Source organism: Paramisgurnus dabryanus, chromosome 4 (genome assembly GCF_030506205.2).
Source record: "Paramisgurnus dabryanus chromosome 4, PD_genome_1.1, whole genome shotgun sequence".
Classification (NCBI taxonomy): Eukaryota; Metazoa; Chordata; class Actinopteri; order Cypriniformes; family Cobitidae; genus Paramisgurnus; species Paramisgurnus dabryanus.
In genome coordinates this window covers 21,240,157-21,312,245 of record NC_133340.1, presented here as the reverse complement: position 1 = coordinate 21,312,245, position 72,089 = coordinate 21,240,157, and the positions used below count along the sequence as shown (strand labels likewise).

The window sequence follows — 72,089 nt, the reverse complement described above, 5'->3', positions numbered from 1 at the left end:
ATAAAGCAACATACATGGGTGAAAATTTACAATGAAATAATTTCTGCTGCATGTTTAGACCGTTTGTATATATCTAACAACCTAAGAAATAGGGTTGTTAATACAAGTATTATTCATACTTCTTTTTCTGATCATAAGTTTGTTGTGTTTGGTATTACTTTGGCTAAAAGTACATATAAGAGTTGATATTGGCATTTTAATACTAAACTTTTAGGAGATAAACATTTTTGTGATGCTTTTAAATTGTTCTGGGAGACTTGGAAAAAAGAAAAAAGTTTTTTTGAAAACATTATACAGTGGTGGGAAGTTGGGAAAGTTCATATAAGAGGTTTTTGTCAAAAATATACGTCCCATTCTTCTTTATGTTTAAAAAAGACTGTGGAATGGCTAGAAAAAGAGATTGTTGATATTGAGAAGAATATGATATCCAGTGATGATGCCAATTTAAAGGAACTGTGGACTGAGAAAAAAAAATTAAGCTCAATTTTAAATGAAAGAGTTAAAGGGGCACTTATAAGAAGTCGTTTTTTAACTGTTCAAGACATGGATGCTCCAACTACTTATTTGTTTTACTTGGAGTGTAAAGCGGGTCAACAGAAACAGATGCATTCTCTGAAGGACATTAATGGACAAACTACTTCAGATCCAACAGAGATGCGCAGACTTGCTGTAGATTTTTATACTGCTTTGTATGCCTCTGAGAACTCAGATGAAAATTGTAGAGACTTGCTGTTAAAGGATCTCCCTGTTTTACCTGAAGAACATAAACAATTTTTAGAGTCTGAGATTACTTTTGCGGAAGTTACTTCAGCAGTAATGAGTCTCTCTGTAGGTCGTGCTCCAGGATTGGATGGACTACCCACTGAATTTTATAAGAGTTTTTGGTCTGTTAGAGGAGATGATTATTTTAAAGTACTTAAAGAATGTTTTAGTGAAGGAACTCTCTCTACAAGTTGTCAGCGTGCAGTTTTATCTTTGCTCCCTAAGAAGGGTGATTTAACTTTATTAAAAAATTGGAGACCGGTTGCGGTTTTATGTACGGAATATAAAATCTTTTCGAAGTGTCTGGCCAATAGATTAAATAATGTACTAAAAGAAATTATACACGATGACCTGTCATACTGTATAAAAAATCGCTTAATTACAGATAATCTTCATTTAATGCGGGATGTTTTTGATTTTGCCTATTGTAATAATGTTAATATGGGTTTGTTATCTTTAGACCAGGAAAAGGCTTTTGATAGGGTTGATCATGTTTTTCTTTTTAACACGTTGAAAGCTTTTGGTTTTGGGGATACTTTTATTTCCAAGGTTAAACTTCTGTATACTGAGGCAACTCTCATGATAAAAATGGCTGGTGGGTTAAGTTTACCCATAAAAATTAAAAGAGGCATTAGACAGGGTTGTCCATTGTCAGGTCAACTATACAGTATAGTGATAGAGCCTTTGCTGTGTAGTTTAAGGAAGAAGCTAATGGGTCTACAGATTAGCAATATAGATTCTCATATTAAACTTTCTGCCTATGCTGATGACATTACAGTAATAATAAGAGACCAAAATGATATTAAATCACTAAAGGAGGCTTTAGAATGTTACGGGAAAGCCTCCTCAGCTATTGTAAATTGGAGTAAAAGTGATGCACTGTGGTGTGGTAGAGTTTTTACAGATCTGACACTCCCAGGTGGCTTACAGTGGGGTAGAAGTGGTTTTAAATATTTAGGGGTGCATGTAGGTACAGAAGAGTACAGAAAGAAAAACTGGGAGGGCCTTGTGGAAAAGGTGTGTGCTCGGTTGTCTTGCTTGCGTTGGTTGCTACCCCAACTATCCTACAGGGGGAGAGTTCTGATTTGTAATAATTTGATTGCATCTTCTTTGTGGCATAAGATGACCATACTTGAGCCTCCTGAAGATCTGGTTAAAGCAATCCAACAATGACTAGTGGAGTTCTTTTGGTCAGGACAACACTGGTTGAAGGCGGTGGTACTGCATCTCCCTGTGCAGGAAGGAGGCCAGGGGCTGATTGATGTTAAATCAAGAATAAAAGCCTTTAGACTTCAGACTGTACAGAGACTGCTGTATGGAGAAGATGTGAGCTGGGCTGGAGTAGCCTGTGCTCTCCTGAGAAAAGCAGGAAATATGGAATTAGATCGTCACCTGTTCCTGATGGATATTAATAAACTGAACTTGTCTGGACTGAGCTCTTTTTACAGATCCATTTTCAGTTCATGGGAATCTTTTAAGTTTTCAAGGAGCATAGACTGTTTACAGAGGTTATGGTTAAAAGAAGAACCTCTTTATTTTAATTCTGCACTGGACTTGGACCTTTTAAAATCAGATGCTATCAGAAAGTCCATGTGGGCAGCAAAAATAACAAAAATTGGACATTTAATAGAAAATAGAAAATGGATTACTGCTGAGAATCTGGCTATGAAACTGGGTATGAAATCGGTCAGAGTGGCACAAAATTTGTTAAATCGAATGGTGGAACTTCTACCTCATGATCACGGAATGGTGCTGGAAACATCTGATGAAGAAAACTGTGTTTTCCCAGAGCTGATTTTTTCAGCAGAGACTGTAACATGGCAAGAAAAAGAAGGTAGCCTTCTATCTTTTAAGACACCCCAGCTAGAAGTTTTAAGTGATGCTGGAAAGAAAAATATCTATGCACTGTGTGTTAAAGTGGGGCACCTTAATGCATTGGAGACTGTTAAAGAGTGCAAATGGCAGGAGATGTTTGGGCCAGGTGCTTCCCCTAAAGGGAGTTGGAGGTCCCTGTACAAACCACCCATTGAAAAAAGGTCTGGAGACCTTCAGTGGAGAATTGTACATGGGATTATAGCTACAAACAGATACAGAGCACACATTGACCCACAGGTAGGGGTGGGTTGTCCTTTCTGTGGTGAAGATGAAACAGTTTTGCATCTGTTTTTAAAGTGTGCAAGGCTTCAACCAATGTTTGATGTTTAAGAAGAGTGGTGTCAGTCTCTTGGGGAAGTTTTTACTCCTGTGTTTTACATATATGGTCCGAAATACAGTAGAAGTAGGAGGGAAGCACATGTTTTGATAAATTTTATTCTTGGGCAAGCAAAAATGGCTGTATGGCTCTCACGGAAAAAACAAATGAATGGTCTTTGGTCAACTGATGTTTTGTCAATTTTAAAGGGATTATTAAAATCTCGTATTAAAATTGAGTTTGTATATTACAAATTGGTCAATGATATTGAAATGTTTAAATGTAAATGGGGAGTAAATCAATGTATTTGTGAAGTGAATTTTGAAGGCTCTTTGCAAGTATATGTGTAGCTGACTGTATGTTTTTTGGAAAATGTTGATTTTGTAACTTTTTTTCTCCTCCTAATGTTTTTTAATCATTTGTAAATAAATAGACCTTTAAAGTCAAAGTCTCTCTCTCTCTCTCTCTCTCTCTCTCTCTCTCTCTCTCTCTCTCTCTCTCTCTCTCTCTCTCCAGGATTACGGTTTTTAAAACTCTAGCTCAGTTTGTGATTTTTGGTTGTCCCTGGTTTCTGGGGTTCTTCATTACTAACAGTAAGATGATCGAGATTCTCTTCCTGATCCTGAACTCACAGCAAGGAACCTTCATCTTCCTGGTCTACTGTGTCCTCAATAATGAGGTAAATTTTCCCATACTCATTGTGTACAGCATCCATAAAAACATAATGTTATTTGTCTATCTTGTATGACTGTGAACAATTAAATCTTTTGTCAAGGTTTCCCTGTAATGGCTTCTCTCATCTCATCTCTTGTTTAGGTCAGACAGCAGTATGTGAAGTGGATGAGAGCTGTCTTTCCCGGACATCGAACCAAATACCCTATAAGTTCTCCCCACCCAAAAAACTGAGGCCCAGATAATTCATGTTTAGTAAATTGTAATGTGTGTGTTTTATTTTAAGAGGGCAAATATACAGTGCATATAATCGAGTTAATTTGTGTTGTTTTTCATATTTTATTTACACATTTATCATTTTTATATCTCTTATGAACTCTTATTATGTGTCAAACTATATTATATAGCATGGTACCATAATGTCATTAATTGTCTATTAACTATGGATTGTATAGGAACACTGAGAAAGGAACTGTTCAGATTATTTAGTAAATGCTTTGTTCATTTTACAATGATTATGTCTCTTATATGCCTGCTATAGGCCTATTCTCTGGGCTGGTAAATGAGATTTAGCAAAATTATTCTTTTTTTGTCAGTTTTTTAATTCTTCTAGGAAAGCTAAATGACCTGTTATTGCATTGAGAGCATCTTGACCAGATGCACAGTGTGAAATGATAGCACCATAGAAACAAACTTCAAGAGCCTGTGGGATAAAAACTGCAGAGAGGAAGGCTGAATCCGAAACCGAATACTGCCATACTATATAGGAGGCAAAAATCACTAGGCGAAGGAATAGTATGCCCGAAAACTCAGTATACGTAGAATGGTAGACGAGAATTACCATGATTTTGGACTATTTCTCGCGAGATTCAGAGGCACGTGTACTTAAGTAGGGTCCGAAACCGCCTACTTACCTACTATATAGTAGGAGAAACAGTACGTGAACAAAGTAGTACACAGTAAAATCCCTGGTGTTAAATAAACACTGCTTGGTGTATATATAATCCACACAGATGGGTGTTTAAAAAAGACTGGTGTTAAAAATTTTACACTGAATCAGTGTTAAAGTTAATGAGATAATGAAGTGACGATTCAGAAATTAATGGTGAACACCTGCTGGATCATTCTGTGTCAAATCAACTACATTTTGGAAATTTTTCTGGAAATTTTTTCTGGAGAAAGTAATACTAAAATGATGAAGAAAGACAAAATGCAATAGATGAATACAGCAAAATCCCCAGTATTAAATGAACATCATTGGGTGTATGACTCCAAAAGCTGCAATCTTTCACATTTGCCTCTCTTTCATCATCTTTGTTTAAAAAACTAAAATTATAACTTGCAGCTTTATTTTCTAAACCAGGATGATAAGTTTAACTTCTTAACTGCTGTCAGAACAAAATACAAGTGCTCAACTATTCCAGCATCCACACACATGATTTAGTAGACAAATCTTCTTTCTGACGTGATGTAATCAGAGAATGTATCACATTATGGGCCCTATCTTGCACCCAGCGCAATTGACTTTGTCAGTGACGCATGTATCATTCGTATTTTGCTCCGGCGCACAGCGGGGTTTTTCCCTCCACAGATGCACGTCAGCAAACTAGGGAATGAACTTGCGCTCCCTGGGCGGTTCAGCGCAAAAAGGAGGCGTGTTGTGGCGCAAACCATCTCTTATGCTATTTTGCAGTTTCAAAAAACAATTGCGCTACTAACCAAAAAAAAACTAGTCTAAAGTCAGTGGCGCGTTGCGCGTGGTTCATTATGCTATTTTAAGGGCGCATGCTTGACCATAATGTATAGCGTGCACAACGCGCATACACTTTGCTTATCTAATCTACACAGATGCAACAGTTATTTTTGCAAATCATAAATTGTTACACTTAAAAATATTAATACACGAGATAAGGGGAATCATAGTGGTGAGCATTGTGGTGATAGTTTTTATTTATTCTCATGCAAAAAACGATTAAAATATTTTCATAACTTTGTTGTGTGGCTGTATTACGTTTATTTTATGTAAATAATAGTTAAAATGTTTTCATAAGAAACCTTAATGTATATGAACTTGATTTGTAAGAGTACTTTGGGGTTGGACCTTGCTTGCGTTTCTTGGGTCCGATTTCAAAGCCCCCAAACCCTTTCAGCGGTGAGGGTGGACGCAGCGATGTCCTCTGCTGGCGTCAAGTCCTGAGGCAGATCCCCGTCCCGTTACACGGCGTGCCCGATTTATGCTGGCAAGCGTGGGATTCCCCCGTACAAGGACGTCGGTCTCCTCGGCTGTGAACCGCTCCTGGCGTGCGCCTGGTAAATCCGTCATAATAATAGCAACCCGCCATGGAACTTGCGCCCTTGCGTTTAAAGGGAATGTTGGCTAGCGTTCTGATTGGTTTATTTGATGTTACGCCCAAACCACACCTATGAATAATGAACCTACTTCAGACCAACCCCTTATTGATTTGCGCCCGGCGCAAGAGTTATTTCTCACGCCGGGAAAATAGCAACAGCGCCCAAGATCCGCCCACAAACTCACTTGCGCATTGCGCTTCGCACTTGCGTTTCAGATCGTTAAAATAGAGCCCTAAATCTTAAGTTTGTGTTTGTTATGGGTTCATTTGAAGTCACCATTACTGTGATTAACATTTCCTTTAGTTAGGCATTCGTCCCTTGACCTAACCAAAGCTAATTTTCCTCTTTTAGCAATCGCAATTTTGTTGTATTAAGACTGCATGTTTATTGCTTGATGTAGAGGGAAAACCTTCCATAGCATCTGATGTTGTCTTTTTATATTATACTCTACCAATCATTTAAACATTTGATAATAAATTAATGATAAAGACAATAATGCAAATACAAAGCTACTCTATGAATATGACACTGTTCTGAATACGTTTTTATTTTGTTTTATTGCTTTATAAGAGAGACATCATGACTTCTGATACAAATCTCAACAAGGGTGACAGTAAATTGTAAGAAATTTGCACAATTTTGGCATGTCACAATGCATGATGAGAGTTATAAATTAGTTTTCTACAATCCTGGTACCCGGCATGCATTGCGGCATGAAGCTTTGTTGTTGATTGTCACCATGGTTGTGTTTTATAGGCTGATTGTTGATGTCTCAGTGTGTCTGACTGACACCACAGATTAGATTTCAGTGAAAAATATAAATTTATATACATATATTCAGTGAGTATTATTTTAAGAGGTCATCGAATCATAACACTTATGTTTTCATAATAATTAGCAAGTAACAGTTTAACGCTTCCTTTCTCTCATCTTCCTCTGTCCTGACAGATGTCACAAAAAGCAGAAGAGAACTAACACTGAACTTTAAGACCCAAGTACCCAACTAAAAGAAACACTAATCGGCACAATGGTAACTTTATTAACCAGATTTACAGCAGTTGTATTGAAGTTAAACTTATCCATGTAAATCTGCAAGCAATCTGTGTGTGTTCATTTAACTCTGGGGATTTCATCTATTACATTTAAATATTTTGTCATTCTTCATTATTTTAGTATTACTTTATCCAGAAAATGAGTCAACAAAATAAAAAATTAAGACAGGGAAAAAAATTAAGTTGATTTGACACAGAATGACCAGCAGGTGTTCACCATTAATGTCTTAATTGTTAAGTAGATAAATCGTTTATTTAACACCAGGGATTTTACTGTGTATGTCCGAATCCTCAGTATTCATTAAATCAGTAGGCGAGAAATCCCCGGTTACTTTACTGAGTCCGCCCAGATTCTGAAGCAAGCATCGATGGACACCATCTATCCCAGCTTTCCCATGATGCCACAGGAAAGAAAAGCAATCATCATTTTGACCGGACACCAGTCAATTGGGTGATTCCGATGTACAGTGCTGGTCCTCAGCACCCTGACTTCATGCACAGACCCAGGATATCCCACAAAGTGCTCAGCTGATTCATGAAAGTAAAGCTGCAGAAATAAAGCTGCAAAAAGTGTTGAGATAGCAGTAAATATGTGATAGTTTGTTAGAAAAATACATATGAATAAAGTTTTTTTTCATAAGGTATTCACTTCTATATGTTTTTTATGTATTGTGATGGTTTAATTAATTCTTTTTTTTATTCATGTTTCTTGTTGTTTTAAGTAAATAAAAGAGCATCATTGCTTTAACTAAAATGTATATATTCACATGGCCTGCATTTGTCTAGTTTGTTTTCAAGCATAGCTGTCATCTGACAAAGTCTGCTTGTTGTTTTACTCATTTTTGTCCACTAAAAGATAATGTGTAATATAATATTGTGCATAACTTTTTGAGTGGGCTAGCAATCTAATTCTGGAGTATGATTTCTTAGAGAAATCATAATTATTAATAATTTTTCCAAGTATAAAACTTCTCCAAAGGCAAGGGCCCGGTTGCATAAAGCACCTTAAGTGTAATTTTCCCTTAAGTTCACCCTTATGTTTCCCTTAAAATTTAGGGTGTTGCAGAAAAACACTTAAGTTTTTTTCTGTTGCATCTCCATGGCAACAATAGTATTTTATAACAACAAACCGGGGTAGCTGCCATAACACTTTACGATTACCTTTACCTAAGAGAACCATTTAAGGGATTATATGCAAAACACCTTGATTATTCTCTTACTGTAGTTAAGGGGAAATTACCCCTTAAGTGTCATACTTAAGGGAAAAACTTAAGGTGCTTTATACTGTACAACCGGGCCGAGATCTTTAAGCAGCTGCCCTACTTCTCCTTTGTCCAGACATTTTAACCATTGCAAACACTGACAGAGAGCATAGAAAGTAGAGTTGTCAAGTTATTGATGCATTCAGGTGTTAGTGCACCTGTCCCTTATACAAACGCATACGTTTTCATGCCTGTTATTAGGTTTGTGACAAGCAGATGACATTAAAGTACAGCAAGAGCGATTTCAGAAATCATACGTAGAAGTCTGATTTCAAGTCGCTCTTGCGATATTGTGATGTCATCCTCCTGTCGGTTCTTGTGGTTCCGCATGAACTCGAACAAGTCTACTACGTAATTGGGTACATGATAACATCAACATGGTGAATGTTGTCCATACTAACGTGAAAATATGTACTGTCTTAGTGCGTGTTAAGTAGGTCCTCAGTAAGTATGTGATTTCGGACGCAGCCGAACACTATTTCCTAGAGGGACCATGTGTTACCCGCCGATGAAGACGGTTGCTGTGTTATGTAGGCCTATAATGTAAGTAAGTCAGAGTAGTATTGCATGCTATTATTATATTTTTATTCTGACTTTTATATTGATCGTGGTGTTTCGCTTGATCGGTTCTTGTCTGCAATTTGACACAATGTATCTGCTGAGTCATCATATCATGCTTTGTACATGTTAACGGTCACAAACATGTTTAGTATGTAATTATTAATATAAGCGCCTTTTACTCGCCCCATTATTGTATTATTGTTGACCATATTGTCACTTTAAATACAAACATTTCTGTTAAATATATTTAACAGTTTTATATGTATATTTACTGATTATAATATTATTGGTGGTATTATATTCTATCACATAATCCCTGCTGAAAAAAACTGCATAGACCAGCATAATTCCCATGCTGGTCAGGAACTGGTTTAGCTGGTGGTCACCACCAAAACACAACATATGCTGGTCTTGCTGGTATGCTGTTTTTCAGCAGGGATGTTAATGTAAATATGAGAATGCTGATTGCTTTTGTTGCATGTTTGTTAAAACTAGTTATGTTTCCTAATTAAACTAAAGCCTAGTCCTGGCTTAAGCTAATCTCTGTCCAGGAAACCACCCCTAAATGTAGTAAGGTTTCCTACAACTAGAACATCAACCTGATCGCTTTGACATGTACTGTATGACTTTTATTTGAATTAATTAAACAGTTAATATAACATCTTACAATGTTGATACGTCTTTTTAGCTTCTTCTTTTTAGTTCCTGCTTAGATGGGTGGCACCTTACAGAACTTCTCGTAAGAGGCAATTCTGTATCACTCCACGTAATCAAAGTGCCTTCTGCGTGACAGTCTGCATTGACGATGTTTAATTCGGCTGATTTTTTTAGGTTGTGAGAATTGCGGAGGTGGGGTAGCCTACAAATTAAACCAATTGTCAAGTTTACTTACTCTTCCTTGCAAAAATAAACATGCAGTAAAGCCGATTGATTGCCTTTTTGTTTACTACAAACACCATGGCTATATACAAATACAGTAGCAAAACTGTTTATTTTCTATCATCCTTGATAGGTTGTTATTTTCTATTTTATCATATTACTTACGTAATAAGATAATAAGTTTTGCAGGGCTACACAGTGGCTCAGCAGGTAGCACTGTTGCCTCACAGCAAGAAGGTCCCTGGTTTGAGCCCAGGCTAGGTGGTCAGGTGGTCGTTCTGTGTGGAGTTTGCATGTTCTCCCTGTGTCAGCAATAAGTTTACTCTTGGTACTCTGCTTTCCTCCCACAGGCCAAAAGATGCAAATTGGATATGCCAAATTGTCCCTTCCCCAACCGGTGTATGGATTAACTTGTCTGAATAAACCTTGTGTTTGGATTAACTGGTTCTTGCCATGAATATAGCTGTAGATGCTAGAATGGCATAAAGAAAGAAGAAGATAAATGTTGTTTCCTGTTGTTTCCAGCAATGTTTACCCACCTCTGGATACTGGTTTAGCTGGTGGTCACCACCAAAACACAACACATGCTGATCTTGCTGTTATGCTGTTTTTTTTTGAGCAGGGATGTTAATGTAAATATGAGAATGCTGATTACTTTTGTTGCATGTTTGATAAATGCTGTTTCCTTTTGAAGAATTGGATTCCTGAGATCTGCCTCCTCTTCATCATATCCTCATAAATGATTTTTGAATACTTATTAATCAGACACTTATCAATATTTATCATCCTGGAAATTAAAGTAATTTAAATAAATTCTTCATGAAAGGACCCAGGATTCTTCATTCTTCATCACAACTGAGTTTCAGTTATATCAAACCACCATCATTGGGATCAGTGTTTGCATTTCATCCACTCATTTGCATTTTAAACTATACACCCCATTTTTGCTCAGGCCTGTAAGTTATTTTGAGGTAAAGCTTCATGCACTCTGGGAACACAAAATACTTATTTTACATCTTAAAGGGGACATATTATGGGGATTTTTAAAGGGGTCATATGATGAAAATGTTAGCATTGCCACTTTGTAGGTGTGAGCAAAAATAGGTCATTGAAATTTGGCTTTCATTATGATGTCATAAGGATATCTTATTAGAATAATACCACCCCCTTAATCTGAACTCTCCAACCACTGCACTGCCATTTAGTGCAGAGAGAAAGAAAGAGAAAAGAAGGACTTGACAGCACAATTGAGTTTGAATTACAACAAACCACCATCATTGTGATCAGTGTTTGCACTTTATCCGCTCATTTGCATTTTAAAAAACACACCCAAAACGACACATTTTTGCTCAAACCTACAAAGTGGCAATGCTAACACTTTCATCATATGACCCCTTTAAAGATGTAAACTAAGTCTTAATCTAGGTCTGAGCAACAGTGTGCCGTTTTGGGTGTGTCATTTAAAATGCAAATGAGCGGATGAAGTGCAAACACTGATCACAATGATGGTGGTTTGTTGTAATTGAAACTCAATTGTGCTGTCAAGTCCTTCTTTTCTCTCTCTTTCTCTTTGAACTAAATGGCAGTGCTGTGGTTGGATAGTGCAGATAAAGGGGGCGGTATTACCTTATTCTGACATAACAATAGGAGCCAAATTACAATGACCTATTTTTTCACATGCTTGCAGAAAATGGTTTACCAAAACTAAGTTACTGGGTTGATCTTTTTCACATTTTCTAGGTTGATAGAATCACTGGGGACACTATTAAAGCACTTAAACATGGAAAAAGTCAGATTTTCATAATATGTCCCCTTTAAGTCATGAAATAACCCCTTTAACATTTATTTACATATATTTGAGAATTGGAATATTGAATATTTTGTGTTTTTTATGCAGCAATCACATTACCGTCAGTGTCACATCACTTGATATGTCATCATGGACATAGGAATAAAAATCATTTAAAAATGACAGCAATGGTAAACTTATTCTACCTGCCTTCCTGATATAAATTAATATACATTTGATATGATTATTAATACTGATACACTCATTTGGGCAAAGAGCAGTAATGATCTGTTTAAATGGGTCATATAATTAATTATTTTCAAGATGTAAAATAAATATTTTGTGTAGCCAGATTGCGTATGTGAAGTTTTAGCTCAAAATACTCCACAGATAATTAATTACAGCATGTTAAAATTGACACTTTATTGGTGTGTGCAAAAATGTGCCGTTGTGGGTGTGCCCATTAAAATGCAAATAAACAGATGAAGTGCAAACACTGATCACAACGATGGTGATTTGTTGCAATTGAAACTCAATTGTACTGTGAATTATTTTCTCTCTCTTTCTCTCTCCACTAAATTGTTGTAGCATGGTTAGATGTAGTGCAGATTAAGGGGCGGTATTATTATAATAAGATCTCTATGACATCATAAGGAGAGCCAAATTTCAATTAACTAATTTTTCACATGCTTCCAGAGAATAATTTACCGAAACTAAGTTACTGGGTTGATCTTTTTCACGTTTTCTAGGTAGAAGCACTGGGGACCCAATTATAGCACTTAAACATGGAAAAAGTCAGATTTTCACACTATGACCCCCTTAAGACTTGAAACTTAAAGTTGATGTCTTGCAACCAGAGGTTTTCATGATCAGTATTTGAATGTAGCCTACATGAATTTATTAATAAAATAATACTGATCCCAATTTGCAAAAAGGCATCACAATGCTCTTTTCACATCATCATTGAGGGCTAAGCCCCCCTAAGAATTAAATCCTAGAACTGCCCCTGCTTGCAACTCGACTTGGCCTTTCTTGACTCAAGAACTTGACTTGGGACTTCTCTGTTTTGACTCAGGACTTTACTTGAGACTTAAATGCAAAGACTCAAAACTTACCTGTGACTTGCAAAACAATGACTTTGTCCCACCTCTGCACCTCATTCATGCTTTTGTAATGTTATAGATGAATGAACAGTTGAATATTTATGCTGAAAACTGATATTTTCCAAACTAAAATGATGTCGCTTTTATTGATTATCAATTTTAATCAAACATATTATTTAAATAAATATATAAGGTAAATAACAATTAAGAATTAAAAGTATAATTATAACATAATGAGGGACCAGTCCAGTACACATTAAAAACCCATACTGGACCTTGGTATATTATGTGGGCTTCATTAAGTGGGGACAATATGGGTCCTATGTATATTGCCCAGCTGGGCCCCACATAAGACCCACTCAGATTCTATATCAAATTCATGTGGGCAAATTAAGGTGGTGCTATAGTGCATTGGTTCCCAAATCCAGTCCTCGGGACCCCTCTCCCAGCATGTTTTAGATGTCTCCTTATATGAAACACCTGATTCCACTCATCAGGCTAGGCTGGAAGGCGTGATTTTTTCCCCCAAACCAGTTCAGATAGGAGTTTTACTTAAACATGAGCTCAGGGGCAGAAAGAAATTTGATTGGTTCACAAAAATGACCAATGAAAGTCCTCAACCGGAGCCTTCAAGGCAGCTTCTGCAGTGAAGCAGTTCGAGCTCACCGTTGGTCAGGTGAGTAGCGCAGATGGTTAGATAGGAATGTGACTGGTTTTGAATTCAGCTCGAAATGTTTCGAGCGTCTAAGTTACGTGTGTCCACGTTTTCACGTGTCCGTGGCACGACTTTCATTTTCGTGCCAGTTTCACCTGTTGGTTACTCAATTGTTTTCCTATTTTCTTACCATTGTTGCTTGGGATTGAGGTAAGAACAACTTTCTGTTACATAAAATGACATCCTAATCCAAACCCAAAATCAAGTGAAAACAGTTTAAATTGCTGAAAAATAAACGTTTAAACCACTGCCATTCTAACCCAGACCCAACTTCATCCTTACGCGAAAACAGTTTAAAAATAAAAAAACCACAAATCCAACCCCAATCCACAATGGTTTGAAAAAAGGAAAACAATTGAGGAACCAACACGTGAATCTGGCACGAAACTGAAAGTCATGCCACGGAAACGTGAAAACGTGGAAACACGCAACTTAAATGCTCAAAACATTTCAAGCTGAATTCAAAACCAGTCACATTCCTATCTAACCATCTGCGCTACTCACCTGACCAACGGTGAGCTCGAACTGCTTCACTGCAGAAGCTGCCTTGAAAGCTCCGGTTGAGGACTTTCATTGGTCATTTTTGTGAACCAATCAAATTTCTTTCTGCCCCTGAGCTCATGTTTAAGTAAAACTCCTATCTGAACTGGTTTGGGAAAAAAAAAATAACGCCTTCCAGCCTAGCCTGATGAGTGGAATCAGGTGTTTCATATAAGGAGACATCTAAAACATGCTGGGAGAGGGGTCCCGAGGAATGGATTTGGGAACCAATGCTATAGTGGACAAACCCATATTGGGCCCACATGGGCGCCACCTTGCAGTGTTGGCTGAGCAATACCACAGTCATTTACTCGAACAACTTGATGGAAACGCACCTAATTCACATTTGTTTGTTTTTCTTTTTTGCTAATAAAAAAATATGCTTCACATTTGATGGAAACCCAGCTGTGTTAGAAAAACAAGTCAATTTATTCATTATAGCATGATACATTGTACAACTGTCTGCTGTCATCTTTGCCATTTTATCTTTGTGCTCATCTGTGTTTATTGCTGACATACTGATGAGCGTTTAAATCACACTGATCTCAGATCAGACTGCTCATTTTAGATCTATTTCCTAACCATTTCAACAGAAAGCATGAACACTGACCTCAAATATCTGTAAAAAAAAAAGTGAGAGGAAGAGGAAGTTTTGCAAGTACTTTTATGCAGTTTCTGTGACTAAAAAGACACAGTTCAATCTAACATGAATAACTGATATGAACTGGTCTTGCTGGAAGATTTATGCATCAAAAATGAAGTTCGTCTATGCTGTGTGCATCTGGATTTGTCTGTCAGGTCAGTTTTGTGTGTATTTATGTCTCAGTAGTGTGATGGTACACTGCAGAAATTGGAAAGTTAAAATTTCAGCGTTAAACATTTTTGAGTTGAAATCAAAACCTAAAGAGTAAATGAAACATATTTAGAGTAAATTGATGTTCAGAGTTGAAATTAATTGATCGAGTTATGCCAGTTTTAACCCAACTCAGAGATGTAACTGCACTTTGCACACACATTTCACTCTTCCGTAATATCGTTAAAAAATGTTAATGCTCCTGTAATGCAATATGTAACTTTATCCTCTCTATCATAATGTCTATTTGAAACACCTTACTTGTATGGGCGGTTTCCTCAGACAGGGATTAGACTAGTCCAAGACTAAAATAAATGTAAGAGCTGTCCAAACTGCAAAAAACTTGCACTGACATATCTTAAAATCCATCAGTGCCCTTTGTTTTGCCTCAAAATGCACATAATTAATGTTTTTAGTAAGGCATGTTTGTTAAAACTATATTTCCTAATTAAACTCAGACCTAGTCCTGGGGCCTCATTTATAAAATGCTGCGTAAAAACCATCCTACATTTGATCTTACGATCATTTAACAAAAATGCGTACGTGTGATTCATAAACCGAACGTACGCCCAAAAAACACGCGTACCTCTTTCAAATCCATAAATCGCAAATGAACTTGAACTTGTGCGCGCAGCCGAGCAGTTTCAGATCTCCGCCTTTAAACGATGCGTAATTAATGTCAGACATATAAAAGAGCGCTTGTCAATGTTTAAACCCAATTTCAAACAAGAAGAATGGCTTATATTTCCTAAAACCTGCAGCAATCAGACAAGCAAAAGAGCGTACGTCTGCTCAGACCCTGACGTGGCGCTAAGCACTTTTCCACGTCAAAGACAGTTTTTAATAAATATGGACTTTGCCGTGGATTTTTGCCTACGCACACTTTACGATCAAATTTGTGCGTACGCACGCTTTATAAATGAGGCCCCTGGTTTAAAGGGGACATATTATGAAAATCTGACTTTTTCCATGTTTAAGTGCTATAATTGTGTCCCCAGTGCTTCTATCAACCTAGAAAATATTAAAAAGATCAACCCAATAACTTAGTTTTGGTAAACCATTTTCTGCAAGCATGTGAAAAATAGGTCATTGTAATTTGGCCCTTATTGTGATGTCAGAATAAGGTAATACCGCCCCCTTTATCTGCACTATCCAACCACAGCACAACCATTTAGTATGGAGAGAAAGAGAGAGATAAAATATTTCACAGCACAATTGAGTTTCAATTGCAACAAACCACCATCATTGTGATCAGTGGTTGCACTTCATCCGCTCATTTGCATTTTAAATGACACACCCAAAACGGCACACTTTTGCTCAGACCTATTTTAGACTTAGTTTTCATCTTTAAAAAAATCTCATAATATGTCCCCTTTAAGATAATCCCTTTCCGGGAAACCACCCCGTACAGTTTGATGGCTGTTTCATCTAAAGTCGCCATCGTTGTGAACAGTGTTTGCATTTCATTAGCTCATTTGCATTATAAATGACATTCTTAAAAATGACACATTTTTATATGCATATACACAGCAAAATCACCAGTGTTAAATGTGCACTGTATGGGTATAACTGGGTATGATGGTACTTGAGTAAAGATCAGCAGTGTACATTTAACTTTGGTGTGTGTGAAGTGGTAATTTTAACGTGCTTTTATAAATTAGCTGTGTGTTTTGAGCTAAAACTTTATATATGCATTCTGGGTAAACCAAAGACTTATTTTACAACTTAAAGGGGTGGTTTCCCAGACAGGGGTTAGCTTAAGCCAGGACTAGACCTTAGGCCTTACTAAAACATTACTTGTGTGCATTTTGAGGCAAAATAAAGGGCACTGATGTATTTTAACATGTGTCAGTGCAATTGTTTTTTAGTTTGAACAGCTTTTAAATTTATTTTAGTCTAGGACTAGTTTAATCCCTGTCCGGGAAACCGCCCCAAAGGGTACATGTCACAAGATTTTAAGATGTAAATTAAATCTTTGGTGTCTCCAGAGTACACATGTGAATTTTTAGCTCAAAATACCAGATAATTTATTATAGCATGTTAAAATTGACACTTTGTAGGTGCGAACAAAAATGTGTCGTTCTGGGTGTGTCCTTTAAAATGCAAATGAGCAGATGAAATTCAAACACTGATCACAATGATGGTGGTTTGTTGTAATTCAAACTCAATTGTGCTGTGAATTATGTTCTCGCACTCTCTTTCTCTCTGCACTAAATGACAGTGGTATGGTTGGATAGTGCAGATAAAAGGGTGGTATTGTTATAATAAGATCTCCTTATGACATCATAAGGAGAGCCAAATGTCAATGACCTATTTTTCACATGCTTGCGGAGATACTAAAAGTAAGTTATAGTAATTATAGCACTTCCACATGGAAAATGTCACATTTTCATGCCATGGCCACTTTAAAAATCTCATAATGTGACCAATTAACTCTTTTGTAAGACAAAGGCTCTGGCCTAGTGTTAAAAATGTAACTTTCTTGAAATTGTTCATTTAACTCTGATGATTGTTCAGTAGCGGTGTGCAGTGGTGTCAGTATTTGTATCTGTATTTGTAACAATCTCAAAATTATTTGTATCTTTATTTGTATTTGGATGGAACCGGAAGTGGTGAGTCTTAAGACGGAGTTTGTCAAATTACATGAAAATGGCATTTTAAATGCATTCTTGCTTTTTATTATAATTATCACTTAAATACCTAAATATCTATTAAAAACAATAATACAAAATGTTAATCGAAAAGACAAATAACTTGATTCTCTTTACTAATAGCCCATGCATGGAAAACAAACTTCTCATTTTCAAAGCCCCATACAGCTTGCACCTATGTGCTATGCATCACTGTATTGTAGTATTAAAATAACAAACTTGAGAGCGTTGACAATACTTTATATGCCTATATCACATTTAAGCGTTTATTGTGTCTGTCAGCACAGTTCCATATGTGACCCATGCTGTCTAAATGAACGGGAGGTTTTCATAAAAAATAAGTAGCCTACATTAATCCCTCGTCTATGGATCCCAATACTCTAGTACAGTGGTGTAGTTTAGATTTTTCTAGTGAGTATACTGTGATCATTCCCTTTAACCCTCACCCTTATGCTCACACGTCCCAGCGTGACACCCCGTATGCACCACCACACTCACAGATGCATACAGAATGGATCTTCATGTAATTAAGAGCATTCTGAAAGTTTTATCATCATGTCAGTTTATTATAAGAAAAACAAGACTTTAACAGCCAATGGCATTTACAGCTGGGGAAACTGGACTGATTTTTATCTAACTCATGGCTAAAAGTTACTCAACCGTTAATAAAAATAAAAATTTAATAAACTGTTTACAATCTTCAGTCCGTGGCAAACACATCCATTAAAGGAGAAAAAATATCCTCTCTTTAAATAGCTATTATCTGACAACTATTGATAACATTAGCATGTGCATTTTAAGGGTGTAAATGTTTTTAATTAATTTCATTTTTAGACACTTGTATTATATGCAAAAAAAAGAAGCTTTTTATATCAACTATGCAAATGAGATTTAATTCATGGTAATCTTATGAAAATTATCATGTAGCCTAATATTAGACACCCAAACCAAAGTGAAGAAAATGATCTTTAATTTGCGGATCTGAACTGAACATCTTTGCAGACATGAATTTCCCATGGAATTTCCTCACAGAAGTTTAAGATTCTATAGAAGTGAAGTTTAACACTGTGAAGCACAAGCAGACATGCTGAAAGAGGAACTGAAGGCAGCTAAAAAACATCAAGACATAAACACAGGCTTATTTTAGTGCATTTGGATTACCTCCAGATGAAGTAGCCTAATAAACTGAACTGATGATTTAAATGTTGTTTAGTCACATGTGCGTTGTTAACTTTCCGGAGATTATGTTCCAGCACTGCTCCACTCATTAACTTCTCCACATGGACGGTTTGTTTACTGTGTCGTGTGAGCAGCTAAACTGCAGGCTTGACTTCATTTGGTGCTAGGCAGACCTCTTGGTGATGTCAAAGGACCGCGAGAGCGATTCAAAGCAGAATTTTCCATGTGATAACTCTAATCGCTCTCGCGGTACTTTGGTGTCACTTGCCTGTGGGTCCTTGTGGTGCCACACCAGTCTGCTCCCCAGTCACTTTTGCGCCGCTATGGTAATTTGATTTCATACGCCGATCGGTTTGGCAGGAAGTCAAACACACCAAATATATAGCCTAATATTTATATCCAATTCAACCCGCTAAAGTAGCAAGAGGCGTCATGCCCATTGAAACTGAGGGGCCATGTGTCCCCTCGGTTTTTTGAGCCAAATGGATTTTGCATGCAACCTCAAAATCAAAGAAGCGTCCACTAATCTGTTACTTTCTTTTAATCTGTTTAATATGCACAATATTATCAATTTTGTGCTGCATCCTTGTCAGATTTTTGCCGTTTTTATAGTGTTTTGATTGTGTTACATTACTTTATTCTGGTGGCAGGCGCTGCAGTCAGCGCAGTCGCAGATGTCATCAGCGTCTGAGCGCGCTCACGAGCTTTGCTGTTACTGCTGCATTTTGCTATCTGATGAATTAAAACGTGCAAGAAATGCTAACAACACTTCCAAACCCCAGTACGGTAATGTGTACGGGCATTCAATACAACTTAGGGCTCTTAGGGTTAACTTCTAAACAAATGCTGTCAGAACAAGATACAAGTGTTCAAATATTCCAGCATCCACACATGTGATTTAGTAGACAAATCTTCTTTCTGACGTGACGTGTAAGTCAAATGGATATTTACCACAACATTTATCACATTAAATCTCCAGTTTGTGTTTGTAGATTCCTTTGAAGTCACCACTATGGTGATTGGTGTTCCCTTTAGTTGGGCTTTTGTCCCTTGACTTTTCAGAACTGACTCTGCTCTTTTAACATTGCAACAATGTTTTTGCTTGTATAGCAATTACAACTTGTTAGTTGCTTGAGTAAGGGGAAGTGTCTTTATTGTCATCTTAGCTTGGTTGTTTTTATTTTATGCTGCCTAGCATTTAAATATGAAATGATAAAATAAGAATAAAGAACTGAAATGTATAAGAGTGACACTCTATGCTGACCTAATAAGACACTGTATTGAATAAGATTGCTGCAAATGTGTCAGCTGTAGTGATGGTCAACCCGGATCTTTTTAAGGATTCGGGTTATTCTGAGTCACTCACTAATATGATCCGGGTTGTGCGAGTCACTTGAGTCACTTCCAATTCCAATCGCTAAATCATACTAATGCCAACCAAGCAACTCAGATCACGCATGCAGCTACGAGTCTACGACTCCTCTGCTCGCAAAAACGGCTGGGGAACTCGTAAAAAACATGCATGTCCGTGGTAACATTATCAATAACATAAATGTAAAAGTTCGTTGTGTTTAGTTTCATTTCATAATGACAAATATATCAACACCATGTTTAGAAGATGTCAGGCTTTTTTGACTTGGATGTGAGAGGAACGTGTCCTGTTTCAGATTGACTTAAAAGATCCACGATAGGTTTCGGTTAATGCAGCCACACAGTCACTCATCCACGCAAGAACATGATCTTGTGATTGAGTCCCAGACAGAGACGCCCGCTCCTCCACGGGTCCTGTGAGTGAACCACTCGCGTCACTCTGAGTGACTCAGTCAACAAGAGGAGCTGTGTATGTCCGTCGGTGGCGGATCTTTCCAGCAGCACTGCTGCAGCAGTCCTCGGATTTAAAATGTTTAAACATTTGCAGCTTCTACCCAAAACATTGTGCCAGTCAAATATTGCAACAGATTAGCCTACATGAGTCAGTGGGTTAATAACACGAGCAAGGCTCCTTTTTCCTAGTCCAGGATTCAAGCTCTGAGTTGAGTCATTCTCTGTGTGAATCCCCGAGCCGCCGACCAACTCATTGTCGCGCGCACGCATCCCTTTGTACTCGGACTCGGAGCTGCAGGAAATTACGATCCGGAATAGCAGCTTTTTGCTCACTCGGTACCCCCAGTTGACATTTGGAGATGTAAATTAACTTGTTGTTGCAATTTATAGAACCTATGGCAGCTTATGTAGAGTTATTTGTTGTAATTCTGTTGTAAACATTTGAGCTTTGTGTTTTATACAATTTCTCATTCTTAATGCAAAATCTGAGAGGACTCAACTGACTCATGGTTCGCGAGTCATTTTAGGGATCGGGTTAAATGATCCGAGTTTCGAGTGACTCGCTCATCACTAGTCAGCTGTGGTTTTTGCTTCAGAGACATTAACACTTTGGATATAAATCTCAACAATGGTGAGAGTAAATGTTAAGAGCGTTTTCCACAATCCTGGTACCCAGCATGCATTGCGGCATGAAGCTTTGTTGTTGATTGTCACCATTGTTGCGTTTCATAGGCAGATTGAAGTGTCCCTACAGGCTACGGACAATGTCCTGTAAATCTACGGACGGTGTTCTGTAAATCTACATAATGTTCTGTTTTTGAATAAACGGAAATGTCTGTGAAATAACGGAAAACGTACCGGTAATATTCTGCCAGGACATTATCCGTTCTTTTACAGATTATTTTTTCAGAGTGTACTTCATTTCTATGTTAATTGCAATTCATGTCATAGTAATCTTCAGTTTAAAAATTGTTTTTAGAATGTTACATTTTCATATTTTTATCTATTTACTTATTGATTTTGTATTCACCTAGACTGACAATAAAGCTTGTTTGAACTTGAAGTAATTAAAGATCATCTGACCGGTGTCACACGGCTTGGATTTCTAAATAATGTCACAAAATGTCATTCATGTTTTTTTATAGATAGCACTTAACTGTTATGCTGTTTAGACAAATCTAAATCATAATTTGCAGATGGATTGTCCGGATCATCATATGTCCTGCTTCCCTATTTTCAATATAAATGTACATTTCTTCTGGTCAAAATAATGAACAACTGTATTTTATAATAATGAACAAAACACATAATTTGTGTTAGTTACAAAATACAAATCATCCACAACCTAAGTGAACCACAAATCAAATTTACCTGTTGGGGAAAAATAACCAAGAAAATGTTTACATTTGTCCTGACAATGGGCTAAAACAACCCAGCATAGGTTGAATTACAGCCCAGTGGGTTGGGATTAAGATACCTAAAAGATACCCTTTAAGAGTGTATAGTATGTTGCCTTCTCTACTGTGTCTGGGCTCTCCTGATTTTGCCAAGTGGTTGATGTCCTCAGGGCAACATAATGTTCAGGAGAGCACTGTGTCTGTGTGACACATCAAACTTGCAGTACGATGATATAAAAAGAAAATGTCTCTCTACACTTTTTACACAAGAGGCCTCATTTATAAAGCGTGCGTATGCACATATTTGATCATAAAGTGTGCGTAGGCAAAAATCCACAGCAAAGTCCATATTTATAAAAACTGTCTTTGACGTGGAAAAGTGCTTAGCGCCACGTCAGGGTCTGAGCAGACATACGCACTTTTGCTTCTCTGATTCCTGCAGTTTTTGGAAATATAAGCCATTCTTGCTGTTTGAAATTCGGTTTAAACATTGACAAGCGCTCTTTTATATGTCTGACATTAATTATGCATCGTTTAAAGGCGGAGATTTTAAACTGCTCGGCTGCACGCACAAGTTCAAGTTCATTTGCGATTTATGGATTTGAAAGGGGTACACGCGTTTTCTGCACGTACGTTCGGTTTATGAATCATACGTACGCAAATGTAGGATGGTTTTTACGCAGCATTTTATAAATGAGGCCCAAGGTTTTCATACTGAATACTTATAAATGTAGGATTAAAAACTATGCTAATAGACTGTTTCAGAAAGAAATGTCTTTTTAATTGATGTTATCATAAACATGTACCAGTACATAAACACTACTCAGTTACTCAGATTTTCATCTAAATAATCATACATCATTACAAATTAAGAAAGACATCATAGTGTGTACAGGAGAGTTAATATGTTTTCTATTTAATTCAAAAGGGTTTGGACATTCAGCTGCTGATGGGAGGGTCATAAACAAACGTGAAGGAGATCAAGTCACAATTACGTGTACTCCTGTACCGGATTCAGAAAACAAAAAGTATTTCTGCAAACATCCATGTAAAGATAAAGATAAAGACACCATAGTATCATCTGATCGGCATTCTAACGGGAGATTCAGTCTGAAAGATTATGGAAAAGGAAAGTTTACAGTGACCATCACTGATCTACGGGTGTCAGACTCTGCGAATTACTGGTGTGGAGTGGAGCTAGTAGGTAGAGTAGACGGATCTGAAAAGGTCAAACTGACAGTATCTAAAGGTAAAAATAACAATATTTGGTGTAAATGTTCTACACTGTAAAATACACTGTTTTAGTTGTATTTGACTAGCACACATATAACAGGAGACAAAAACACAAACACACCTTAGAAGACTCCAACACCAGAGACAAAATCTGATTCTCAAACCTCCACGAGTAGATCATTCACTCCCACGCCTGATGACATAATTTTACCTTTAGATGGAGATGGGCTTGTGATGTCTGTATGAGTAATATTACATGTGTTTTTCATTAACCCTTTGCTGATGTCATTTCCTTTTTCATTTGAAGGTAATCTAACATGAATTCATAGTCTGGATTCACAGTGGCCAATTAGTTTTCAGCGCTCATTCATTTTTAGTTAATTTTAACATATTTTTTTTTTACATGTTATGTACATATGAATAAATACGCATGTCTTTGTTCAGTAATTATAATTCATTAAACCTTTCAGATGTTAAGAGCGCTATTACCACTTATACAACTGTCATGCCAGCAATCACCACATCTGGTAATTTAAACTGCTGTTTCCTCCATTAATTCATAGTCTGGATTTACAAAATCAGCTAATCAGTTTTCATCAGTTTTCATTTTCATAATATTTAGTACATTTTATCATTTTTTTTATGTTACGTACATCTGATTAGATATGCATGTCTTTCCAGCAAACAGAGTAAGCTAAAAGTTCTAAGAACATTCCTTGAAAGTTTCCAACGTTCCTAAAAACATAACATAAAAAGTGTCCAGTTTTCTTGACGTTCTAAGCACGTTTCTTGGTCGTCTGAATTTTAGAGTTATGTAAATAATAAAGAAACATTGCATTTTATTATTACAAAACATTATTTCTGAATGTTCAGTAAAAATATTGCTGTAGAAAACACAATTCAGTTATTAGGTTTAGATGTTGATGAGATGTTTCATTTTAAGTCCCCACTATGGTGATCAGTGTTTGTTTTGGTTGGACTCTTGACCATTTAAGTTTTGTTGCTAGTTATACCCTTGTAGCATTACTCTGTGTTTATAAGAAACTTTTTTATGCTAATTACGCTAAAATTCTTAATGACAAAGTGCTGTGAGTGCTGGATCTCATTTTGACAAAATAACCTTTGATGTGCAAGTAAGTCAATTAATTAGATGATGAATTTAACAATTATGTAAAACTGCACCAATCAAGCTAGACTGCCATAACATATGTCATTTATACACACAAAATATGCAACCGAAAAAAAACTCGCAACAAAATGTTAAGGGTCAAGAGTCCAACTAAAACAAACAATGATCACCATAATGGTGGCTTAAAATGAAACAAAACATCAACATCTAAACCTAATAATTGAATTGTGTTTTCTACAGCATAATTTTAATGAACATTCAGAAATAATGTTTTATAAAATAATAAAATGCAAAGTTTCTCTATCATTTACATTGTGATTATCATTTACATAACAAGCAAGTCAATATAAAAAACTTTTGTTTTAAACATTGTGAACATAAAAAATGACATTGTCATAACGTTTGAAAATGGTTGAATGTTACATTCCTCTAACGTTTAGACATCCAAGAAACATTTTTGGAATGTCAAGAAAACTGGACAATTTTTATGTTGTCAGAATGTTTTTAGGAACATTGGGAACTTTTAAGGAAAGTTTTATTTTCTCTGTTAGCTGGGTTTGTTCATTAATTATGATTCATTAAACCTTTTAGATGTTAAGAGCGCTATTACCACTTATACAACTTTCACACCAGCGATCACCGCACACAGTAATGTAAAAATAGTCTACTGGTTTAATTTTTTATTTCCACCATGCAAACCGTGCAATGCATGTAACACAGTGCTGTTTAATAAAATTAACCGACATCTTGCTCATCTTCTAAATCTTCTCATGGATTTGAATTCCATTGATTTATGACTGTAATTTTAATATACTGTAATTTGGCTGTAATTTATTATTGTGTCATGATTTGTTTCAGGTTTAAAATGCATGGTAAGTTGAGATATTTATTTTTACTACAGTTGCTAACAACTAGATTCTGTCAATTTAAAGAGCAGTTTAAGTATACAGTAGACTCTGTATAAAAGCAACTATGATGTTTTTAATATAGAGAAACATTAAAAGAAAAAATCCCTAGCTCTATTCAACAAATATTATTCTGTCAATGTCAAAACCGCCACCATGTTGGGTGATGACAGTGAGTGATGTTGATGTCTTCACTAGTCAACCAAAATCTCTAATACTGTATTATGTTTTTGTCCACAGGGAATTTCATGTATACAAAATCTCCTTGACCAGATAGAGAATATTACCATTGTCAATTTAACGGTAAATCAATCAGAGAAAAATTATCAAATGAAATATATGTTGATTGTTTTTGGAACTTAAGCTGTTTTCTTATTTATTAAGTTAGGATGTGACCATGGTCATGGATATGGTCTTCAGCACTTCAGAGAAGATAAACACATCATCAGATGACCAAAAGAAACTAGTGTCAGATGTGTTAAAAGCCAGTGAGAAGCTTGTGTCAAAGTTGGTGAAGCCAACAAACACCTATGCCAATGTCAGTTTCACTCATGCAGCTGTTGGTAAGAGAGACACAACAATCACTAAAATAGCATTTAATGTAGTTATAGAACTATAGATGTAAAATATATATAATGTAACTGAAGTCATGCTCATGATGTTCTGGATAACATAAAATTAGTGTTTATTTATTTGTTTATTTTAAATCAGAGGGGCAAGTGTTTATGGTTGGACCAAAGGCCAACCTTGATAAAATCCCTCGGCTCAACACATTAAATGCTTCTATAGACATTGATCTTATTGGGATCGCCAGGAACAACTTTAATTCAGGTATGCAATAATATTGTTGTGATTTAAAGAATTTCAACACAGCCAATAATTATTGTCAGAGAGCAGATATATAGATTGTTAAAAAAATAAAATTGCCCCAAAATTTACCCAGCATAGTTGCACGTGACTTTTTATTATAATGAATGGAAGTGCACCCATTCATCCTGCCACCAGGTGGCACACTCTCTGAATCTGGACTTTGAACATTCTTTCTCCATCTTCAGTTACTTCCTGTCTTTTGTATATAAGCCATGCCATTTCCATCCCTGTGTCCCATCTGCAGTTTAAAATTTAAATGAGTATGTCCCAAATCATAGTATGTTAAAATGAGTATCCATAAAGTTCCCAGATGGTTTACTGTTTTAGGTCAAATTTAAAAGAGTATGATCCATGGACACTTAAACAGCATTTCTTACTTTAGTCTTACCTTCTGCAAGCTTTTTACACCCATCAGCAGAAACATAATTCAGCACCTCTTGTATGTGTGTTGATACTTTTATTTATGTAGGGGGATGGGGGTGCATATCTGTCCCGTATTTCACTCTGTAAAATCTGTTTACTGTATCTGTGACTCACTTTGTCAATGAAATTGGATTGTGCTTGTATCTGTTGCGGGATCAGCTGCTGTGGCTTTCATGAGCTACAACACAATGGAGAATCTACTGAAACCAGACTTCTTCAACACATCAGATGACACAGTTAAAACCATGATGTCCACTGTCATCTCAGCTACTCTTCCTGAAACCACCAACACAACCCTCACCAAACCAGTCAACTTCACCCTCAAACACATCAAAGTGAGTTACTCTCATTGACTTATTCGCATGCAATGTAATGTTATATGAAGAGGAATTTCAAACATCTCCAGTTTCTCTGGGCTTTGGATATAACTTTACACAAAAAATATTTCAGAGTAATTATGTTTGTTAGAGATGATGATCTGGGGTTCAGTTTATGTGAATTAGTATGTTTGCATGCTGGCTATCACACTTATTATTGTTTATACCAGGAGGCTGTTGAACACTTGGTTGAGAAATGTTCCACAGGCGTGCATTATTTTTCACAAATTGCACACCTTACCTGTCAAATGTCTTAAAAATTAACCACCAGAGCAATTTCTGTCGTTACCATGGTATAAGCGAAATAATTGACGGTGCAGCAGACACCATAGCTACTAATTATGCAACTGTACCACAACTGAAAAATGTGTCAGGTAGTTTGGTTTTATTTAGTCCAGTGTAAATGTATATTTCAGTTCCATGTGATGTTTCCAAGGTTGTTGGGTAAAATGTTTGCACTAAGTTGCTGCTGCACTGAGAGGGGGAACAAGACGCTGTGTCCTCCTGAAACTTCATCTGCTGTTGTTTGTGCACAGATTTTGTGATATCTCTTATGTTAACATTGGAGTCATGTGTAACCCCTTTTTTTCCACTAGTGTAATTAATAACTAATTTAAGTATTGGTAAATTAGATCTGGGCTAGTATCAGAAGCTCTAGATACGACTACGGAGCCTAAAAGAGTAAAAGGTTAGCAGAAAACAGACAACACAAAATAGGTAAATATAAAAATGTATTATAAAATGTATTATAAAAAATAAATAAATTATTTACATTCCCTGCCTACCTAAGCCGGCTTCCTAAGTGCACAGTGCACAGTAAACTCAAAATAAATAACTCAAATGAAGAATGAGTCCATGGAAGTTCTCAGTGTGTGTATGTGTGTTTCTTGAAGTATTGGTTCTCTTCACTACCCGGGTAGGTTTACGTGTTCTTATCTGTATTTAAAATGGAGGCAAATGATGATGATCATAGGTCCAAAGATGCCACAGCTGGCCACACCAGGCTCTTGGTCCGTTCAGTTCTGCGGTTGGCTCGCCACTGACCGCTAGGGTCAGAATCAGATCTATCCCTTTCTATAAAACCAATCTATACATACAGTACAGAATGCATTAATCACAATTGCTTCATTTCTATTCAAATCTAATCAACTTTTCTCCATTCAAATGTCAAATCAAATATAACCAATTGTAAAGGATATAAATACTCTAATCATTATGCAAATGAATAGTTACACATCACACCACATAAGTCAGTTCCAATAAACAACAATTAATTAATCAATAAATCATGTACTTCCATCTCACAATACAAAAATAAATCATAGGATTTCTGAAACCCATTTCAGAAAATAGATATTGATATTTGAAACTTTTAAATCTATTTGTGTATCTTAATAACATTTTAAATGTTACATTTTAACATATTTATTATTTTTAACAATTAATATCCTCATATAAATATAAACATATATATTGACAATTAAATGTACTAAATCACCCTTATAAAACAAGACAAAACAAATACTCAATCAATCAAGTGACTTTTTAAGTCAATAAAACAGTATTAAGGCACCTTTAACGGTGTACAGCATAACAGATCAAATCAACATGCATTTAAATGTAAACAATTAGATTAACGATCTTTTATGGGCATCTATATAACAAAAAACAATATGAATCTGTATTTATATGGTGTTAAACAGCAAAAATCATGTTCACAACTCCGATTGGTTTTAAAAGAACGATATTTTGCGCTATAATGGAGCTTGCGCAATCATCATAACACTCGTTTTGGTATACACATCCTTACCGGAGGTATCTTGAAAACTCAATATCAGCAGCTTAACTTTCTCTCTGTCTCACTGCTTTCAACCTAATAAATACACAATATTTCAATAAATGGTATAAGATTTTTCTTTGAATTTCTATCCTTTAGAGGATATTATTCATACCAGATCTTGATACTTTCTAACAGTGTCTTCACCGGAGGAAAGTCATCAAGTGTTTGTTTTACCGGTAGGTTGCCTGGCAACTTGCAGGCAGAGTGATCTCTTTGCGCCACTCGCAGGCGATAAAGAGAACTGCACTCAGTAACCTTGTGTGGGTTACACTCTCCCCTCCTAAATTATGCACGTCCCTGTGCATAGCAATCTTTAAACAGTTATCATTGGGAGGGACAGGACAGGAGGATGAGCTGATGCATCACTCTCACTTATGAGATCGTCCCACACAGTGGTCAGCCCTTGAAAGAATGACTTCACCACTGTGACTAGGGGGTTTCCTAGTTCATTGTAACCCAGCCGCATAGGTGGCTGACGATTTCTCAGGGACCTCCTGACTAGGTCATCAGTTACTACTTGTTCCTCCATCCCCTTAATCTCATTTTCTCCTTCATTTTCAGGAACATTTGTCTCATCACATTCTGGCATGTCGGAAGGGACTGGAAGTTGTTTAGTGAAGTCCTCATCCGAGCCTTTAACAAGGTTTTCACTGTCAGATAGGTTTGTCTCTCTTTCCACAGGTTCACTTTCAGGTAGGTCTTCTATTTCCACAGGTTCATCTCCAGGTAAGTTTGGATTCAGGGTTAGTCTGTTGACTGGAGCAACATCAGGTAGGCTACTCTCATTAGCTGGGACATCATCAATCACCTTGTTGTGGTTTGTCGTCAGATTTTTATTAGAATGGCTTAGACCACGGTGTCTTGGAACATTTCGTGAGACAATATATCTGGTCACTTCTGGAACTGGTTCTTTTAGGGACCAAGTAACAGGAGTGATTTCATCTTCATCTGAGGACTGATCAACTTCTCTGGTGTTACTGTGAATGTTCTGGCGTGTCTTGCGATGCTCAAGTGGTTTAGGTTGTTCTTCTGGTGTTACATGGAGAAACCCACATGGGAGCAAGAGGTCTCGATGCAGTGTGCGCCAGGGGCCTTCTCCAGTCTCTGGCTTTACTGTATAAACGGGGAGGTCTCCAGCTTTCCTCACTACCACATGGACAGTAGACTCCCATTTATCTGCAAGCTTGTGCTTTCCACGAAGGCGTACATTCCTGACAAGTACTCTGTCTCCAATTTCCAGAGCTGAAGGAGCAACACGCTTGTCAAACCTTGTTTTGTTCTTTTTAGCCACCTTGGCAGCACTCCTTGTAGCTATTTTGTAGCTCTCCTCGAGGCGGGATTTGAGGTGTTTTACATATTGGGAGTGTGACTTTTGTTGCTCTTCTTTGACAGGTAAGCCAAATGCAAGGTCGACTGGCAGGCGTGGCTGGCGTCCAAACATTAACTCATAGGATGTGAACCCAGTCACTTCATTTCTGGTACAATTATACGCATGGACCAAAGGCTTTACAAAGTCCTTCCAGTGTGACTTATCCTGGTTTTCCAGAGTGCCAAGCATGTCCAACAGAGTGCGGTTAAAACGTTCCACCGGGTTGCCCCTTGGGTGGTACGGAGTTGTTCGAATTTTCTTTATGCCTGCAACTTCACACAGTTGTTTGATTAACCGTGACTCAAAATCAGGACCTTGGTCGCTATGCAGTTTCTCTGGAATGCCATAATGGATGATGAAATTGTCCCATAAGCACTTTGCAACTGTTTGGGCCTTTTGGTTTGGTGTTGGGATAGCCACTGCGTATTTTGTAAAATGATCTGTAATCACAAGAATGTCTTTTGTATTGCTTCTGTCGGGTTCTATTGACAAGAAGTCCATGCAGACCAATTCAAGCGGTCTTGTTGTCCTGATGTTCACTAATGGTGCAGCCCTCTGAGGTAAGGTTTTCCTGAGCACACACCTGTTACACATCTTAATTTTCTTCTCAATGTCAGAGGACATCCTCGGCCAGTAGAATCTGGCTCTGACCAAGTCCAGCAGGCGGTCTTTTCCCATATGACCCATGTTGTCATGCAGGCTCATTAAGACTGTCTCACGAAGTTCTTCAGGTAAGACTAGCTGGTACTGTGTTTGGCCTTCTTCTTGACGTGTTCTATAGAGGATGCCGTTCTGCAGTTCAAGTCTGGTTAACTCTCTCAACAACAGAGGTAGGTCTGGAAGCAAAGCTCTTACAGTGGGTGGTGGTTTCTCGTCACGCTCAATCTGGGAGATGACATGTCTAATGCACTGGTCGGCTCTCTGTTTGTCTCTGAGATCTGCTTCTGCTAGGTGTGGGACACTGGGGAGGCCTCCAAGCTCATCTTCCTTCTCAAAACTGTCAGGTACAGCATCTCCAGAGATGGCAAGGCTCTCGACGAGGGAGATGTTTCCATCTTTTCCCATTTCATCATTGGCACAATAGATCAGTTGTCTCTCACAGATGGCATGAACAACCCCCTGATCCACAGCTTCAATGTTATCTGGATCTGATAGATGATGTTGTGTGAACTGACAGATTCTGTCCCACTCTTATTGAGATGAGGGGTCATCACGCAGATTGCCATGGGGACGTCGCGACAGTGCATCAGCATCTCCATTCTGCTTTCCCGGCCTGTACTGGAGTTTAAAGGAGAAAGTAGAGAGAGCAGCTAACCACCTGTAGCTGGTTGCATCAAGTTTGGCTGAGGTGAGTATGTAGGTAAGGGGATTGCTGTCAGTGACTACTGTAAACTGATTGCCATAGAGGTAGTCACTGAACTTCTCTGTTACAGACCATTTCAGCGCTAAGAACTCAAGCTTATGAGCTGGATAACGGGACTCACTACGTGATAACCCTCGGCTTGCATAGGCGATGACACGCAGCTGTCCCTCCTGCTCCTGATATAAAGCCGCTCCGAGGCCGGTGCAACTCGCATCTGTGTGAAGGATGTAAGGAAGTGCAGGATTTGCAAAGGCCAAAACTGGGGACATTGTCAACTTTCCAATGATCATCTCAAATGCCTGCTGGCAGGCGGGAGTCCAACGGTTCAGAAATGGTTCTTTGGGATGGTAGTATTGGCCACTTTTTTCCTTGGACTTTGAGTGCTTTCTTAGAGGTGGGTATCCAGATGTTAAGTCATTCAAAGGTTTCATTATACTTGAATAGTCTTTAATGAACTTTCTATAGTAGCCACAAAATCCAAGAAAGGCTTTCAACTCTTTCAGATGCTGAGGGACTGGCCAGGTCTTTAGCGCTGAAATCTTTTCTGGGTCTGTCTCCACGCCATGCTCTGAGACCACATGGCCCAAGTACCGGACTGAAGACTGGAAGAATTTACACTTTTCTGGGGACAACTTGAGCCCATACTCCTTCAGGCGATTGAGAACCTTAGTGAGTCTGGCTTCATGATCTTCTAAAGTTTTCGAGAAAACTATCAAGTCATCCAGGAAAACGACAACTTCCTTCAAATTCATGTCTCCCATGCATTTTTCCATCAGTCTCTGGAAGGTACTTGGGGAATTTGTCACCCCCTGGGGCATCCGATTAAATTCCCAGAATCCAAGCGGGCATACAAAGGCGGTCTTTGGCCTGTCAGCCTCCTCGACTTCAATTTGATAGTAGCCAGATTTTAGATCGAGGACGCTGAACCACTTGGAACCAGAGAGTGCTGTAAAGGTGTCATCCATCCTCGGAAGTGCACAGGCATCTTTCACCGTCTGCAGGTTCAGTTTCCTGTAGTCAATACAGAGACGTACTTGGCCATTCTTCTTCCTGACTACAACGATTGGAGAGGAGAATGGAGATTCACTTTCACGAATCACCCCAGCGTCGAGAAGCTCTTGAAGATGTTGACGAACAGCTTCTACATCATGTGGGTGTATCGGTCGAGCTCTGAGTTTGAATGGTGTTTCATCGGACAGTTTGATATGATGCTTGACTTTGTCTGTCCTTCCAAAGTCAGTATCATTCTGGGCGAAGACTTCAGGCATGCTATTTAATTTTTTAATGATTCTGTCTTTCCATTCTGGAGGGACTGGGGACTCGCCAAAGTCAAAGGCTAGGTTAGCTGCTTTGGAGGGTTCTGGTTTAGCTGGATTGGTCACGCTCTGCTTATGAGATAAGATGACTTGAATTGCACTGAGCTCAGCAATCACACTTTTAGCTGGGATAATAATGTCATGTTCAGACTCATTTGAGACCACAACTGGTAGTTTGCCTGGTAGATCAATGAGACATGGCTTTACTAGCAGCCCTCCAGGTAGAGAAGAGGATGAAGGGTACTCCATGATAGCAGACCTCTCAGTATGGAACTCTTTAACTGATGCCACTCCCTCCAAAACAACTGTTTCTCCAGCTGGAATTAGTTTTCTGTCTCTGCCTTGCATTCTCACTAGCCCGATGTTACTGTCATGACTTTGTTCTTGTCTCAGTTGAAGTATTTTCAGCACTGTTCTGTAGCCGTTTGGGACAGGGTGGTGACTTGCTGAACTTTTCCCTTTACACATGCCATACACTACATCGAGTGTGTTTGTACCCACAAGTATCTGGTAGCCTGAAGTGCCACTGTCTGGGACAACCAAGGCCAACGTTGGGACTTCATATTCAGCTCCAAGGAACTGTTTTGGGAAGGTGATTGTGACTGCAACATATCCAAGGTAGGGCACAGATTGACCATTGGCCCCTTCAACTTCCAGAAGGTTATAGAGTGGTTCGATCTGTTGCTCATGTAAGTATTGATCATAGAAAGACTTTGTGACTGTGGTTACTTGTGAGCCTGTGTCAAGGAGACAGGTGAACTGTTTGCCCTGGATGGTAACTTGACCTGTGCTTTTTGTGCCTATAAGTTTTTTTGGAACTCTAAAGGGGTGTTTCCTAACATTAGATTGATTCAGGGTAGCACCGAACTTGGGTTTGGTATCACTTTTATCTTTAGCAGGGCGTTGGTGAACTGCTTCAGCCTCAGTTTGCCCTATAACTGAGACTCTATCTAAAAATCCCTATTGTCTGGTGAGTGCTCTTTAGCCTCCCAGAGGCGCCGCTTTTCTTTCAGTTTATCTCTCTTCTCATTGACAAGATTGGGGTTTGGATCATTACTGCAAGCTGAGGAAATGTGACCGTCTTCGCCGCAGTTGAAACAATACCAAGGTCTCGGCTGGGTGCTTGTCTTTGAGCTGGTAGGTTTCCAGCTTGGTGCTCTGGGGTCAAGTTTGGAAACTGGCCCACTTGATTGATGCTCAGTGTTCCCCTTGGTCTTTGGGGCTTTCTTGGCTTTTTTAGACATCAGCGTGGTCAGTTGGCTCTGCAGAGATGCCACCTGCTGTTTAAGCTCTGTCAGTGGGTCAGACTCAGGCTGGAATGTTGCTTGTTGACTGCAGATGCATGCACTCTGAGAATTTGCCATAACCCGCTGTCGGTGTGAGCCAAGGTGCTTTTTCAAACGTGTGGCTTTAGCTGCCTGCCTATCTTCCTCAGTGCGGATTAATAATAGGAGCTCTGAAAATGCTGGTGGATGACTTTTCTTTCCTTCGAGGTTGAGGTCAGAGAGCAAATGGTTGTCCCAACACCCACGACAAAACTGTTTCAGAATATGTCTATCTGCTTCTCCAGCAGCAGCTCCTCCTCTCTTAACAGCAAGGTTCAGGGCAGCTTGAAGGCGGCAGAGGTAAGTAGAGGCCTTTTCACCAGGATCCTGAAGAGTATTCATAAACTGGGCGAAAAGCTCCTCGCCGTCCTCAACGGTTCCAAAGGCTGCGTCCAGAAGTTGAAGGTAAGTTTCAGGAGTAGCTTCAGGGCTTAATCTCTTGACAATATCCGCTGCAGGGGAGAGCAGACTTTCAAAGATTTTTCGTGATTTCTGAAGATTAGACAAGGTGGGGTCTTTTCTGAGAAGCTCAACATGTGAACGCCATGTGTCATAATCTGTCTCACTATTGGGTCTGGGAAGCTTGCCTGAGAAGGAACGAAGCTTGATTGGAAAGTGTGAATGTGTATTTAATTCATCTCTCCTCACAATGTGCTCAACAATGACCTTTTGAATTTCAGGTGGATTCAGGTCTCTCTCCGCTATGGACAGACTTCGCTTCACATCAGCTGATGAGCTAGGCTCAGCACCATTATGAATGAACCTTTCTCGAGAAGAATCAGAAAACAGCTGGGGGTCTGAGGGTTCAAATGCGTCAAGAGACGCGTTGAGCTGTCTGGCTCCAAACTCATTATCACCACTGCCATCAGTCTCTATTGTCTCACTGATTTCTGACATCATGTCTTTCAGCACCTCTTCAAAGCCTCTTCCACTCAGTTTTGCTAACTTCTTTATTTCATCGAGGTAGGCTTTGGTAACACTGCAGCCAATTTTAGTTGTGTACACACTTGCCAGAGCTTGAACATAGTATTTTACATCTGGATTGTGCTTAAGTTCATGTGTGTAGGGCAGAAGAGGGGCTAAGGCTTCAATAGCAGCACCATCTTGATACTCAATAATCAGGTTTTTATAAAACTCTGAGTTAATGTCAGTAACTGGGACAAGTCTCATGGAGCCGTACATCTTAAGGAAGTCTACGATCTCCTCATCTTCTGGTGACTCAAGCAAACCACTCACTATTACTGCATTGGGGACTTTGATACCTGAGCTCGTAATAAACTCCATGTTTGGTAAAGAGCTATCTATAAACGTGACAAATAGCTTATAAATAAATAGTATTAAATAGTATAAATAGCACACTTGAAAAAACAAAATTTTGGTTCACTGCTAACACATAACTAGGCTCCTGGCTGGCTCGCCACTTGTAACCCCTTTTTTTCCACTAGTGTAATTAATAACTAATTTAAGTATTGGTAAATTAGATCTGGGCTAGTATCAGAAGCTCTAGATACGACTACGGAGCCTAAAAGAGTAAAAGGTTAGCAGAAAACAGACAACACAAAATAGGTAAATATAAAAATGTATTATAAAATGTATTATAAAAAATAAATAAATTATTTACATTCCCTGCCTACCTAAGCCGGCTTCCTAAGTGCACAGTGCACAGTAAACTCAAAATAAATAACTCAAATGAAGAATGAGTCCATGGAAGTTCACAGTGTGTGTGTGTGTGTTTCTTGAAGTATTGGTTCTCTTCACTACCCGGGTAGGTTTACGTGTTCTTATCTGTATTTAAAATGGAGGCAAATGATGATGATCATAGGTCCAAAGATGCCACAGCTGGCCACACCAGGCTCTTGGTCCGTTCAGTTCTGCGGTTGGCTCGCCACTGACCGCTAGGGTCAGAATCAGATCTATCCCTTTCTATAAAACCAATCTATACATACAGTACAGAATGCATTAATCACAATTGCTTCATTTCTATTCAAATCTAATCAACTTTTCTCCATTCAAATGTCAAATCAAATATAACCAATTGTAAAGGATATAAATACTCTAATCATTATGCAAATGAATAGTTACACATCACACCACATAAGTCAGTTCCAATAAACAACAATTAATTAATCAATAAATCATGTACTTCCATCTCACAATACAAAAATAAATCATAGGATTTCTGAAACCCATTTCAGAAAATAGATATTGATATTTGAAACTTTTAAATCTATTTGTGTATCTTAATAACATTTTAAATGTTACATTTTAACATATTTATTATTTTTAACAATTAATATCCTCATATAAATATAAACATATATATTGACAATTAAATGTACTAAATCACCCTTATAAAACAAGACAAAACAAATACTCAATCAATCAAGTGACTTTTTAAGTCAATAAAACAGTATTAAGGCACCTTTAACGGTGTACAGCATAACAGATCAAATCAACATGCATTTAAATGTAAACAATTAGATTAACGATCTTTTATGGGCATCTATATAACAAAAAACAATATGAATCTGTATTTATATGGTGTTAAACAGCAAAAATCATGTTCACAACTCCGATTGGTTTTAAAAGAACGATATTTTGCGCTATAATGGAGCTTGCGCAATCATCATAACACTCGTTTTAGTATACACATCCTTACCGGAGGTATCTTGAAAACTCAATATCAGCAGCTTAACTTTCTCTCTGTCTCACTGCTTTCAACCTAATAAATACACAATATTTCAATAAATGGTATAAGATTTTTCTTTGAATTTCTATCCTTTAGAGGATATTATTCATACCAGATCTTGATACTTTCTAACAGCGTCTTCACCGGAGGAAAGTCATCAAGTGTTTGTTTTACCGGTAGGTTGCCTGGCAACTTGCAGGCAGAGTGATCTCTTTGCGCCACTCGCAGGCGATAAAGAGAACTGCACTCAGTAACCTTGTGTGGGTTACACATGCCTGACACACATGTACTTTTCTACACTGTATAGGAGATAAACAACAGTGGAAATCTTTCCTGTGTGTACTGGAACATCACTGAGTGGATTGTAGATGGTTGTTCTGTGGTAAAGATCAACAGCAGCTTCACTGTGTGTTCATGTGTTCATCTGTCAACATTCGCTCTCATCATGCAAACCAGACCATCAGAGGTAAGACAACCTGACACAAATGTGACTTAAATAAGTAAGAAAACCTTTAAGGTAGACTAAATCCCTATCAAGAATTACAAGCACTCATACACTGCTAACTCAAATGCAGATTAGACGGCAGCAGAGTTAACACATTGTATCGTGACATATTTTCTCAGGATAATAGTCAGCCGATGGAGTCGATGAATATGGTGTTTGTGATCGTGGGTCTGGTGTTTACTAGTTTGGCTCTGTTGACTTTTGCTTTCTGTCGATGGAAACCTGGAGTGAACAATGTAGCTCGAATCAACCTCTGCATCAGTCTGCTGTCTGCTCATCTTCTGTTCTTACTCACACAACAATTCATCAATCTCATAAAACCTCACAAGGTGAGAACTTTTGATTACAGAATACCAACATCTTTAGTTTAACTACACAGGAAAATCCCCAGTGTTAAATTAACTCTACCAGTGTTAAATCAACACTATTTGGTGTTTATATAATCCACACCAAGATCGGTGTTAAAAAAGACTGGTGTTAAAAATATAACTCTGAATCAGTGTTAAAGTTAATGAGATAATGAAGTGATGATTAAGACATTAATGGTGAGCACCTGCTGGTCATTCAAATCAATTACATTTTGGACATTTTCCTGTCTCTAAATTTTTATTTTGATGACTCGTTTTCTGGGGAAAATTTCAAAATAATAAAGAAAGACAAATTACTAAAAGCAATAGATGAATACTGTTAGGTGTATGCCTCCAAAAGCTGCAATCTTTCACGTTTGCCTCTCTATCAGCATCTCTGTTTGAAAAATAAAATAACTTGCAGAGTTATTTTCTAAATGGATAAGTTTGACTGATAAACAGCTGTCAGAACAAAATACAAGTGCTCAACTATTCCAGCATCCACACACGTGATTTAGTAGACAAATCTTCTTTCTGACATGATGTCTCACAAGTCAAATAGACATTTATCACAAAATGTATCACATTAAATCTTAAGTTTGTGTTTATTATGAGTTCATTTGAAGTCACCATTACTGTGATTAGTGTTTCATTTAGTTAGGCATTTGTCCCTTGACTTTCACTGATCTAACTCTCCTCTTTTAGCAATAGCAACAATGTTTTAGTAAGACCACTTGTTCATTGCTTCATGTAGAGGGAAAACCTTCCAGACCTTCTCAGTTTATTTATATTATATTCCACCCTACAAATCATTGACACATTTGATCACAAATTATGAAGAAACAGGCATATAAAAAAGCTCTACGCAAATGACATTGTATTGAACAAGGCTGCCGAAATGCTTTAGTGTGTTTTTGTTGTTGTTTTTGCTTAAGAGAGACTTCATGATTTCGGATACAAATCTCAACAATGGTGACAGTTAATGGTAAGAAAGTTGCTAAAGTTTTGTCATGTTGCAATGCATGATGGGATGTATGATTGAGTTTGGGACCCAGAATGCATTGCGTCATGAAGCTTTGTTGTTGATTGTCACCATGATTGTGTTTTATAGGCTGATTGTTGATGTCTCAGTGTGTCTGACTAACACCACAGATTAGATTTGGGTAAACAATATTTAACTCTTCAGGGTATGTGGACATTTATAGCGCTGTTGGATTTCATGGGAGCCTCACAGGGTTTGCAGAACATAAATTAAACACTTATATGCAGTGATTGCTTTTTTTATGATGTCATTGAATCCCTAGACTTACACTTTCATAATAATTAACATAGCAACAGTAATACACTACATTTCTCTCATCTTCCTCTGCTTTAACAGATGTGTTTTATAACACATTGCCACAATTAGCAGAAGAAACTAATACTAAACTTCAAGACCCAAGTACCCAACTAAAGGAAACACTAATCGGACCAATGGTGACTTACTTTATTAACCAGATTTCTTTAGAAGTTAAACCTATCATCCATGTAACTCTGCAAGCAAGTTGTAATTTTAGTTTTCAAACAGAGATTATGATAGTGTTCATTTAACTATATATGGTGATTTCATCTATTGCATTTAATAATTTGGCTTTCTTCAACATTTTAGTATTACTTTCTCCAGAAAAAGAGTCAACAAAATAAAATATTTAAGACAGGAACAGCTCCAAAATTGAGTTGATTTGACATGGAATGACCAGCAGGTGTTCATCATTAATGACTCAATCACTTCATTATCTTATTAACTTTAACACTGATTTAGTGTTTTTTTAACACCAATCTTGGTGTGGATTATATAAACACCGAGCAGTGTTAATTTAACACTGGGGATTTTGCTGTGTAGTTAGTAAGAAATTAATGTAAAACAGAAAATCCCTTTATTGTTTAAACTCTCTCTAGGAGTTGTGTGCTGTGATATCAGGAGCTCTTCACTTCTTCTTTCTCTCCTGCTTTGTGTGGATGTTCATTGAAGCTGTGCTGCTCTTCATCTGTGTGAAGAACATATCACAGATCAGCTCCAGACAGAGGGCGATGCTTAACAAGGGATTCTTGATTGTGATTGGTTATGCGATTGATTTTGTTATAGTGGGCGTGTCTGCTGGACTGGTTCCTGAAGCCTACGGCAGTGAAAAGTATGTATAAAGAGGATTGGTCAGTTGATTGGATTCAAGAAATTAAATCTTAAAGGGGCCATAACCTGCACCTTATTTTATGTTAAAAGAGGTTTTTTACACACCATACATTATTGTTTCTCCTCTTTACCCTGCCTGCCTGAAAGGGGTTGATTTTGTACAAATCATTCTGAAAAGCTCAGTGTCCACCGATTGGCCAGCTACCCAGAACGTTGTAACTGGCCTAAATACCTCTGTCGTCAGCCAAAATGTGACGCTCCTTACCATGTTTGCAAGATTAGCTCCCAATGCAATACTGACAGGAGTTAATATTGTCTTTACCGCCTTATTACCTATATTAGTTGAATCTGATCCAGAAAATGCAGATGATCAAGCTAATCGATCAAATTTACCAACTTGGCTTGAGCAGGGCAGATCTGTAATACTAGACATTAAAACCATGTCTGCATTTGTTATTGTAGAATTGACAATCAAAAAGCACTACTCTGCACTGCTCAAAACTTGCATTTAAATTGGGGTTTAGTCAGTAGTAAATTCTTTAAATATGAAAACATAGACTACTTACAGGCTGTGTGTCTGAAGCAGGCGGAATTATGATAATGACTGTTGTGTCCATGTCAACAGGCTGAGGAAGTAAACTGTTGCTTACAACACTTTGGTTCGTTGTAGTCCAAGAAAAGAAATTTCAGTTAGAGACGATAACTCGCGTCATTATTTACTTTGGGATTTGTACATTTTGCATATCTTTAACATGTACTAATACACACTTACACACCAAAGGAAATGTAAAATTGTGATTCAGATAATAGGTGCTCTTTAATGTATTTGCTGAAAAATACACAACATTGAGTAAGTTAAGTTATGATCTTTTCCACACACTTTTCCTCCTCTGACTGAAACAGTCTAAGGGTGCACTCACATTTGGCATGGTTATCTTTAACCATTTTCAGGCACGGTTGTCCCAACTCGCCAGTGGGCAGATGCAACGATACAATGATGTGGGCTGCGTTCAGTACAGACAAAATGTTGCACAACCTTTTTTAAACTATAAGTATAACTTTGTGTGTTATAGGGGCCATGGCATGAAAATTTTAGCATTGCCACTTTGTATTTGTAAGCAAAAATAAGGTCATTGAAAGAGATTGAAATGAAATGTCATAAGGAGATGTTATTATAATAATACCAGCCCTTAAACTGCACTATCCAACCACAGCACTGCCATTTAGTGCAGAGAGAAAGAGAGATAGAAAAAATAATTCACAGCACAATTGAATTTCAATTGCATCAAACAACACATTTTTGCTCACACCTACAAAGTGGTAATGCTAACATTTTCATGCCATGACATGAATTCTTTAGCCAGTGCCACGTTTTTCACGATTTTCACTAAAGTTTAATGCCTTCCAGAAAATGTTTTTCTTTAAATATATGAACATACAAAATATCAAATGAAAGAACAGTTCCCTTTCAATACGGTTCACTTCGCATTGCGTCAGTTAGCTGACGCTATGGGGGAAACTCCTGTTTACTCCGTGACTGAAGCCTATTGGTTAACGTCTGTACAAAGTACAGACCAATGACGTTTGAACCCGCGCGCGGGAGGAACGCGTCCTTATATAAGCGCGGTTCAATCGTCAGGAGCTCATTATTTTCTCCTTCAGCGCGAACCTCTCGCTGCTCCGAAGAAAAAGAAGAAGCCTTACCTCGCCGTTGACAAAAGCCCTGCAGCGGAGTCCAGGCCTAGCGTCTTCCCCTGCCGTTTTCCGGCTGAGAACCGAAGATAGCAGAGTCCAGGTCTAGCGTCTTCCCCTGCCGCTTTCCGGCCGAGAACCGAAGATAGCCTTCGCTTGCCGTGGTTCGAGCCCTGTGCAGCGGACACACGCCTGACGAGGTCTCCCCTGCGGCCGCCCGGTAAGATCAATATTTTTAATATAAAGCTATAAGCTAAAAGAGCAGGCGCTGTTGTAATAGCGTCCAGCACAGCGGCTCGGTGAGCCTCTCTGCTATGAATTTCCTCCGAGCGCGTTACCGGTCTGGCACCTCCCACGCCGGGACCGCGCTTATGCTTTGGTTGTCTTATCCATGTTTCGTGCTCCCCCTGCTGTTCCTCTCTCGCCGGGATGAACACACGGCGAGCCATGAGACTAGATGGATGCATAGACAAGCACACACGGACTAACCCCCCCTGTGTTCTGTCACACCGCAACCGTTCATGCTTACAGAGTCCCTTCGCTCCTATCACATTTAGTGGCGAGATCTCTGGCACATATATTAATCCCCCGAGTGCATCGGGTGATACCGTCACGACGCATGGCTGTTCTGTCTGTGTTGCTGCTCCCCTCTGCCGTTCCTCTCTTGTTGAGATGAACAAGCGGGGAACCGTAGACCTGGATAGATGCATACGACAAGCAAACACGGGCGGTCTGCCCCTGTCTCTGTCATAGCACAGCCACTCGTGCTCCACGCTCGCGGAGTCCCTCGCTCCTTTCCCCACAGTGGTGAGGTCTCTTAACGGCTTAGCTAGCACGCGGTATTACGGCTCGCTGCCTCTAAATGCAGCTGTCCAGTGTTCAACGATTACAGAGCTTCATGCCCCTCCCCTCCTGGAGCGGCGCGATCTCATTCGTCTGCTCGATAGGGCCGATTCGCCGCTATTGGAGCACCAAGAACACTCATTATAAGAGAGCTTCATGCCCCTCCCCTCCTGGAGCGGCACGATCTCATTCGTCTGCTCGATAAGGCGGACACGCCTCTATTGGAGCGCTAAAACACTTATTATAGAGCTTTACTGGCCTGAGCCGATCTCACTTCAGATAGCTCATTTTTTGTCTGCCTGGTAATTTCTCTCTGGTTTAGACGGAATCAGAGGCAGAACGAATTTGTTTATAATATACTGAGGCCCGAATACCTCCCTTTATTCAGTCCCGTCCTATATCAGTGCGCTGAATATTGGTACATTCTTATATATATATACCCGGTTTTTCTGCCCTTTTAATAAACGGCAAAACCGCGGGCCTCGCGGCAGACTTCCTCTCTGCGATGGGTTCAGTCTGACATTAAACTACCTAGACATACTACCCTGCTCCGTGAGCCGTTCGGTCACCGTCACTACTGAGGCTTGTGCACCTGAACGGCTGAGCTCTGGTCTCCGCAGCATAGCTGCATCAACAGAGAACGAAACTGTCTGGGAAAAAGGGGTTATGTCGCGCCTCGGCTGGACTGCCCTGAAATGTTTTCTGTGTGCTGTTTATCCAAACATACTGTGTAATACTGTCGGCTATGCGACCTCACTATAGTGGCGAACGGTATTTAATTCCTCTAAAAGAGTAATTTCCGTGCTTACTATACTGTGTATTGACACCCACGGTTGTACGGTGTCTCTAAACACTTTATCGCCTTACTGACAAGCAATCAGTAATACGCACACACGGCCCGCTGTCCATAATTCTATCGACGCTAGCCGAAAAAACCCCGGTTTGGCCATATAATGTGTATTGACACCCCACGACTGTACGGTGTCTCTAACACCTTTCTGCCAAATTCGCTCGCAGCCCACCTCAGTTTCTCCGCTACGATGCTGATGGCGCAAACGAGCACGGTCTTACGGCTGTTATTCTCTCTTCCTAGAGGAAGGACAGCCTCAGACTTTTGCATGGCTCCAAGCGTTTGAATCGCGCCCTCTCCGGACGGCCACTCAAAGGCTTACAGCCAAGCGGTTTATGACGTTTTTCGGCCATATAGCTGATTTATATTAGCGGATCCGAAGACGCTCACACCTCCGCTCCAATACTCGGAGATATTAAGGGTAATATCAACCTCAAGTGAGCTTGCTACCCGCCACAATAAGTTTCAAAGCTTAAAGCGCGCGCACAGTCAGACGCGCGCGGCATCTCGTTTAAGACGGGCGCACGTACCCCTCTAACGAGCCTCAGAAAGCTGAATATCGTGGCATTGTTCATAAGTCCACTTCAGTTTGACTAAGCAAAGGTCCCGCCCCGAGCTGACGGCCGGGAAGCTTGCTTAAGTTACACACTGCTGCATGAAGTGCTGTCATTACGAGCTAGCCCAGCATTTGCTGTGGGTTGAACACGCTTTACGACGGCAATCAGCCTTCGGCGCGTGGAACGCCGTTTGTCTCATATAAATCACCTTGTACTGTGAATACGGTACATTAAGAGGATGATTTAGCACTGCAGCACTCTCGACCGTGTTATTGTGATAATGCGGTCGGGCAATCTACGGTGGTTTCATTATTTACCGAACCAGACTGAGATCTCGCCCCCTGAACAAGCTGACGAGTCATCTCCTTTATAAACTCATTGCATCGCTTTATAAGCTATGTTCAATCAGAGTGATACGCATCTCATGCTTAAACTACCAATATTAACCCATTACGATGGGCGTGCGGAGATGGCATCCGTGGGACACGACCTACATTACGTGCCTTATGACACATTGACACAAGCTGCTAGGACCCCTTTCACGAGGCGTCCTTATGCAAAGTCTGATCCATTCTGTCTAGTGACATTTGAAAGTCAATACCCCCCGCGAATCGTGGGTGGAACACTTTTCTCCTCACTACAGAGGCACGGCGGCTCTCTCCCCTACCTATATCTATGTGGCCGTGATAACAGCGAACCACGCTTTTACGACCGACCATTCATTTAATTCACAAGCCTGTCATCTCTCAGATGCGGACGGCGGCGGTAACAGCGAACCATGCTTTTACGGCTGGCCATTCACTTTATTCATAAGCCTGTCATTTCTCAGATGCGGACGGTGCCCGAGGCACAGCGCTCTGGAACTGTCCAAGGTCCTGGATGACACATACGTCTGACGTACATCAGACGATCAGCTGTTCATCTGCGTCACAGATCACTCACTAGAGCACCTGTCAATACAGGCTATTTATGGATCGTTGACGTTATCACCTCCCGTGACAATTATGCTCACTTGTCTTAGAGCATGGGCATGGTCTTAGAGGTTTCTCATTTGACAATTGTGACACGGCCGGCTGGTCCCCGCCGTCCACGTTGCCAGTTTACAGCTTCGACATCCCTGCTTCGCACTACTGAGGTTTGTTGCATTAAAGGTGCGCCCATTAGCTCACCTGTATGCACGATATGGTTTTTAATTATATGCGTCCACCGTGCGCTCAGAGAAGCTCACATGTACACGCTATAACATTCTGGTATACAATAAGATGCGCTTGGGAAAGCTCACCTGTATACACAGCTGTGTTATGATTTGTGACACATACATTGTTGTTCATCTGTGTACGTTCACGGTGCGTTGGGTGCCCACCGTTACGTTCATCAATCATATTGGTACACATTCACGGCGCGTTCTGTGCACTGATTTATCTATACGCATTCACGGTGCACTGAAGAGTTCACCCGTGTGCGCACAATTTATTATCAGAACACATGACGGCGCGCTCGAGAATCTTGCCGGCCTGTGCATTATAACACTCTGATTCATCTATATGCATTCACGATGTATTCAAGTGTTCACCTGTGCCCGTGCAATTTATAGTCAATACACATTTACGGCGCGCTTGGAAAGCTCACCGATCTGTGCACTATAATACTACCTATATGCACCCCGATGCGCTCGAGGGTGCACCTGGGTTCACACTATTGTGGTATCTGTATAATCCCACGCTACGAACCGTTCTGCCGCATATTATAGTCAGATCGGCCGTTCGTGAGCTTCGCAGATCACTCACTACGTATGTCTGTTGCTTACAGTGGTTATTTAGATGGATCGTTGAAACCATCGCACTGGCTCACGCCCCTCTATGAGCTATGTCCTATATAGAGCCCACTCTCTGCGAGTTTGGCTTCTTCATGAACTTGGTCTACAGGGGTATATATATCTATATTTGATATCTGCTACGCGGCCGGCTGGTCTTCGCCGTCTACGTTGTCAGATTGTACAGCTTAGACGTCCCTGCCCTACGAGCGCAGGTTCTCTCGGCTCAATCATGCACGCTCATGCGTTTTATGTGTACACCACGGTGCGCTCAGCGAGCTCACCAACGTGACTCTGAATTTACTTATCTCGCACAGCCGCGGCGCGCTCGGTACCTCGCCGTCTTGTGCTATGTTATGTGCCCCCGGTGCGTTTAAAACCCCACCGTGTGCGCGTCAACAATTTATATGGTGCTTACACATTTGCTTTTTAAGCTGTGAATATGCCGGGTATAGGGCCACACGCAGTGTCTCTCCGGTAAGGCACTTCAGTACGTTGTGTATGCACGGCGTGATGGGATTACGTTCCCCCATAGCGTCAGCTAACTGACGCAATGCGAAGTGAACCGTATTGAAAGGGAACGCTTAGGTTACTCACGTAACCCCGGTTCCCTGAAATAACGGGAACGAAGCATTGCGTCTCTTGCCGTGCTACAAACGTCTACGCAGCGAGTGTTATTCGGCTGCGCGCTTCAGTCGAATATAATGAGCTCCTGACGATTGAACCGCGCTTATATAAGGACGCGTTCCTCCCGCGCGCGGGTTCAAACGTCATTGGTCTGTACTTTGTACAGACGTTAACCAATAGGCTTCAGTCACGGAGTAAACAGGAGTTTCCCCCATAGCGTCAGCTAACTGACGCAATGCTTCGTTCCCGTTATTTCAGGGAACCGGGGTTACGTGAGTAACCTAAGCGACCTTCTGCTTTAAAAAAAAATGCTCCCAAAAAATGTTTTCTGCCAACATAAAAAGTCTCAATTTTTATGCTTTAAAAACGTTTCTTTGTTGTCTGATTTATTTATTTTTGCTTTTTATGTAAATGATAGAGAAACATGCATTTAATTATTTTAAAACTTTCTAAAGTTTCTAAAGTTCATGTAGGCTAAGTCAGATGTGGCCCACTTAGGGACAATACTTCAAGCCCCTATGATGCTTACCAACAGCCATATCACCCTGTAGCCCAAGAAAGCTTGCCCACTGAAACTAAGCAGGGCTGAGCCTGGTCAGTGCTTGGATGGGAGACCACCTGGGAAAGTCAGGTTGCTGCTGGTAGAGGTTTTAGTGAGACACTAACACAACAGTATAGTGATGGGGACACTATACTGTCAAAAAAGCACCGTCATTTGGATGAGACGTTAAACCGAGGTCCTGACTCTCTGTGGTCGTTAAAAATCCCAGGATGTCCTTCGAAAAAGAGTAGGGGTGTGCCCCGGCATCCTGGCCAAACTTGCCCATTGGCCTACTAATCATCCCCTCATACTAATTGGCTATATCACTCTGTCTCCTCTCCACTAATAAGCTGGTGTGTGGTGAGCATTCTGGCGCAATATGGCTGCCGTCGCATCATCCAGGTGGATGCTGCACATTGGTGGTGGTTGAGGAGATTCCCCCATTCAGATGTAAAGCACTTTGAGGTCTGCAGAAAAAGTGCTATATAAATGAAACGAATTATTATTATGCTTACATTGGCCCCACCTAGAAATGTTGGCTGCTGACTCACAGCCTGTGAGTAGTCTATGTTTTCATAATTAAAGAAGTTACGTCTGAAAACCCATCAGAGTAGCGCTTGTTGTTTGTCCTTTCTATGATCACAAATGCAGACATTGTTTTAGTATCCTTACCAATCTGTCATGGCCTAAGCCGTGCTGGCAAAGTTGATCTGCCTTTTCTAGAACAGATTCAGCTCGTATTGATACGGTATTAATATGATATTAACTCCTGTCAGCATTGCATTATGAGCTAATGTTCAAAAATGTTTAAGGCACGTCACATTTCTGGCTGAAGACAGAGGTATTAAAGACAATCACAATGCCTGGCCAATCAAAGGACACTGCGCTTTTCAGAATATGAGCTTTGTAACAAATCAAAGCGTTTGAGGAAGGTAGGGATTAATGGAGCAACAATAATGTATGGTATGTTGGAAATAATGTTTTTTTGAACCATAAACCACGCGAATACATTGTATTATACCAAATAAACAAAATAACGTTGTTTTAGCAATGTTATAGGTGCTGTTTAAGTGTTTTTTTTTCTGTAAGCAGATGTTGGATTAAACAGGAGAAAGGCTTCGTCTGGAGTTTTCTGGGACCGGTTTGCTTCATTCTTGCAGTAAGTTTTAGTTTCAGACCAGTTGAAGTTTAAACCACTGGAAAAGAAAGTGATTGTTTCTTTACTGTGTTTTGTTTCTGCAGATAAACACGATTATCTTCATCAGTATCTTTATCAGTCTGAACATAACTCTCAAAAACCTCAACCTTGATGTTTCACACATGAGACAAACCAAGTAACAAACACCCTGATTTTAAAGTGGTCATGTCATTAGAAATCAGTTGTTTATATTTTTTCACAAGTGCTTGATTTACTTTCACACTTAATGATGTCAATAAATCCCAGTGTTAAAAGTAGTTTTAATCGATTCTTGATGCTCACTTTACATTCAAAGGCTCACGATAAACATAAGATCTCTCTCTCTCTCTCTCTCTCTCTCTCTCTCTCGCTCTCTCTCTCTCTCTCTCTCTCTCTCTCTCTCTCTCTCTCTCTCTCTCTCTCTCTCTCTCTCTCCAGGATTACGGTTTTTAAAACTCTAGCTCAGTTTGTGATTTTTGGTTGTCCCTGGATTCTGGGTCTCTTCAGTATACACAGTAAGATGATGGAGATTCTCTTCCTGATCCTGAACTCACAGCAAGGAACCTTCATCTTCCTGGTCTTCTGTGTTCTCAATAATGAGGTAAATTTTCCCATACTCATTGTGTACCATATCCATAAAGAGGTCCGGCTATTTGTCTCTCTCTTTTGACTGTGAACAATTAAATCAATCTAACCAATCCTTTGTCAATTTTTTCCTGTAATGGCTTCTCTCATCTCATCTCTTGTTTAGGTCAGACAGCAGTATGTGAAGTGGATGAGAGCTGTCTTTCCCGGACTCGAACCAAATACCTTATAAAATGCCCCTATCCCCAAAAAATGATTACAGTTAAATAGAACTACAGATAAAAGTTTATGTAGTCATAGTCTTATTTTCTGTACATGTTATTGATAAACATTCCATACTTTATACAATAATGCAGAAATACAGTCTTCATGTAAATACAATATTTACTCGTGTAAAGGGAACAATATTTAAAACTGCTAGTAACCTCAGGTGTGTTTCACTTAATGTGACACTGAGCAGATCGATCGCTACAGTATTTCGAAAGCTCATTTGGCCCTACCAATAAGCAACATAAGCCGTTGCATAAGCCCCCTTTGCTGTGCATGAAAATAAAATGTACTAGCTATGTACCACTTATTTGCGTCTGTCAATCACGCATTAGCATAAACTGTGCAAAGCTTAATAATGAAACCAGTCTGGCGCAGATATGAAAGAGGATGAGGAAAGAAAGGAGCAAGAGAAGGGTGTTGAATTAACAAGATATGTAAAACATTGTTGAAAATACTTGTAACTGTGGTTCTGTACAATGACCAATTGCTTATTAAACATACTAAATGGTGTTTTATTTTTATAAAATTTATAAAATACCTGATGTGTTTTGTCAAGGTTAGGGGTTAGTGTGGAAGGGGACAGAATATAATTTGCACAGTTAAAAGCTTTACGTCTGTGGAGAATCCTCATGAACCATGTGTGTGTGTGTGTGTGTGTGCACTTTTGAAGTATTTGAAGTATTGTATGTTTTCTAAATACATTGATGTAGCATGCAAAATGTAATTATATTGTGTTGTTGTTAATCTGATATTGTCAGATTGTCTTTGTGATATAATCTGTGCAATGTTAGTATTTTGTGTACATTAGATGATGGGGGGCCTCATTTTGAAATCTGCTTAGGGCCCCTAAAAAGCTAGGGCCCGCCCTGCATAATAATATAACGTTGAGATCGTTTCCCCAGCAATGCTGCATCGAACTTTGTTTATTAAGCAGCGAGTAACATTGTAGTTCAGGAAACATCCTGCATTGATAGCACAGCTCTGATTGGTATTATTGAGTGCATGAACCACATGACTGTGTTGTGTCGCATCTCTGTTTTTAAATAACTTTGGTCCTAATAAAATAAAATACAATAATGATTTATTTTTATTGTTAATTAATTCTTAATAAATAGAGTGAGAAATCACTTTGTTGTATGTGTCATATTTACACACATAGTAGAAGATGAAAAAACACAACACTTTGTATACAAAATTTGTGACAAATATGTTTTTGTTATATATATATATATATATTGTCAATGATCCAAACAAAGAAAGCAATTATTCCAGTTCCTGCAGTCTTTGGTTTCTGTTCTGTGCAGCACTGTCAAAATATCCAATTTTACAGCAGAAATAAATATTTTACAGCCTGGCACAAGAAGTGTTTTCATCTTCATAGCTAATTTTGCCCTTCATGACAACTGTGGGTGGAATATTTTTCCTTTAAAATGCAAATGAGCTGATGAAATGCAAACACTGATCACAATGATGGTGGTTTGTTGTAATTGAAACTCAATTATTTTCTCTCTGCAATAAATGACAGTACTGTGGTTGGATAGTTAAAATTAAGGGGCGGTAATATTGTAATTCCGCTTGGTACCTACCTCACAAAACAGGCGAAATCTGAACGACCAAATTTTTCACATGCTTGCAGAAAATAGCTTACCCAAACTAAGTTACTGGGTTGATCTTTTTTCAAGTTTAGCGCTTAAACTTAAGTTTAGCAAGACCCAAATATAGCCCTTAAACATAAAAAAGTCAGATTTTCATGCTATGACCCCTTTAAGAAATGCAAAACATGAGTCATGCTGGCATTGCAGTACAATGATAGATAAAACAGATAATGTGGTCTTATACATTAGTGGAATATTTATCTCATATATGTTATCTTTTATAATAATTATAACCTAATTATTTCTTATGTCTTAACATAGTTGTATCCTCCATTTTATGTGTGATCATTCATTTGTCTTATTTAGATGATTAATAATTAAATTATTTGAAGATTATGTTGCTGTCATGCATCTTTTTGTTCTGGTTCTAAGTGAAATTTACATCAATTGCAAGTTTTACTAACACCTTTTCAGTAATACTAATAATAATGAAATGATGCACTTTTTTGAATGTGTATTTTTGGACTTCATGTTCATAAAAAATCCCTCAGCTCCACACAATGTTGCTATGGAAATGTATCACATTGGAAATGTAAAGAACAACAGTGGAGGTTATTTGAATATTATTTGGATATTTTGTGTTTGGATAAACATAGTATTTTTTCAGTTTGTCTGAAAGCAGATGTTTGCATGGTTACGAGTCATAGGAATATGGTAGTTATGTAAAAAATCATACCACTGAATTTACATAGAACATTTCTAACTTCCCCATTGCATTTTTTTTTCTGTATCTCTCTGACCAATTTCTACATCCACACTATATACGACCCTAAACAAAACATGACCATTCACCCACACAGGGATTGCATGTACAAGTTTGAAAAAGCCACCCTTAAACACACAAAATAGCTTTTTTCTGCAAGGCCTGCAGTTCTGCCTCCATATTATTGTGTGTGTTTGATTTTATACAGCACCGTGCCAACTGACAGGCCAATGATGTCAAAATACAGCGAGATTGATTTGAAAGCATACAGAGCAGATGACTCTCAAATCGCTCTCGCTATATTTTGATTTCATCAGCTTGGTTCTTGAGACACCACATGAAACCCTTTCCCAAATGACACCCTAAACACTCATGGTCTTTCTACAGTCTGCACTTTTCTGACTTAACTCTGCTTTGACTGTCGAGAAGCAGGACCGAAAAGGGGTCGCCCATACCTACTTTATTAAAACCTAATATGACAAATAGGAGACCGAAAGGCAGGGGTCACTAATGCTCCTCCTGGCTGGCCGGTATCTCTGAGTTTAGCTTCAACCCTAATCAAACACAACTGATGCAGCTAATTAAGGTCATACTAGAAACTTCCAGAAAGTTGTGGCAAGTTGGAGCTAAAAACAGATATACACCAGTGGCACCTCGTGACTGCTCTTCCAAGGGGCACGAATTCAAAATATGTGTTCGGAGTGTGACGTGTGTTTCAAAATATGTGTTTGTTATGTGAACACATATTTTGAATTTGTGCCCCTTGGAAGAGCAATCACGTGTTTCTGCACACACGTCAAAACCGTTTATGATAAAAGAGACGCTCACGTTCACAAAATACACGCAAGACACCCCCTTAACAGTAAACTCTGATTATGCATGAGATTATGCGAGTACCTGGCAAACGCGAGCGTCTCTTTTATCATAAACTCTTTAGACGCATCTGCAGGCGCTTATTTTGACAAAACACGTGATGTACATAGGTTCACTCGACATGCTGAACACATATTTTGACACGACGAACCACACACGGTGGGCTACATTCATGTTGTGAAGCACTTCGCATCATGCTCCCTCGAACAAAGAAGTCACCGTGCGCCACTGATATACACCCCCATTGGATACCCCTGCTCTAAGGTCTTGTGGACTTATTGGACACGTGTGCGCAGCTATTGTAAGTCTACAAGACCGTAAGTCCACATAAAGTGCCCCATTTTAAAAGCAGCCATACTCGAACATGCCTTTTGTTTACATGATCATTACAGATCATTGTCACCTTTCTGAAGTTTAATGGTCATATTTTCCTCATTAACGACACAAAAAATTACCAGCCTACCTCATATATATTTTAAATACAGTTAAAGACGAGTACAAAGTCAGTAATAAAATAATATTAAAATTATGAGCAATAACACAGGCTGTACAGGTTTATTATTTATAAATTAAATAGATGAATCCTTATTAAAAACGTGAACCAATCACGATCATTGAGTGATTTTTTATTTGTCCATTGTTGTATAATTAATTAAAGACTATTAACGTTCAATTTCGACATAACTGAAAATATTTACGAGGATAATCGGGGCACTTGTAAATATGCCAGTTTAAGCGCAGGAAAACATGAACTGAGTATTTGGGCTCTGTATGAAGCCTTAAAAAGCAGATTTATGTGCTCACTTCAGATGTTTGCACACACAAAACTTCTTAAACAGCGCATGAGAGGTGCATTGACATATCTTTCACATCATCTTTGCTTGAATATGTAAACTGGTAAGGCCTCAAACAATGTGCAAGTGCTAAAACTTTTGTCACGTAGCTTCACTTGCTCATGTGACAATTTTATCAACTACTGTACAGCCCAAGCATCATTCACACTGAACCCAGGCTGTACTAAACTGTAGTTGCCAGGTTGATGTCACAAATTGGTTGAAATTTGTATGATGTGTTGATTTTTTTAGGTGTTTCCTTAAAGACCTGGCAACTTGTGAACAATGCATTACTCATATAAGAAGGTTTGGGTTATACAAATTAAAGAAAAAACAAGAGTGTTTATGGGAATGTGTGCACGTGTGCATTTGAATTTGAAGAGGAAAAAGAGAGAATGTGGGTTTAAATTTCCTCATCACATTGATGAGAAGATAACTGTGCTGTTTTTACTTTTGACACACAAATGTTTACTCAGTTTATTTTGCTGTTGGAAGACCACCAGATGTAAAACTCAGGTAAGATCTTGTTTCTCCTGATAATAAATCTATTGATGAACTGCCAGCAGTACAACATTTTGTGGTGCTTTTGTCTTATTTCTGAGAAATTCAGTTTATGCTGTCAACAATATAATGGATAGTCAATGATTGTGACATGCTGTTAAATAATATGACTGAATCAAACAGTATATTATTAAAAAATTATAATTGACAACATATCATTAATAAGTAGTCAATTTAATGCATTCAAAATAATGCAATGTTTTTTAAACTTGTAAGTTAACATGGTGAAGTAATGAAGAACTGTATTGTGGCTGACAGCCCTTTAACTACTTCAGATAAATAATGCACACATTCATACAATTAGAATTAAGCATTCAACAGCCCCATTTACCAAAAATCTTATTTACACATTTCCCGGATTAACACAATTAAATGTGTAAGTAAGAACTTATTTTTGTGCGGTTTCCACAGTATTTAGATTGTGTTTGTAGCTGTGGCTTTATTCTTGCTTCTAAAGCTAAATGTTTTTGTTTCATTGCCTGATATATGTTTAATAAGAGCTAAAAAGGCTCTTGTTCTATATGAGCAAGAGTCAGTTTGTTACTCTAATGCAATCTTTTGTCTCTAAAGAAACTCAGTCACTGACTTTGGATGAAATAGAAAGACACTGGTCTCTCAAAAATGTTGCCAACCTCTTTTAAAAGTAAGTGTGTTTTCTTGTTATTCAAGAGTAATTAATACTGATATAGATGGTTTCAGCAACAACAACATAAACAAACGGCTTTTGTGGCCCAAACTTAAAGTCCTAATAAAATCAAAACTGGTAATTCTTATTTTTTAATGGAATATTGCAAAGTTTATTTGTCATTAATTTTCCGGAGTTATGTGCCTCCAAAAAAAAAAATTAATCTGAAAATGTACTTCTGCCCTCTTATGGCGATCATTATCTGATGACATCACCTTGTTGTAGCAGCGTCCATTAAACCTGTCCCCATTTACCTGGCTACCAAACCTCTCTTCGCACCACAGTGATCCATGCACACCGACTCCCCTTATCTTTAGGAAACCAAAACATTTATCTTTTTGACAAGGTAACTGTTCCAAACACAGACCGGAAGTTAACTTTGGGCAAGACGCTTAACCGTGTGCACAGCAAAATCCCCAGTGTTAAATTAACACTGCTCGATGTTTATATAATCCACACCAAGATTGGCGTTAAAAAAACACTAAATCAGTGTTAAAGTTAATAAGATAATGAAGTGATTGAGTCATTAATAGTGAACACCTGATGGTCATTCCGTGTCAAATCAACCCAATTTTGGAATTGTTCCTGTCTTAAAATTTTTATTTTGTTGACTCTTTTTCTGGAGAAAGTAATACTAAAATGAGGAAGAAAGCCAAAATATTAAAAGCAATAGATAAAATGCCTAGAGTATAATGAACACTATCATCATCTCTGTTTGAAAACTAAAATTACAACTTGCTTCCAGAGTTACATGGATGATAGGTTTAACTTCTAAAGAACTGCTGTAAATCTGGTTAATAAAGTAAGTCACCATTGCTCCGATTAGTGTTTCCTTTAGTTGGGTACTTGGGTCTTGAAGTTTAGGGATAATTTTCTTCTGCTCATTGTGGCAGTGTGTTTATAAAACACATCTGTTAAAGCAGAGGAAGATGAGAGAAATGAAGTCTGTATCTGTTACTATGTTAATTGGTATGAAAGTATAAGTCTTGGGATTCAATGATATCATAAAAAAGTTATCACTGCATATAAGTGTTTAATTTATGTTCTGCCAACCCTGTGAAGCTCCCATGAAATCCAGCAGTGCTGTAAAAGTCCACATACCCTGAAGAGTTAAATATTGTTTACCCCAATCTAATCTGTAGTGTTAGTCAGACACACTGAGACATCAACAATCAGCCTATAAAACACAATCATGGTGACAAACAACAACAAAGCTTCATGCCGCAATGCATGCTGGGTACCAGGATTGTTGAAAACTCATTCATAAATCCCATCATGCATTGCAACATGACAAAAATTGACAGAAATCATGAAGTCTCTCTTAAGCAAATAACAACAACAAGAACAACAAAAAAAAAAACACTGAAGCATGATGACAGTCTTATTCAATACAATGTCATTTGCATAGAGCTTTTTTATATGCCTGTCTCTTCGTAATTAATTTGTGACCAAATGTTTCAATAATTTGTAGAGTAGAAAATAATGAAAATAAACAATCTGAGAAGGTTTGGAAGGGCTTCCCTCTACATGAAGCAATGAACAAGTGGTTTTACTATAACATTGTTGCTGTTGCTAAAAGAGGAGATTTAGATTAATGAGGGTCAAGGGACAAATGCCTAACTAAAGGAAACACTAATCACAGTAATGGTGACTTCAAATGAACTCATAACAAACACAAACTTAAGATTTAATGTGATACATTTTGTGATAAATGTCTATTTTACTTGTGAGACATCACGTCAGAAAGAAGATTTGTCTACTAAATCACGCGTGTGGATGCTGGAATAGTTGAGCACTTTTTTTGTATTTTGTTCTGACAGCTGTTTAGAAGTCAAACTTATCCATTAAGAAAATAACTTTGCAAGTTATCATTTTATTTTTCAAACAGAGATGCTGATAGAGAGGCAAACGTAAAAGATTGCAGCTTTTGGAGGCATACACCCAACCGTATTCATCTATTGCATTTAATAATTTGTCTTTCTTTATTATTTTAGTATTTTCTCCAGAAAACGAGTCATCAAAATAAAAATTTAGAGACAGGAAAATGTCCAAAATGTAATTGATTTGAATTACCAGCAGGTGTTCACCATTAATGTCTTAATCATCACTTCATTATCTCATTAACTTTAACACTGATTCAGAGTTATATTTTTAACACCAGTCTTTTTTAACACCAATCTTGGTGTGGATTATATAAACACCAAATAGTGTTGATTTAACACTGGTAGAGTTAATTTAACACTGGGGATTTTCCTGTGTGTGCATCAGATGAAACCATCTATATAGCAAAAACCTTCTTTAAGAAATGTGTGTGCAGACCAAGGTTTTTCTGAATATAATTTACATCAGTGATCAGTGATATCATACATCAATCTGCTTAACTCTTTCTCGTTATCTCGTCAATTAAGAGAAAACGCTTCCCTGCCAATGACGAGTATTTCCGTCTTTCCGCTATTATCCTTTAATTTGTTGTTTTGATTTTAGATTTGCCCTGCAAACAAGCCTATGATGGCCCATTATGGGCATAGCTTTAGGGCCCCATAACGTTGGCCCCTTAGCGCTGGCCCTGCATGGGCAGCCCTCACTTAGCCCCCAGGAAGCCCTTATACAGAAAAATACCCAGAATTAAATAAACACTGCTGGATGTATATATTGTCCCAATCTTAAAGAGTGTTAAAAAGTAACACTGAAGCAGAAGGAAAAGCTCTGTTATCCTTTCTCACCATCTCTGTCTGAAACCTAAAATTTTATTTTACATCTTACTTGTAGAGTCATTTTGCCATAAAGAAGGCAAAATGCCATTTTAGGCTTTTATGATTCAAGAAACATACAAATTCAAGATTTTTTATTTTTTTGATAAAAATAAACTAAGTTTTAGGTTTTGAATGCAGAAAGAATGTAATGTCTTTATTTTTGTTACTTTTAGTTATGTTTTATTGTTAAAAAAAAAAAAAACAAGAAAAGATTTCATTTCCTGTGTTAATATGAAAACCTGAAATATTTTAATATGTTATACTTCAATAAATAAAGAAAATTTAATATACAAAACTATTTATTTTGATTATAGTTAAAAAATAGTATAATAGGTCATATTTTCTGATTTCCATAGCATGTGTTTAAATTCCTTAAGTGACATATCAACCATTTGATACACTGATCACAATAATGGTGACTTTAATAAAACAGCCAACTTCTAAATCGAAGTTAAGAAAATGACTCTATAACTAAGAAAAATGTAAAATGCAATTTTAGGTTTCAGACAGAGATGGTGAGAAAGAGGATAACAGAGCTTTGAATTCTGCTTCAGTGTTACGTTTTAACACTCTGTAAGATTGGGACAATATATACATCCAGTGTTTTTTTAACTTATGAGGGCTGCCCATGCAGGGCCAGAGCTAAATGGCCAATGTTTTGCCAACTAGCAAACCAGCACAGGGCCCTTAGGCTAGCCCTAAGTGGGCCCATGAAGGGCCATCGTAGGCTTGCTTGCAGGGTGTTGTCTTATTTTGAGCTTCTTAGCCACCGTAATATGATTTAAAACTATTTTCAATACAATACAAGTGCTCAACTATTCCAGCATGCTCACACATGATTTATGCATTATTAATTTTGTTTATATTTTATTTCAGATTTTATTAAGGCTCTGTTGACCATCATCTCTGTTATGCAATGTAAGTGGGAACCAGTTGTGTTTGCTTGTTGATTGTGCAAGTGAGATATTTGTCTAGTACAGAAACCACACTTGAAATGTGACCTCTGCATTTAACCTATGCCAGTGAGAGCAGATTGTGAATAAACTGCAGCGCCCGGTGAGCAATTGGGGTTAATGTGCCTTGCTCGAGGGCACCACAGGTCGCACCTTGGTGGCCATAAGACTCAAACTGGTGGCTTTTGGGTTACAGTAATTATTAGAGATACAGAAACAAAAAATATAAAAAAATAACCCCCCTGCACGTTGTGCCGCATTATCACCTTAATTGAGCGGCCCATCGTCATTTATTCCTTATGTAACATATATTAGCAACCAATGATTTCCAATTAGACAAATGTAAAATGCACTTATAACATCATTCAATATATGGGGTATGTAAAACTCTCAGATGTACCCCTCTCATCACATTGTGTCTTTCACTTAATTTAAATGAATAAACAAACACAATACAAATGTGCCCTCATGACAAACATTCGTTGATATGCAGTACCAATTTTGTAGCATGCAGATTTTTTTTCAGCTTTTGACATTGTTTGTATATATAACAAATGTATATATCACTATAACAAAGTAATTTTGCTACAAAAAATTTGTATTTGTTTGATCATGTGATCTTCATATGATGCTCCGTGTACACTTGAACAGCATTAATTAAGCTATTGAAAGAAAAAGTCTTAATTTTATTTGACCGTATTTTAAACCATGAGCACCGTTCACTACGGAAAGTCTATGATATAAAAATATTTAAAACTATTCAGCCTGATTTTATTTACACAATAAACCACACATGCATCTGCACATTTAAATTTTTTCATAATGTTTTTATTAAACAGATGATCTTTCTGCTGACCCCTGCAACAACTACACTGTGCAGGACAATGCTTGGAGAGCCACCAACTATATCCCCTCCTCCTACATGTCTGACACCTCTGTCAGTTGGGCTGGCTGGTATCGACTTTACCTTAATGGCCAAAACGTTCGAATGCCAGAAACATGTGTTCTTAATGCAAGGTGTGGTACTTATATCCCACTGTGGCTAAGAGGTGGACACCCAAAACCTGAGGATGGAGTGGTCACCAGAGATGTTTGTGGTCATGAGAGCTATTACTGCTGCTTATATCAGTCATTTCCCATTAGAGTCAAAGCCTGCACAGGTGGTTATTATGTCTATGAGTTTGTTAAACCAACTAGATCCGAAATGGCATACTGTGCAGGTAATTATATTTCAATCTGTTTATTTGAACATTTGATATTTGTTATAAGATATTTGTGGCTTTGTTCATTAACAAAACTTCATCAAACTTTTCAGATGCTAGCAGTGTTAACTTCATCAACACATCAACAATCGGTTCAACAGGTACAGTAATGTAAAGTGTTTTGTTGTCTATTGTGGTGTGTGAGGGTTATGCAGTAAAACAAGGGCTTGACATGAAATTTTTTCCAGCTCCAGTTTTCCAAAGTTACTAGCCAGTCAACATTTTTACTCTTATGTTGTTGTGAAAGTAGGTTTTGTATGATTAAAGTTGCGTTAACTCAAATTTACTTGAGCTTGAACCTTTGATAGCACTGTAAAAAATTGTGCCGTTAAATAACAGTAATCAACTGGCAGCTTGGTTGCCAGCAAGATAATGTTATTTTACGGTTCTGCCTCTGTTAAAATACAGTTCTACTTCCGTTAATTTACAGCTCTCCTATTTTAACAGTATGTTAATGTTATAATGCCCTGAAAGCAACTCATTTCATTTAGGAAACCAATTGCCTGATCCATTCAAGTTTATAAATATATATATTTACATGGTGGTGTTAGTATTGTGAACTTAATTAATTTGAGTCCACTGAAAACAAATATTACTTCTAAAATTGAACTGCAAACATTTAAACTTTCACTCAAATCTCATGTAGTTCACCATGAGGAAACTACACAGTTACTGCTTTAAAATAAAACAACAGGCAGCATAACATCAATGATCTACTGCCCATCCTTGACCTAAACAACCACACTACTCTTCAGCACAATGGTAACCCAAAAACTGAGTCAAATCCTGACAAAACAAAACATTAAACACTAAGAGATATCTCACATTATCATCTTGTGTAAATCCCCTGAACAGTTTTTAAGTTCACATGATTTAAAAAACAAAATACAAGGACTTTTCTCTAATGTCTGTGTGAAATTAACATATTTCTGTATGCAAATTTGATTGTTAAGTTTTCTGTTTTTTAACAGCACATTCTGTTAAATAACAGTAATCAACTGGCAGCTTGGTTGCCAGCAAGATAATGTTTTTTTACGGTCTCCTTCGGACTGTTAAAAAACATTAGCATTCTGTGTTTTTATATCTTACATATTTAACCCTTTAAACCCCATTGCAAAATCCTTGGTGTCAAAAGAACACTGCTTAATGTGTCCACACTACAAAGAGTAAAAGAAACAGACCCGATGTTGACGTTAATGAGATAATGAAGTGATGATTGAGTGATTAATGATGAACAGCTGCTGTTAACAAACACAATCACTGAATGAAAGATGAATAAGAACCAAATAAAAGAGAAAACAAGCAGAAACTCAACTTACAGACTTAGATGAGACTCAAACTTACTCAGATTTTCTAAGATCTCACAAGAAGATCATCAAACAACTCCACAAACAGCATTACCATCTTCACTTATTACAAACCAGTTAGATTTTATTTTATATGTACATTAGCTCTTACTGAGAAATAAATCATACGGTGGGGTTTCCTAAACAGGTATTATCTTAAACCAGGAATAGTTTAATTAGGAAATTTAACAAGTTTTAACAAACATGCCTAACTAAAAACATTACTTGTGCATTTTCAGGCGAAACAAAGGGCACTGATGTATTTTAAGATATGTCAGTGCAAGTTGTTTTGAGTTTGGACAGCTCTAGTCTAATAGTCTAATCCCTAAATAATAGTTACCATTCTCGTGATCAGTGTTTACTTTAGTAGGACTCTTGATCCTTGGGTTTGCCCTTTGGTGTTATATTTATTCATGCTTATCAATGTGATTTGAAAGACATTGAATATGGCAAAAAAGTATAAATAAAGTATTATCACTAACTAATGACTGTTATGGTGTAAGTCTCATGAGTCAAAAGTAATTTACTGATTTATACAGAAGCTCATAAGTGATTAGATGGGTGGCAAGCCCTTATAGTAGTCTTATAATGTGACAGAAACTGAGTGTTGAGGTAGCCAGAGGAATCTTAAAAACATTGGGATTAAATTAAATTAAAAAACATGAGCAAACTACACTAGTGATGGTCGTTTTCGAAGCACTGCTTCATGAGGCTTCGAAACATTTACGAATCTTTTGTTTCGAATCAGTGGTTCGGAGCTTGTTTCAAACTGGCCAAAGTCACGTGATTTTAGCAAACGAGGCTTCATTACGTCATAACTGTTTCGAAACGTTTCGAAAATCCGATGGTTCACCACTAGGGGGAGTTGATCACATGACCAGTGTCTAATAAGTTTAGGTGAACTCGGGTCAGTTTTATTATGAAAGTTCATTAAACATTTATCCTTCTGACTAATAACACTGCCATGTTGTCTACTTTTTGTTTATAGACAGATTTAATGACAAAAATGTGCATAATTAAAAGGGTAGTTAGTTTTATTCATGTGTTTGCCCTAAATAAAACTAAAAACACATTATACACTTTTAACTATGTCTTAATTTAATTAAATAATTTTTTTAACATATTTTAATAAAAATCTTGCTATTATTTTGTAAATAAAGTGTAAAATGTGTGGACAGATCTGCTTTTACACTGTTTTGACCAGCAGGGGTTGCCAGCGTGTGTGGGTTTCGAACTGCTTCGAAAAACTGAATCAATTTTCGAAGCAATTGGTTCAATTGATTCTCGTTTCTCCCATCACTAAACTACACACACAGACATCAAGAATCAGGCTATGAATCTCAACAATGGTGACTATCAAATGAAAAGCTTAATGCTGCAATGCATGCTGGGTATCAGCATAGTACAAAACTAATTAGGCCGATGAACTGTTTTTCCATTTTCTTTTGTCACCCTAGTTGAGAATCATAGGCTGATTCTTGATGTCTGTGAGTGTCATCTGAGGACTGTTTTCAAGTTTGCAAAAATACATTTGTAGGCAACTCTGTCAAGCTATCAGATTACTGTTATACTAATAATTCATGTAATGATTCTGATTCAAATATATAAATACTTATTCATAAACAGTCCTAGGAACTACTAATTTTTATGATTAAGCTTCATAAGGCTGGTAAGACAAACTACTGATCAATAATCAGACATCCAGTGATGGGAATAACGGCGTTATAAGTAATTGGCGTTAGTAACTGCGTTATTTTTTTCAGTAACGAGTAATCAAATAAATTACTGTGTCCCCCGTTATAACGCCGTTATCGTTACTGACATTAAAATGCGGCGCGTTAATAAAATTGATCTTACTGTAGTGAATAGTGATTTTCAGCCGCGTATGCTCACTCTCTCAGCCAAACACTGTTTTTCTCTTGTGTGTGTTGTGAGAAACATAACGGATGGTGATTGGCTTAATTTCCATCGGTAGCCAACCAGAGGCAGAGTTCACAAAAAGGCCCGCCCACATGCGCAGTCGAAGTCCGAGGAGCGAGCAGCAGTGTTAAAAAGTCTGAGAAACTTGGTCACTTTGTCGCTAGATTTAGCAACTTTCTATCACTTTAGCGACTTTATAGGACAAATCTAGCTATCTTTTCTGGCGTGGTTGGAGACTTTTGTAGACTGATATGAAAATACGCGTCGTTTTCTCTTCTCAACGAGCAGCGGTGCTGCTGCTGACTGTGCCCCATCTCAAAGCGAGTAGCATCTGCCTGCACAAGCGGAGGCTGCAGTTTCGGGACCGCAGTCATAGGACCGCAGTTATAGGACCCTAGGTTTTTAGTGGCAACACCACCTAGCGAACTAGAGGACCAACAAAGATGGATGACAAGCAGAGTGTGAGTATCAAGTGTGAATCAATTTTTATTTGAACATTAAATACAGTCGTGATGCATTTCATTGGAAAGTTAACATAGCCGATTAACATAGTGATTGTCAGAGGTGGGACCTTCAAGTCAAAATCAAGTCTCTCAAGTCATTAATCCCAAGTCATCAAAGAGTTAAATTTCATGAGATAATTGATTAATTATATGGTGATTGTGCATTAATGATGAACACCTGTTGTTAACAATCAACATCACTGAAGAAAAGAGAAACACAAGAACTACAACTAACTTCAGCCACAGCTGTAGAAGGAATTAACAGAAAAAAACAACAACACAATACCACCATAAGTATGGTCAAGGTTTGCTTTAGTTGGTCTCTTGACCCTTTTACTAATTTAAAGTAATTTGTTTTTAAGCAACTGCAGTATTATTTTACAGCAAACATTTGTGCATTGCTGAAGCAAACTGCACAAAGTCACCATGATGGTGATCATTGGTTGTTTTAGTAGGACTGTTCACCCTTGAGATTTTGCTTGCTAAGTTTTTCCCTGGTTACATTACTTTGTGTGTATAGAACACATTTGTTATAGTAATGTAAAATTAGTTCAATTTTGTGGTGGTTGGAACATAATAAAAAACATTGTCTAATTTATTGATTTACTCATAAAAATGTATTTTCTTTCAATAATGTGTATGAGATACAGTGTTTTCGCAGCAGTTTGTCATAAAGGATTTTTAGAAACCATGGGCAAAAATTAACCGCTGTGTATTTGGGACACAAAAACATCATGAATCAGAGTACAAATCTCAACAATGGTGACAAAGAAAATTGTAAAAAGTTCATTATTTGTCCATGCTGCAGTGCATGCTGGGAGTCCTGAATGAGATGTGTAATTCATTAATACCCAGCATGCACTGCAGTTTTTCATTTAATTGTCACCATGGTTGAGATTCGTACTCTGATTCTTGATGTTTGTACGTCCCAAATATACAGCGGTTAGTTTTTGCCCATGGTTTCTAAAAATCCTTGATGACAAACTGCTGCGAAAGCACTGTATCTCATACACATTATTGAAAGAAATTTTTTTTTATGAGTAAATCAATTAATTAGATGATTATCTTTTTTATTATGTACTAACCACCACAAAATTGAATTAATTTTACATTACTATAACAAATGTGTTTTATACACACAAAGTAATGCAACCAGGAAAAAACTTAGCAAGCAAAAACTCAAGGGTGAACAGTCCTACTAGAACAAACAATGATCACCATCATGGTGACTTTGTGCAGTTTGCTTCAGCAATGCACAAATGTTTGCTGTAAAAGAATACTGCAGTTGCTTAAAAACAAATTACTTTAAATTAGTAAAAGGGTCAAGAGACCAACTAAAGCAAACCTTGACCATACTTATGGTGGTATTGTGTTGTTGTTTTTTTCTGTTAATTCCTTCTACAGCTGTGGCTGAAGTTAGTTGTAGTTCTTGTGTTTCTCTTTTCTTCAGTGATGTTGATTGTTAACAACAGGTGTTCATCATTAATGCACAATCACCATATAATTAATCAATTATCTCATGAAATTTAACTCTTTGATGACTTGGGATTAATGACTTGAGAGACTTGATTTTGACTTGAAGGTCCCACCTCTGGTGATTGTGATTTTCTAAATAGTCTTGCATATCCATCATACGTAATATGGCAAGGCACGTTTATTTGTGTAGCACATTTCATACACAGAGGTCATTCAACGTGTTTTTTATAGAATAATGCTGTAAATAACTTGTTAGCACATTCGTTTAATTAAACTGTTGCATAAAAGCTTGTGTTGACTTAGTGACAGTACAAGAAAACTGCATTACGCTGGTTGTAAAAACTTGTTAGTTAGTTACTCGTTTTTTTTTTTTTTTTTTTTTTTAGTTAAAATAATATAAATATGTTTTAACTGTCACATGATCACAGTCAGCCTTTTTGACGTTACCACACAATACATGTTATGAATATGTCTCTTCATTTAGATGTGGTTTTAATGTTGATTGAGACATGTGACATTTTTATAGTCAGACATAACAGTAGGCCATCATAATAATTGACTTTTAAAATACCACGTGTTAGATTGTGTCATGTACTGTGTACTGTACTGTACTGTGTACCACTTTTTAACAGCATTTTTGTTAATCAGTGATTATGTTCTTTATGTACTATTTCAGTGAAGTGGAGGAATTTAATCGAATCATAGACAAACAATTGGAAAAAAAAGAGGGGATAGCATCCAGTTGCTGCTGCATACATCACAATGTGTGCTTTAAATATTTAATATTTATATTTATCTATCTCTTTCTATCATTATTTTTTATCTGCTCAGATGTGCTTTATTGACATGAATGTTTCAAGAACCTTTGATCCTGTAATGAACACTATGCAATACTAATATGAACATTACTTGGTATGAAGATTGATATAATTTTTTACCGTATATAATGTGTGTGCTCTGTGGTGACTAAAATCTTTAAAGTTTGAAATCAAAAATTAAGGAGTTGTTGAAAATGTTCAACTAAATGTTCCTGGTTTCATTCATTTCTTTATCTTTCTCTCACTTAGGAGTCAGTGAAGACGTTGTCCATGCAGTTCTTATGTTGTTCACATCATTAACAAATTTGGGTAACACTTTACAATAAGGTTAATTAGTTAACTACATTAATTGCATGGACTAATAATAAACTGCACTTATACAGCATTTATTAATATTTGTTAATGTTAATTTCAACAATTAGTAATACTTGATAGTTGGTTAATGAATTGTGAACTAACATGAATAAACAATTAAACGCTTTATTTAGCTTAATTAAAGATTAAGGTTAATAAATACTGTAACAAATGTTTTGCTTATGGTTTGTTCATGTTAGTTAATACATTAACTAATGTTAACTAATGAACCTTATTGTAAAGTGTTACACTATTTTTTTTGTGTGTGTTAAATATCAACTGTTGCAATATATAGTTTTATAAATACACAAATTTTAAATCTACCCCCAGAGTCATCCTTGTGTATTCCCTCTGTACTTGAATATGTGATTGACTAAAAAGGCTAAAGTACACGATTCCTTGTTTATTTTACTCGATGAGTTATTAAATAATGCAACGTAGAGCCAATAATTACTTAACATTCCTAAAAATCAGATTTAATTTCAATAAAGAAAGCAGTATTTGGGTGTAATAAACCTTTAAAAACATCTAAAACTTTAAAAGTAGTTTAAATTGGGTGAAAATATGCATTTGTGGCACTTTTTTCGAGTAGCATCTGCATGCCTGCACCACCAGAGGCTACAGTTTCGCTAGATGGAGCTGTTAAAAAAACGAGGGTCCTAAAACTGCGGTCCTGAAACTGCGGTCCTGAAACTGCAGCCTCTGCTTGTGCAGACAGATAATGTTGCTCAAAGCACTGACATGCAGCCCGGTCATCGCGCATCAATCACTCCGAAAACACCGGCGACAGGGCGATGGCAAGTACAACAAGCTCAAAGGTAGCGGTCGCAAACACGAAGTATAAAGCACTACTTATCCATTGTTGAGGTGAAAGGCAATAATGTTTGTGTAATGTGCAACTTATGCCCATGAAGAAAAAGTCTCTCCACGTCTGTGGCAAGTAATTCTGATCTAATAAAGCACCTCACATCGTCACATGCTGCCACAAAATAAGTGATTTCTCTTTAGTATCCATTTTAGTCATTTAACGTATTTAATTTTGTAAGGGGAATTCAAGTTATTTGAAATATTTTTTTTTTTTTTTAAGTAACGCAGTAATTACTTTTCCTGGTAATTAATTACTTTTATAATAATGTAACGCAGTTACTAACTCAGTTATTATTTGTGAGAAGTAATTAGTAAGTATAACTAATTACTTTTTTAAAGTAACGTTCCCAACACTGCAGACATCCGACCTCACAAGTGTCTATCATCTCTTGGTTTTCTTTGCCATAACAAACATGCATCATAAAGACACAGTTATAGCAACCAGACTGTAAACCAAGTCAAGAGCCCAACTAATGAAAACAGTGATGGTGACTTTAAAGAAAATGCTTGTAAAGTCTAGTAAACACCTGTTTGTTCTCAGTAAGAACTGTTGTAGATGTATAACAGAAATAAAGTCAAAGTGGTTTATAAGTGAAGATGGTAATGGTGTTTGTGTAAATGTTTAATTCTCCTCTGGTGATATATGGAGAGATTTAATGTGTTGTGTTATTTTCAGTTGATGTTCATCTAAGTCTTTGTGTCTGTAAATGTTTCTGCTCATCTCTTCTCTTTTTTTGTTTATCTTTTCTTCATTGATTCTGTTTATTAGCAGCAGGTGTCCATCATTGGTCCGTGTAACGCTTTTCAGTTCTTTTTTCAATTTGCACCATCAAAATTAATCAAATGAAAAATTGGTTTCAAACTTTCATTTTTCAATTTTCATGAGTACTTTATAAACGGAAAATTGTCTCTCGGTTTAATTTTCAATTCTAAGTGTTTAGGTTGTTGCTTTGGAATTTCAGGTTTTGGAACAAACAGAAAAATGACGGCTTGTTCTAATTTTCCATTTCTGTGTTTGCGCTTGCGGCTGGAACGTACCATTATCGCCGGGGGTGGAGTGTAGTCTACAGCCGGTCAAGGACCCACAGCGCTATCGCGTTAAATCTCACCATATTTATCTCCTCTATGTATATTACACATTTATTAAATATATTTTGAATAACAATAATGCCTGTAAACATTTATCTATCGGACCTCGGTTGCCGTTTTGGTTTTTATCAGTAGATGGCGATGTAACGACCTGGCAGTAAGTGCATGCACTCAAGACGTGATGGATAAACCTGTATCTGCCGCAGTTCAGCCTGCATAATGGCTCGAAAATTTTAATCATGTTACCCCGATATATTACGAGGTAGCGAGTCAGGTTTGTCACCTGAAAGTTGCCGTTTCGAGTCTCACGGGCGGCCGCTTGTGCAAGGCACCTTCCATTGCTCCCCGGGGGCTGGGCGCCCACTGCTCCGGGTGTGTGTTCATAACTGGCAGTGCGTGTGTTGCTTACTTACTGGATGCATTCCATACTTTAAACCATGTCACTTTTGTTTTCCTTTTTAAAAAACTTTATTAGGGTATGAGCCGCGAATGCCCACCGCGTGACGCCTGCCCTGTTATATTGGCTCATTTACTAGCCATATTAATATTTGAGATATCCACAGTGTATCCATTCCCAGCTCTTCTACCAGCTAACAGATCACACCTACAATTTGAATAAATTGCAAAAAAATTATAAAGTGAGATTATTTCTTTATTTTAAATGTATTGAAAACATTACACATTCAATTCCAAAACAAAGCATTAACAACTTAGAGGTGGTTTCCCGGACAGGGCTTATCCTAGTCCCAGACTGAAATGCATGTTTGAGCTGCCTTAATTTAAAACATTATCGACAGTTCCTGTCAATTTTTAGGTTTGTGTCAGAAACTGCATTTGTAATGTCACCCCACAAGTTTTTAATGGTGCAGAGAGATCAGAGGATTGAGTTGGCCACTTTATAATCTTAATCCTTTTTGTCTGGAACCAGATTTTGCCCTCTTGCTTTTGTGTTTGTTGTCTTGTTGACACCCATTTTAGGGGCATTCCTCTTCGGCAAAGGGCAACATAATCTCTTCAAGTATTCTACTGTAGTCAAACTGATCCATGTTCCCTGGTATTTGATAAATAGTCCCAACACGGCAGTATGAAAAACATCCCAATCCCATGACTTTTACACCGCCATGCTACACTGTACTGTGGCTTGAATTCAGTACGGTTCTGTAAAGAGCCCAAAAAGAAAGATTTTAATCTTATCAGGCCACAAAATGTTACACTACACTGTAAAAAATTGCTGTTAAAAAACAGCCAAATTTAACAGTATGATTCTGTTTTTTAACAAAAACAGAAGTATACTGTTAAATTCTGCATTCTGTAAAAAAAACAGTTTTCAGAATAATGTGAATTTACGGCCCTGAGAGTCCACCGTTAAAGACTGCGTCCCAAATCACACCCTACACCCTCATTCACTATTCCCTACATTAGTTTCCTAATGAAACACCTGAAATCAAGTCAATGAGTTCAGATACTGAAGCATTAATGATGGACACCTGCTGCTAATAAACAGCATCACTGAAGAAAAGAGAAATAAAAAAAGAGAAGAGATGAGCAGAAACACTTACAGACACAAAGACTTAGATGAACATCAACTGAAAATAACACAACACATTAAATCTCTCCATATATCACCAGAGGAGAATTAAACATTTCCACAAACACCATTACCATCTTCACTTATAAACCACTTTGACTTTATTTCTGTTATACATTTACAAAAGTTCTTACTGAGAACAAACAGGTGTTTACAAGACTTTACAAGCATTTTCTTTAAAGTCACCATTATTGTGATCACTGGTTTCATTAGTTGGGCTCTTGACTTGGTTCACAGTCGGGTTGCTACAACTGTGCCTTTATGATGCATGTTTGTTATGGCAAAGAAAACCAAGGGATGATAGCATCTTGTGAGGTTGGATGTCTGATTATTGATTAGTAGTTTGTCTAACCAGCCTTATGAAGCTTAATCATAACAATTATTAGTACTTAGGGATGTTTATGACTAAGTAATTATATATTTGAAACAGAATCATTACAACAATTGTTAGTATAACAGTAATCTGATATCTTGACAGAATTGTATACATATGGACTTTGGTGAACGTGAAACCCTAGTCCTCAGCTGACACACACAGACATCAAGAATCAGCCTATGATTCTCAACTATGGTGACAAAAGAAAATGGGAAAACAGTTCATCTGCATAATTTATTCATGTTGCAATGCATGCTGGGAGTCATGAATGAGTTTTGTACTATGCTGATACCCAGCATGCATTGCAGCATGAAGCTTTTCATTTGATAGTCACCATTGTTGAGATTCATAGCCTGATTCTTGATGTCTGTGTGTGTAATTTGCTTGTGTTTTTTATTTCATTTATTCCCAATGTTTTTAACTTTCCTCTGGCTACCTCAACACTCAGTTTCTGTCACATTATAAGACTACTACAAGTAGTGATGGGATTTATGGCTCTTTCAGGGGATCCGGATCTTGGCGATCCGTTCCTTTCAAAGAGCCGTTCAAAAGAACGGCTCATTTGGCTCTTTTTAAATATTTAGTCAGTTTTAAGAAGCCAGCTTGGGGGCATCTCAGTTTATCCTGTAAAACTGTAAATAATCACTGGGAGGAATGATGAGGTTAGATTTGTAGTCAAATCATTAAAACTCAGATATCACACACCAATATCTGAGTTTGAATTATTCTGAAATATTGATCATTACCTCATTTGTCGTGTGTAGACTATATTCCATAGGGTTTCACAACATTAGACAGTGACATCACTATTTTGGATTTATCTTTAGTACAAAGTGTAAAGCTACGTTGTCTTATGTTATTCATACAATACCTGCTCACAAATAAATATCAAAACAAAGCCTGCTATAGCTATTACTACAAACACTTCCACAATTTAGAATAAATAAAATGGAAATGTCTACATACAGTCCAATATTACTATATTACTAATGTAAACTTTGCAAATAGGACATCAGCCCCTTCAAGTCTTAAATGAACAACCCCTCCGCTGGGTGCGCCCCTCCCCCTATAACTGTTCTGTCTCGCGGAGGAGCTAATTTGTGTGCATCTGTGTGAAACACGCATAGGAAAAAAGAACGACAGAAAGAACGGCTCCCCTCCAGCCGCGACTCGGCTCCCATCGTTCATGTTTGTGAGCCGTTCAAAAGAATCGGTTCGTTCGCGAACGTCACAACTCTAACTACAAGGAGTTTCGTACCATCTAACCACTTATGAGCTTCTGTTTAAAGTCAGTAAATTACTTTTAACTCATGACACTAACACCATAATGGTCATTAGTCAGTGATAATACTTTATTTATACTTTTTTGCCATATTCAATGTCTTTCAAATCACATTGATAAGCAAGAATAAATATAACACCAAAAGGCAAACCCAAGGATCAAGAGACCTACTAAAGCAAACACTGATCACGAGAATGGTAACTATTATTTAGTTATTAGACTATTAGAGACTAGAGCAGTCCAAACACAAAACAACTTGCACTGACATATTTTAAAATACATCAGTGGCCTTTGTTTCGCATGAAAATGCACAAGTCGTGTTTTTAGTTAGGCATGTTTGTTAAAACTTGTTATATTTCCTAATTAAACTATTCCTGGTTTACGATAATCCCTGTTTAGGAAACCACACCGTATGATTTATTTCTCAGTAAGAGCTAATGTACATTTAAAATAAAATCTAACTGGTTTGTAATAAATGAAGATGTTGATGCTGTTTGTGGAGTTGTTTGATTATCTTCTTGTGAGATCTTAGGAAATCTGAGTAAGTCTGAGTCTCTTCTAAGGCTATGTTTACACGTGGGCGGTTATTTTCATAAACGGACATTTCAACCTCTCCGGTTTCAAAAATAATATCGTGCACACATGTCAGTTTTCAGAAAAGTGTTTATTTACACGTACCCGTGCATATATGCCGTCAAGAGAAGCTCAAGCCCACGTAAGCCAATCACCGGCTGCGCTGGTGATGACGCGAACTGGTTCTTCATGTTGGAGAGAGGAGTTGTTGCAGTAGGTGATCGATGACGTCAAAGTACCGCGAGAGCGAGTTGAGGAATCATACGTAGAGGTCTAATTTCGAATCGCTCTCGCGGTACTTTGACATCATCCGTTGCAGCACCGCATGAAGTCAAACACGCGTAAAATTGCTGACCTCAGAGCACTCGTCTCTGTTCCTCTACATAATGGAGCAGCTGTATTTGCAAATACAAACACACGAAACGAGTTTGCACGAACATAAATGTGATCTTGGAATCGTTTAGAGTAGCAGTCACATGTAAACATGGGTCGCACTTTTGACGTAGGTGCGAGCTCTGGCGCATACTCTGTGACGTTGCCTGCTTAAACATCCGTTTGTCTCACTTTACATGCAACCGTGCAACCGAAGATTTTCAAGATCTCCACTCTGGCTGGAGTTCTTAGAAACAATCGGTTTCAGAGGCGAGTTCTCCGTTTGCGTGTAAACGAGGGGCACAAACGAAGGTAAATCTCTCAGTTTTTAAAAATAACCATGTACGTGTAAACAGAGCCTTAGTCGGTAAGTTGAGTTTTCTCTTTAATTCGGTTCTTGTTCATCTTTCATTCAGTGATTGTGTTTGTTAACAGCAGCTGTTCATCATTAATCACTCAATCATCACTTCATTATCTCATTATCTTCAACATTGGGTCTGTTTCTTTTACTTTTTGTAGTGTGGACACATTAAGCAGTGTTCTTTGACACCAAGGATTTTGCGATGGGGTTTAAAGGGTTAAATGTGTAAGATATAAAAACACAGAATGCTAATGTTTTTTAACAGTCCGAAGGAGACCGTAAAAAAAC

The 72,089-nt window shown here is 37.9% G+C and overlaps 2 protein-coding genes across 2 annotated transcripts in view; both read left to right on the top strand.

Annotated features, from left to right (window-relative positions):
* The window catches only part of LOC135760559 (adhesion G protein-coupled receptor E3-like), a 25,560-nt gene extending 20,451 nt beyond the window's left edge, over positions 1 to 5,109 (top strand). Inside the window, exons 12-13 of the mRNA XM_065274573.2 lie at positions 3,470 to 3,632; positions 3,770 to 5,109. Coding sequence (XP_065130645.1) covers positions 3,470 to 3,632; positions 3,770 to 3,859 — 253 coding nt within the window. The 3' untranslated portion in view covers positions 3,860 to 5,109. The remainder of the gene's footprint in view (positions 1 to 3,469; positions 3,633 to 3,769) is intronic.
* Positions 5,110 to 14,562: 9,453 nt separating this feature from the next.
* On the top strand, positions 14,563 to 49,725 carry LOC135752467 (adhesion G protein-coupled receptor E3-like). The gene is made up of 15 exons (XM_073814292.1): positions 14,563 to 14,676; positions 22,711 to 23,031; positions 23,486 to 23,542; positions 25,003 to 25,016; positions 25,290 to 25,352; positions 25,438 to 25,612; positions 25,761 to 25,880; positions 26,502 to 26,677; positions 36,929 to 37,087; positions 37,246 to 37,455; positions 39,412 to 39,644; positions 47,659 to 47,725; positions 47,809 to 47,900; positions 48,182 to 48,344; positions 48,495 to 49,725. Exons 1-15 carry the CDS (start codon positions 14,598 to 14,600, stop codon positions 48,558 to 48,560), a joined length of 1,995 nt encoding a protein of 664 aa, XP_073670393.1. The 5' UTR covers positions 14,563 to 14,597; the 3' UTR covers positions 48,561 to 49,725.
* The last annotated feature ends 22,364 nt before the right edge of the window (positions 49,726 to 72,089 follow it).

Excerpts from the sequence above, each read along its gene's own strand:
- LOC135752467 (XM_073814292.1), top strand. The coding sequence starts at position 14,598 with ATGAACTGGTCTTGCTGGAAGATTTATGCATCAAAAATGAAGTTCGTC. Across the intron at positions 26,678-36,928 it reads TCACCCTCAAACACATCAAA|GAGATAAACAACAGTGGAAA; the intron begins GTGAGTTACTCT and ends TACACTGTATAG. Across the intron at positions 48,345-48,494 it reads TCTGTGTTCTCAATAATGAG|GTCAGACAGCAGTATGTGAA; the intron begins GTAAATTTTCCC and ends TCTCTTGTTTAG.